This window comes from Dermacentor albipictus, chromosome 2 (genome assembly GCF_038994185.2).
Source record: "Dermacentor albipictus isolate Rhodes 1998 colony chromosome 2, USDA_Dalb.pri_finalv2, whole genome shotgun sequence".
NCBI classification, from domain to species: Eukaryota; Metazoa; Arthropoda; class Arachnida; order Ixodida; family Ixodidae; genus Dermacentor; species Dermacentor albipictus.
This window is the reverse complement of record NC_091822.1, coordinates 167,745,143-167,802,037: the sequence shown is the minus strand read 5'-3', so window position 1 is coordinate 167,802,037 and position 56,895 is coordinate 167,745,143. Positions and strand designations below refer to the sequence as shown.

Sequence of the window (56,895 nt, the reverse complement as noted above, 5' to 3'; positions counted from 1 at the left end):
CTGGTCATGTACCTTAGAGTGAAATGGCGCTGAATTTTTAAACTAATGAATGCTGGCATTCTCAGTGCAGGATAATGTGTAGTATAGCACAACAAAGGAAATATGCTTTAGCAAATTCTATTTTTCGTACAGTCCACTTGATTGTGCTAACTCTTACTGCTTTGCAGAAGGGTTGAAATCTGGGCCAGTTGGTACATACTTGAACTGCTTCTACCACCACCTTGATGTGTATAGCAAGGTGGCAGTGCTCCAGACAGCTCGATATTGCAATATCGAGCTGCGTGGAGCACTGGACGTGCTTTCTCAACATCTTATTTGGAGGCAATTTTTTTTGTATGATACCTGCGTAAACTGAAACCTTTCCACTGATGCCAGTCAGCACTATTTGTGCGTGTGTATCCTTTTTTCTTTTTACAGTGTGTTTTCATTTTGACACACACTGTAGATAGGTAGGTGTCTGTCTTGTACAGTGTTTGCCCCCTCTTGATAAGGCTCTGCAATCACGAAGGCAGTAGTAATTGTCTCATCTGTCTGGTGTGATAGTGTTCCCCAAGCGTCATGCTTGTGTATAGGACACCACTTATAATCATTTAGTCATTTATATAATCATATATCATATCAATCATAATCACATAATCATTTATAATCATGATCATTTAGCCAGGTGTGCTGCCACTTAAAAGGCGACAGGGCAACCGTTATCACTGCACAAGCGATAATGGTTGCTGGCGTAAATCGCACAGCCAACCCCTGCATCGCTGCTCCCTTGCCTTTTAAGCGGCAGCACACCCTGGTAAATGCCATTTATATGCGGAATGTTTGGGAGCACTGCAATCGCCATGCTCAAGCGAGCATGTCATACTTTTTGTATTTCGTGGGCAACTGCACTAGGTGGAAAAGAACTAATACTTAATAGCTAGAAAATTAGAAACTGTTTAATTGGATGTTTTGCTAACTGCTTCACAACTTTCTAATTGGAACATTTTGCATAACCTCATTGCTTCAGAAGTTGGTCAATTATTCTTGACTAATTATGCAATTAAGAAGAATACAAAAGATGGTGTGACTTACTCCATACAATAGTCAGCAACTTGCATTTGGTCGCATTGTTTCAGAGTGCATCGGCATATTTTTAAACTCTGGCTAAAGTTAGCTGGGAAACCCTGCATATGACTTCTACATTTATCTTAATTTTACCCCCTAAAACTTGTTTTCTCACGAGTATTTTATGGTAAAATACAAAATTTTTGCACTTCTTCACAGAAACGTTTGGCAGTAGCATGAGGACTAAACAATACCACAGTCTGGATTCTGCCGGTATCGTTTGCTTTTTGAACTGCTTCCCAACATTAAGCCGTCTTTCACGGGTAATCTTAAGCGGTGGTAACTTGATGTAAAGCTAATTGAGGCTTTAAGTTGTTTGCCACTCACAAAAGAGCATGGACCAATATTTATTCCCCTTTTGAGTGCTACACGCTCTACCCAGTTTTGAAATTTTCAGGTGCTTGTTGCTTGGGGAACTGTTGTCGGGGGTCTGCTTGGCGAAACCGACACAGCTGCTCGGAGCAACCTTGTGGCCGGAATGTGCCTTTTAGACCCAAGAAGCTAAAGCTTCATTCGTTAGTGGTATGGGACACACTGACGATATCGGCATTCACCGAAGAAGACAAAAATCAAGTGAATTCATATGAGGCTTGCATATAGTGTATTCCTTATTAGGCAGTATGCAAGCCGGTCTTTTATGGACTGACCAAGTGAATAGTTCTCAGCTTATATAATTAAACACCAGTGTAGTTCAAGACATCGTGATGCAGACTGTAGTTAAATTTTCCTCTTCCAGGCAGCCTAAGCAGCTCTCTAGTGCCTGTTCCAATTGGTGATGTAAAGAATTGCTCATGCTTTCAATTCGACGTTGTAGTGAACAAATGAGTTTCACCAACAATGCGTACCTCGCCATAACAACCATTCGTTGCTTCCATTGCAGGAGGTATTCGCCATAATTTTGATAAAGGCAGCAGCAGACCACTGAAACATTCCATCGCTTGTAATGGCTTAGCTCTTTTCTTTTAGGTGATTGCTATGTCACACATAACGCACAGTCGTGTTAACTGCCATGAACAATGCTTTTTCTGGATGGCTGTTTTGAAAAGTGAAAGTAGCAACAAAATTTTTACCCAAAATACGCGCCTAGCTTTTCCTTTTATGCATTATTACAGTGCCCACATTTGAGTAGAGCAACTCACCAGAGCAATACGAAGTATAAGGAAAGCTTCGCGGCCAGTATCCTATTCTAACATACTGATTTAATATAAAGTTGACACCAAACACCAAGATTGCTGTTCCATTTAAAACGGAATGTCTGCCATAACTAAATACCATATAAATATGTTTCGAGCAAAGTATAATGCAACATTCCCCACGCAGAACTTGCAGACATCCTTTTTATGCAAAATTTATGGACAGACACGGCACACCTTTGCATTGCAAAAGCACTAGACCCCTGCAACTCTACATAACTTACAATATCCTATCAGCAAATTTTCACGATTTACACAGTTCAGAGAAAACAAAGAAAAAGCTGCAGTTTAAGTGTGACAGCAGAAAGCAGCCAAACTACCCTTGAGGAAGTATGGCTGATGTACCTAATACTCCAAACATGCATGAAGCGAACGAGCACGTGTGGCAGCTGAGTAAACTGGAGAGAGCAGTGTCCTGGCCACGAGATCTCTCACGGGAGGGTGCCACTCCAATTTCTCACCGCTAATAGGTTATGCAAGCTGCGAAGATATCGGTCTTAAGCTTACACTCCCCAGTCTTCTCGTGCTGCTTGACACTCACAGTGCCTAATAGGATTTTCTGAATCTACCATTTTGCAAGGTAGCTCACTTAATTAAATTAAATGTGGGGTTTTACGTGCCAAAACCACTTTCTGATTATGAGGCATGCTGTAGTGGAGGACTCCGGAATTTCGACCACCTGGTGTTCTTTAATGTGCACCTAAATCTAAGCACATGGGTGTTTTTGCATTTCGCTCCCATCGAAATGCGGCCGCTGTGGCCGGGATTCGACCCCGCGACCTCAAAGTAGCTCACGTTTTCATGTCTGGTTACAACATTATGTATACAACCGCCTTCGCTTGTATACATAATTAGTCATGTTCAAAATAAGTAGAAACATGCCTTCGAAGTTGAAATGCACAACCTTCAGTCCTCTCACGCCGTGCACATGAAGTTTGAGCCAATGTTGATCTCATTTAGCAAAGGTTAGGTTAGGTTAACCCTGTCGAGTTAGTGCACCAGCCACTGGTGGACCTGAACTTAAAACCAAGCAGTTTTAATGAAGTACTCTTATAGCTAAGTTGTGACCCTATAGTGATTTGATACCTATTACTCTTCACTTCGCATGGCGAGTACACAATAAGTGGCAAGCAGCGACACATACCAAACGTATGTACTACATCACCGTTCCCGTAGGTTGCCGGTCGCATTCGCTACGTAGATGGGCTGGTCATTACGTGTTTTTATGCTGACAGCACTGTCTACCTCTGCGCCAAATGGAAGACAAGAGACAGTGCATTCGGTACAGCAGCATAAACTGCCGCCTTGCTCAGTTACCAACGGAGTCAGCGATGGCATCTGTTTTTGCAAGAGAATTACATGGCCTATATGTGAGCCCTTATGACGAGCACAGTTTTCTCTAACAATACTTTATGGCACGCGCAATCTTTAAGTATGATGAAGTTAAAGAAAAGCGAGAATCAGTAATAACAGCCCATAATACGTGTGTCTGGATCCACAGTTGCTGTTGTTTAAGTGGCTCGGCCACTCATATTGACTTGTCTCAAAGTGGAACAACGCAGCTCATATGTGCAGATATGTGCATTTTGCTATGTTTTGGCATTATTTCATATTAGCGATGCATCGTTTCCACAATATCCAAACAACTATCTGTGGCTGTAGATGTCGATGAAAACAAATGCACCACTTTGGCTCATCTGACTTGGAAGGCTGCACTCGAACACTTCTTGAATATGCAAAATGTCTAATGAATGTGTAGAAGGAATACAGAACAGACATCGGCGACAACAAACTCTAAGGTAACCACTTCAGCAGACGGAACTCAGCATGCTTTTATCAGCCGCACTGTTAGCACAAGAGCGCGCTCAGGCCTACTCACCCAGTAGTTGGTGGGTGCGACGTGGCACCCAGGAATGATATGCTGCCCCAGTGAAGCCATTAATAATTCATCGTGATGCACGAAATGCACAACCAACGCACACTCAATCTGAGCGCAGGTACACAAATCAACTGGCCAAAGCCCCGGCACCCTACCAAGACGTTCCCAGCAGCATGGGGCAGACGAACACAAATAAGGCGGTTTAAGTACTAATGGTTCATAGTTATTGTGCTTGAGTGTGGCTTGGAGGCATAGGCATATAGTGATAGTGTTTTCCCAGCCATTTAGGTCGTTCCAGTGTTAAATAACAAGTGTGTTTCAAGTTCAGAATATGGCACAGGAGATAAAACACGTTGGGTGCATTAAGGTTGATATTTCTTTTCAGTGATAGGTAAACTGATCAAAATATTGGAAGACTGGAAGTTTCCTTTGATGATAACTGTTGTATCCACCCTCATGCTGGCCAGACTATGTCGGAGAGCCAGAGAATCAGGAAGTGAACATCCCTAACATTGGTACACAAAAGCCGTTTATTATTACTCCGCGATGGGTATGTATACAGATGCATATGACGCCTAATCCTGCTCGATGGATGGATGTTATGAGCGTACTTTTTGGAACGGGGTGGTGGGTTGCACCACCAAGCTCTTGTTATTATACTGCCGAATATGCTACCTAGGTTAAACAATAAAAAAGAAAAAAAAAACAATATGGACTCCCACAACTAAATTTTCTGATGCCCTTTTGTGAACTGTGCTTTTGTATGTCTACGTGTTTTGTAGTTTCCCTCCTTTTCTTCCACCAATCCTCCAATCACCTCTTACTAATCCCTAGTATGCTAAGGTGCATGCATAGCGCCATCTAGTTTTGCACAAGATAGGTACTAAATATCACAACAAGCAAACGTCTAGCAATTTCGTCAACACATCCAGTTTATTAGCTCCTCTTGACACAGACAGTACGTCTGTCTATATGCAAGGATAAATATGACAAAGTCAACAACATAAAACAGATTGCACAAGCATGCTAGCACATTATTCCACTAGTGCTTACCGACTATTTTCTAGACTACACATGCAATATCACATTGCTAAACTTGGATAGCTATGCCGTGTTATGCTGCAACGGCGCATTAAGATAAAAGGCACTAGAAAAAGGCAAATGATGGCACTGCATCTTTAAATTGAAGTAGACACCGTTCGTGCTACACAGAATGCACAGTTGCCAGAAAAGTTTATGGACCACAATAGCGGCAAGACAAAGCACGCATCCAAAGAGATGACAGCATATTACTGACACGGACAAAGAAAACGTGAACACAATTGCCTGACTGGAACACACCATTTAATTTCTGCATTTCATCACTTTGCATTGCGCTGTCATGATTTCAGAATGTAGTCTTAGTATGAACTGCCTACTATATTTGGCGACAGGATAATAACAGTACGAGATCACACTCGTGTTAGCACTTGTAAGAAGTGCTCTATTTTACAGTTTCCTGTTTGTGCGTCATTTGTCCATGGTAGTACATAGTACCTGTGCCTACAGCAGGGCAGCTCACAATTCAGCGATTTGCATTCCCTTTACATAGGTCCTTTAGCCCATGAACTTGCTGGCAATATTTTGAATGGGAACATTATTGAAATGAAAGCACAGCAGTAACAGTCAATGGCAGTAATGCTGCATGCTCCAGCTTGCAAAGAAATTCAGTTGCCAGGTGTGACTGTGAAAGGGGACACGTCAGCAGCACTGAAACAATCATTGCTGTTGGGCTTTATCTTCACACCTCTTCACTTGCCAACACCAAGTACCTATGCTGTCAAAGAATCTTCATAATTTATGGATTTCAGGATAGAGATAACGGTCTTGTACACAAGTAGAGTGTTCCCTTTTATGTTTTCCCTATTTGTACATGCACTTTCACATAATGAAAACACTGGGCATACTGGGCATGCTTGCTGAAAGGCTTGACTAATGTCAGAGCTAAAGTTAACACCACACATCGGTTATATTTTACAGCATAGCTTCATACACCAGTTAAAACTACAAATCGGACATTTGATGTTCTATGTGATTTGCTGTAGAAGAGATGTTGCAATATATCTCAGAGCTTGCAGAAGCTGTTGCACAATTTTTCTTAAAGGGACTGACAACCGATTTTTAAGGACTTAGTTTTTTATGGTGCAATGCAAATGTCAAACTTGGTAATGGTTACACTTGCAGTGATTACTTCCAAAAGCGTGTGGATGTTTTGCCAGCAAAATTTTTCCATCTGAGCAGCCTCTAAAACAATAAGAGTTTCCTCCAGCAACGCTGAGAAGTGAGAGCGATGGCGATAGCCCGCCTTGTAAATTGCGAAAGCCTACCATCTTTCTGCTTTCACAGGAGTGAGTGTAACTGTGGCTAACCGCCTAAATTTCAACCTTTTCAACCACTTTCGAAAATAAAGAAGCTGGTACAATAAGTTTGTGTTGCTGTACAGACTTTTCTTATATTTGTATAGCGTTTTCCCCCACGTATACGCCTACATCATGGCTGGCTGGACCCCGTCGTCGTTCTGTCAATAGACGAGCCAAGCCAACTTATCGAAAATGAAGGCAAAGGCAGTTCCAATTTTCTACTCGCTACAAACAAAGGCCTATCTGCACTTTGTAAATGAGAAAAAAATTTATAACAGGAAAAAGTGTACTGCATTTCAATACTATAAAAAGACTAGGAACTGCTTACACTAATAGAAGGTCACAGGATAGGCCTCTTATACATCTTCATGTTATTACCACGTAGGGTGACAAAGGTTATTTTAGCCTCTAAGATAGACAATCTCTTCATCAGTGTCTGTGGTGAAGTGTGGCAAAGAAAAAACTCTAGAACATGTTGAACAAAGTGAGAAAGCTTGGTTGATAATATAGTGAAGGGAAAGCATGGTTATGTGGTTAGCATCATTTGTGCCTTTTAGTTAAAGCAAACCTTTACAGTGAAGCAAGCTGAACACTTGTGCATGACACTCCCCAATCTTTTTTGCATTGCAAAGGCATATTACAGTCAAGGTTTTGAGACTGGCCTGTGAAGTTTGTTAAAGGGGCCCTGAACCACTCCTCGGGCTTGGTGAAATAACGTAGTCTGCAGGTAGCATACGCTGCTGTGAACATCTCGGCCAAGTTTTGCTGTCATACGCGGTAAGTGGAGCTTGCAAGCAGAGTGCGAAGTCGCCTTTCTCTCGAACGCTCTCTTTTCAACAGAAGGCCCTGTGCTCATTCTCTTCTAGACGCACTATTTTGTCACCCTGTTAGACGGATGCTATTGGCCGGTAGTTGACATCAAGCTGCACTCAGCTCCATGGCGTAGATGCTGTGGCTGCCACAGGGTGCCGCCATGAGTCCACTGTCTAAAGGCACTGTGGCTCGTTGAGGACAATCGCATTTGGCTTATGCTTAGCGTGTCGTAGCCACCAAAGGCAGAAGTCGTGGCGTCTATGTTAACATCCAAAATGAAATTTGAACTGTGCGCCACGGTGACATTTATAAGGCGGAGCGTTGTGGGCATGCCCCTCTACGCTTTAGCCTTTGTAGTGCAAGGCATTGAAGAAGGAATAGGAGCACAGGGGAGGCTGTGTTTGATTGCCAATAACTCAGCTTCTGCTGAACACATTGAAGTAATTTTTGTGGCAAAGTATTTGATATAGCCCATTTTCCCTTCAAATGCCTTTCTCCACTTCGATAAAATGTAGTTCAGGGCCCCTTTGAGCTAAGGTTGCAGTTCTTGCAGTATACAACAGTAACAGAAATTTGTGAATGGAAAGATAAGTGCCTGAAGAAGTCTTAAGGCAACTTCATGAACTGCTACAGTGCATAATAATAAGGGGCAGTGTCATGACACTGCTGGTACCTACTCTGAATAATTTGCTAGTGGTATGAGAGCATAGAAAAATTAACACAGATGCAAATGCCGTCTTTCTGGAGACAAAAGAGAGAGAGAGAGAGAGAGAGATGCAAATGAGAGAAAGGCAGGGAGGTTAACCAGACTTTTAACGTACAGTTTGCTACAATGTGCTGGCACAGATGATAGGGCTCATGAAGATAGCTGGATAAAATCTAAGTCAGGTCAATTTTCAGATGTCTGTATTGCTGATCCTGAACATAGCACATGCTCTCTTTGTAAAGACAGTCTTGATCTAAAGTTAACATGGCTAACTTATTTTTGTGGTGACAGCCATTTGAGTACAAAATATATTGTAAGCTAAGAAAAAACATACAAGATTGCTCCTAAGCAGAGTTGGCCATATAGTACTTTCAGTAGTCACGAGTACTGCAATTACTTTGGAATGTGCATGGAATGATAACATGAGAATAGTTGCGAACTGGGCGAGTTGGTTCACTGTAGAAAGGGCACCTAGAACGACAAGGAAAAGAAGGTCGGCAGAACAGGAGCGTGAAAGCATACTTGACTTATAAAACTGCTGCAACTTTCTTCTTTTTAAGTTTCTAGATGTTAATTTTTCAAAGCCACCAATAGAAAATCACACAATATGCTCGTCCCTACTTCAAGTGTGGTTGCAAAGAGGTCTTCACCAGCCAGCTTTAAGAAAAACAACTCCGACCTACTTATATTTATGTTGTGAGAAGATGGTTAATCCATGCACAACAAACTTGACGAAACTGGTACACTATTCAGTAAGCACTGATGCTTTTTTCCAATCCATTAGTGCTTTACGGTAACGTGTCAGCCGTGGCTTGACAATGAAAAAATTTGCTTCAGGTCAATTATCAAGTGCTGCCAAACAATGCACTCATAAATTTCAGCCCAGTTTTTCTCTTTTGCTTTTTCAGATGATCAAATTTAAAAAGGTTTTGCAACAGTGGGAAAGAATACAATAGCACTGTGAACACAGGAGGATTCACAGTGTACAGATTACAGTCGAACCACGTAACGAAGTCTCACTTAACACAAAATAGCTTTGTTATAACCAACATTCATAACAACATATATTCATTACATGCCCATACCAACAATAAACATTCTAGATTTACTTTGTTATAATTGATAATTTGTTAGGTCTGTGTTCTGTTGCGATTCACATCAACTCGTGTATAAAAGAATTCTTATGCAAACAGCCCTGAAGTGTGCAAAAGGTAAGAACAATGTCTAGTCCCCACATACGCGCAGTATCGAAAATACCAATTTACTGAAGAGTAATAATATCATGAAATTGAGGCACTATCTGTATGCAAGTTTTGTTCTCTCGAAGTAAGCAACACAAAAAGAGACTAGAAAACATAATTCACAGGTTTACATCACTGCTAGCCTTGTTGGTCACCACATACACAGTGTTTGGACCACTTCATTTTCCAGTGCAGTCATGTTCTAAGTTCAACAAAGGGTGTGCTTGCTACAATATTTTTCATTGTGTACCTCGGAGGAAAGAGAGATTTACCCCCGTATTCTAGCACAAGATAGCTGATCCTTGGCCTAGATGGTACTTGCTGAAAGACATATTTGCCGCAAAAAGAGTACACAAGAGATAAGGAAGACACATTGACGAAACAAAGGCAGCCAGTGCATCGTCAACATGTCACCTTTTAAGTGCAAATGATTTCTTGGCGAACATTTGCCACCTTAAGTGTACCTATCTAGCTGCCTATATCGTGGTGCTCTCATGGTGGTTTCGTTAACTTGGTATGTACTGAAATTGCCACAGTATGACAGGTGTGCATGACGAACATAAATGATAGGTCACGACGTGCGTGTCATAAAGGTCATGAAACAGCCGCCTACGTCCTGGTATGTACCAAAATTGGCATAGTATAGCAGGAGTATATGACGAACATAAATGATAGGTCACAGCATGAATGTCGTGACATGTGTGTCAGGTCATGAAACAGCTGCCTACATCTTGGTGCTCTCATGGTCATTTCGTTATCTTGGTAGGCTCCCCGCACACTGCTTCGCATGACATCGATTCCCACAGGGCGTGGGATCCACGGTTTTTTGTGTGTGCTCTTTTTGTGGTAGATACGTCTTTCAGTATGCTAGCGTGTTACTCTACGCAACACTTTACCTTGACGGAATTAGGTGGATGGCAGCCGAAGCGGTCGCTGTGCTTCATTTAAATAAAACATTAAATTCTGGGGTTTTACGTGCCAAACCCACTGTCTGCTCATGAGGCACACCGTAGCGGGGGACTTCAAATTAATTTTGACCACCTGGGGATCTTTAATGTGCACCCACTGCATGGGACATGGGCGTTTTTGCATTTTGCCCCCACTGAAGTGCAACCGCTGCGGCCGGGATTTAATCCCGCGACCTCGTGCTCAACAGTGCAACGCCATAGTTGCTACGCCACCATGGCGGGTCTCTACTGCGCTTCAATGACATTCCTTGATGATTCCTGAGCAAGAATTTCACAACCAAGTCGTCTCCGCCTCCACTAAAATGCAAGGAGTGAGGGTGGGTGTCACAGAAACAAATTACATAAGAGTGTCACAGAAACAGACTGCACTATAGAATTAAGCAGGCTACCGTTACTGAATGAAACAGCAAATGTCCCTCAGCCCATTGAGGAAACAACTATTAAGTTTCATTGAAAACAAATAATGTAGCACAAAGGGGAATGTAACTGCAGAATACAGTGACAGAAGCAGTCTCACTGCAAGTTTTCGGTGCTCCTGATTCTGTGGGAATCGCAGTTTTGCAGCTATGAGCCAACTGGTGCAATGCAAAACGGAGTTTAATTTCAAATGCATCTAACAGACTGATAAAAAGCTTGATACGCAAGACTTCACCGAGTAACCACTGTCAGAAAGACACAGTAAGTGCATCACAGAACGTCGTAGCTGCAGAGTTCAGACAGCTCCTCGTGATCCATGACATAGCTGTAGGCCAGGGGATCGGTGACGTAACGCTGTTTGACCCACTCCGATATGACTATTCCAGTCTGCAAAGACAAAGGTAGCATAGCATGACATTACGATTAGTTTTCACTAAGCTGACGTATGAAGCAAGCTGAAATGTCTGATTATGTAAAGATTAATAATTCAACATTCCTGTTTTAAATATAATGAAACTTCTAGGTACTGGTGCATGAAGTACATCTGTGAGGATGTTGCTTCTGTACGATCATACAGTATATGGCAACGCACAGCTTAAGAAGAATATGCAGTGGACAGCACTGAAGTATGGTCCACTCATAATAGGAACATCTAACCTGTAATAAAGCAAATATGATCGGAACAAAGAGCGATAATCGATGGCAGAATAATAACTGTGAGCTCCGTTAAAAGTGAGTTTCATACAGCTGAACACAAAAGTTGACAGGACAAGAGATTTGCGAAGAAGCTCAAATCCTGCGAAGCGTTAGAATACAGTAGCCTCAAATTTCAAAGTTTCAATCTGTAGTAGTTTTTTCTAGCCTACACAGTAATCCACTAAATCGAAAGCCTTAAAAGAGCGAGGGCACTGGTTCCACCTGTGTCCTGTAAATCTTTGTTGATGACTGTACACACAGCTGCCAAGGCTAGCACAACCAACTAGTACTTAGTAATTTATAGCAGAGAAGCTGCACTAAAGAATACTAATGGCGGGAGAGCAGTTGCCCCGTATGGTATCGGCATGGCAGCACAACTAGAAGTACAAAGGGCCTCTTCTAAATTGTGTTTTAGCTATGACGCACGTCGTTTGTGAGGAGCTACCAGTTTCTCATGCCAAGAATGCACTGTGTCGGCCGGTACGCACGAACCTGGAGATTCTTGAGCGAGTCCTCAAGGCTGGGAACGGTGACAAGGATGGTCCCCTTCTTGATGGTACGCCTCAGAAATTGCCACAGGGCCACTTGTTCTGGCTCGGGTGTAAAGAACTCAAACACATTGTTGAGGATCACAACATCAGAGCTGGAGACGAGCTCAGGTACCGTGATGACGTTCGCATTGACGACCTGCATGAGAGGAATGGACATTGAGACCCACGTGTCTACCTACTATCCAAGAAATCGTCATAAAGTATGTGACTATATTACGAGCAAGATGAATAAGGGGAACTGAGGGGCTTGCTGGCTAGTAACAACCGAGTGAAGCCAACAGACAATGAAGTCACTGAGGAAATCAAGTGTCTTACCTCAATTGAAATGAAGATGTCATAAGAAAACGGGGAATAAAAGTCGTACAAATTTTGCGGTGTTTCATGTCCTGAGACTGCAGAGTGGGTTCATGAGGGACACCGTAGTGAGGGCTCCAAATTATTTAGGCCATCTGGGGTTCTTTAAAAAGGCTAACTGCAACAAAATTTCATTTTGGATAAATTAGTTACAAATGAGTAGCATATACAATTGAAAGAATTTTGGCAAAGCTCCAGGTTCTTCCATTTTATTCAATCTCCAGGTTGTTCCATCAAGCCCAGTCGCATGCCCTAACGCTCCAGGGCTATTAATCATCCAATTTTCTTATTACAGTTGCAACTCGATTTAACGAAGTGATGACCACGCTCGAATTATTTAGTTAAATCTGGAAAATTGTAAAATCGAGAAAGGAATTTTTCGTTTCTTTGAAATCTAAAATTGTAACGTAGTGACACGAAAAAGCTACTAGTGTGGCATCGTATTTGTCGCTAATCCAGCCCTCTGCTGCATAAACCGTTAAATAACGACAGCAACCACCGCCGCCCCTACTGAGGCGGTATTTAGTCCTCAGTTCTGTGCATGGGCGTGGAGTGCAGCCTCGTCAAAATAAAGCTAGGGCCATGACTAGGGCACCTAGATGTTTCAACGCATTGGCTTTAGAGCACACGCTCTAATAAAAAATTGTGTCAAAATTTGAAAAAAATCACCGCTTTTTTCACTCATTTATTTTAGGGAAAACATTGCTAAATCAAGTTCGGCCAAGTTAGTTTTGTTAATTCAGTTTGATGACAACACTGAATCCTATGGGTACCTGCCGAGGAATGGAAATTTCTTCATTAAATTGGGAACTTCATAAAATCGGGTTTCATTAGATCGAGTTTTAACTGTAACAGCATTGAAATTGCACCCAAGCACACATTGCATGCACTTGGTGGTTAACAGATATGGCGCAAGTCAGAACATGTCTCCAAGATAGTACACACTGCGGGTGCCACCTAATCATTAGGAGGTCACACTAGGGAGCCACCCCAGTTTGCAGTATTTCAGGTGCTATGTTGTTTCTGGCGAGGAGTGAAGGCTGTGTCTTTTTCGGTTTCGTAAATGTCTACTTTAGCAAGTTTTTTATGATGTGCCCACTTGTATTTCAAAACGTGAAGCTTTGCACAGAGGCTACTTGACGTCTACACTATCTGAAGCTTTTTACATGGTCCAAAATTTAATTGCAGTTGGCCTTTAATGTGCACTTACATCTAAGTACACAAGTGCACTTTTGCATTTTCCCCACATGAGTTGCAATAGTGAGTAGAATGCGCAAAGGTCGGTTCAGCTCCCACTAGTAGCAAGTTGTAATTTCCTCCTTTCATTTCCGTTTTCCTCACTACTACTCTTCAGCTAAAAAAAAAAGGTACAGTTAATTTCCCCTATACTTTTGTTAGCTTCACTGTAAGCTTCATGTGGTTTGACTACGATAGTCATTTACGGAAGATAACAATCAGACCAACTTAACCCATAACAAAGCTATGTACGACCATGGGTGGACACTCGAGGTACATTCATGCCATAGCTGTTATGCTGTGCCCTGCTATCGACGGCGCATGTACAGCTGCACGCAGAGAAATGGTCAGAAAGTCTCAAAAGACACGATGTGTATTAGGTTGCAAAAACAACAAAGTGAAGTGGGCGCACCGTCATGCACCGTCCAATCGCCTCAGTGGCAGAGAAAGGGCAACGTTCTGCCTTCCACTGCTGGCATGAGCGGTGTTTGCCAGCACACTAGTGTTACTAGTGAGTTGCTGTGTGGATGCATGGAACGTAAAGCTAGCATTATCTAGTTTTTATGGGCAGCTGACTAACGCCGATGGTTTCCCATCAGTCTTATCGCGTGTACTGCCAAGGTGCAACGCCTGTGATGCCGCTGCTAGTGTTGAGAGATGCCTCATAGCTGCCAGGTTGTGTGCATGCACACTATAAGCACACTAACGTTACTGCTGAGCTACTGCGTGTACGCACTTGTCTAACTGAAGTGAATGTAAATGTAAAGCCAACATTATCCAATTTTCACTGGGAGCTGACTTACGCCGACAGTTTCTTGTTGGTCTCATCTTGTGCGCCATCGAGGTGCACCACTTATGACGCCGCTGTCAGCGTTGTGAGATGCCTCGTAGCTGCCAGGGCACTTTTCCTTTTTCCCAGCAGCAGTTGCCTTGCGTGCCGAGTCATGCCTTCGTGTAAATCCGAGGAGACCAAGTGCAGTGCTAAACCTTTTGCAAGCACCGACTTTGTTACCCCTGCCAATGCTTCACCCTTCAAGGGAAACTGGCTTACATTTTTTTGTTCCAAAACTTGATTGTTGTTGCAATAAGCCAACCTCTTGATCTTAAAAGATTACAAGATTTAGTTACTTTGAATGAACAAGCATAGCCGTGGTGCTGAATCTGGTAGCAAGGCAAGAAGAATTTTCAAAGTGAGAGCCTTAGATCTGTTTCAAGTTCGGGTTGTGAGGTACAGAAAATATCACGTGACCCAAGGAAGGCCATAAGCGAACCAAAGCATGTTCAGCCATGTATAAGAGATGATTAATGATTAGCTAAGTTAATTAATAATTAATTAGTGATTGGATTAAGCAGGATTAGGGTGAATTAGGATGTATGAAGTATGATTAAGGTGGATTAGCATGGACTAGGGCGGATTAAGGAGCATCAAGGTGAATTAGAGTACGCTTTACAAGGCTCTCGCCTTTGCGTCTCTTAAGCGAAAGCTAAGGACACCTGGGATTTATTTCTTAAATTATAAATAGTAAAAATGAAAGCTCTCCAACACTTGCACAATCCTCCTTGGGCAGTGCAAGTAGTGTCAACATTACTTTTGTGACACCCGAACATTCTGTGTGCAATGTCAGTGTACTGGTTGAATAAATGAAGTTACACTCCATTAGGGCGATATGGGCCGCTCTTGAGGTGAAAAGCACCAACGAAATGCTCCATAAATGCACAAAGGGAAATAATGCTCTTGCAATAGAGATCAACACACTACACACATTTACTTTAAACAGGATATGGGTATGAGTACAACAACCAGAAGGATAATAATAATATTTGGGGTTTTACGTGCCAAAACCACTTTCTGATTATGAGGCACGCCGTAGTGGAGGACTCCGGAAATTTTGACCACCTGGGGTTCTTTAACGTGCACCTAAATCTAAGCACACGGGTGTTTTCGCATTTCGCCCCCATCGAAATGCGGCCGCCGTGGCCGGGATTCGATCCCGCGACCTCGTGCTCAGCAGCCCAACACCATAGCCACTGAGCAACCACGGCGGGTAACCAGAAGGACAAAGTTGAGCTTATGTTCACCTTGATTCTGTCTTCCATGTGAAAATGCTTGACGGCAGCTTCTTGAATTTGGCACAAGTCAGGATTCATCTCAACACCAATAATTGGATTAGCTGGTGTAAATGCATGGGCCTAGAATTACAGAAAAATATGAACTGCTTGCAAATTGCATGTGCAGGTTTAATGTACACACATGCAGATGCAGCACTTGCGCTCAGAAAGAAAGAAAGAAAGAAAGAAAGAAAGAAAGAAGGAAAGAAAGAAAGCAGTTGAGACCCTCTGTTAAAAGAGTTCTGATGCATAACTTCAAAATTGGGGGTATGCTATCACATGCTTCCTGCATGTAAAAGGGTGACACTTAGCAACTCTAAATGTGGACTTCGTGTCATTGACATTATTGTGACATTGTAACACACAGAAAAATTTGCTGACATTATGTAGCAATAAGACCCCCTCCCTCCCCAACAATAAATTATAAAAACAATATAGAAGAATCAAGCTTTAGTTCCCATTTAACTATAGAGAAGAGCAAAGAACATCCACAAAGAAACGGCTTAAAAAACCCTCAACCCCTTCACAACATACCGTACAACAGCAAGGCAGCGTAGAAAAACATACACACTCAATAAAATAATGAAAAAAAAAGTTAAAGCAAAGGCGTGACATGTCACTGCACAAAGATACACACTGCAGAATGCAGAAACTTGTACTCAACAAATATTTTATCTTTTAAGGTATACTGTGCGTATTTATCAACAAGAACCAAGCAATGTCAACCACAAGATAAGATTTATAAGTTTGGCAAATGCTTTAACATTTCAAAGTAAACAATCCAGAGGATATCATCACAAAGTATGTAGAATATGTACTGAGATATATCACTATAAATATAAGAGAATTAATAAATGCTTCCTGATAAAAAATAATACATAAACAAGAGTGCTTCACACCTTTCTCCTGGCTGCGCTTGAGAACTTAGAGAAACTTAGATCGAATCAAAGCTTAATAAAAAGCGCTTGTCTTCGTCTGTCATTTCTTCTTGTGTCCGTGTTTTTCTGCGCTATCCAGATACCATTCCATGATGATCGACCAATAAGCTCATATTGCCACCCTCGTTTTCATAAAAGGTTCAGTGGCACACAATGTGCGAGCCCCCGCCTCAATTCATAGAACGCACAACTGGCTCTCGTCAATTTAGCACGGTCATCTCTCGTACATTGACCAATCGACAACTTTTACCCTGGTGACATCATGTGCAGCGGCCTGCTGGTGTTACGTGGTGTGAAGGGACTGTGAAACGCCAGCAGAGAGGAGCATACAGTTGGTGAGAGTAAAAGTTTAACAGAAAGGAGCGCAAGTTCAAAAAGCCTTTTTGTACTCCTGGTTTCCCCATGGCTCGTAGCGCTGCCATTTTCATGAAAGATGATCAGCATGGTACACTGTATGCAATGTGCACATTCACTTAGAATGAGTAAAAAAGTGTTAGAGGTGGTTTAGAGGCCTTAGGGCAAGCACAGAAATGCGGAAAATGAAAGTGGGTTGTCAGAAATGCCACGTGAAACTCACAGCATAGAGCATGACGCCCAGCCTGGAGCCCACATCAAGTACGGACTTGTCTTTCAAGTATGGCAAAATCTCTCTGAAAATGAATTCTGCTCTGCGAGCTGAGGCAGAGTGCGAAATGAACGCTGCAAAATAGAAAAAAGAGCAAGGGATTTTAGAACTGGGGCTCAAGCTGCGCCATAATTTTTTCAGAGACCTGTCAACCTTAACAGCTGAGAAATACTGCGGTCGAAGCCAAAAAATACTAGATATTGCTGAAAGATACTGTAATTGTTTTAATATTGAACTTATATTAACTGCACATTTAAGAGACAAAACAACAACAGAATTTGTTTTCTAGGGATGATGTGAACAGGAAAACTGGTTGAGTCACAGGAAAATGAAGAGTCCATGAAGTTTTTTCTGAAGCATTCACAGAATGGAGGCTGAAATTTTAGTTGCTGCTATGCAGTGGTTCTACGAGAGAATGGCACTGTTGCTGGTAGGTCAGAATAAATGAGGGCATATGAAAATTAGCCTCTGAAATATCACTGGAAAACTGCATTTGTATTTAAAATGAACATTCCCCTAAACTGTTCACAAATGAAAAACAAATTATTGCTGTCAATACAACCATCGTAAGCAAGATAATATCATTTTACAATCATCGCAAAAGTTGTAAGGTATGTTTTCAGGTAAAAGTCTCACCTAGACCCCTTGTGACATGCCATTGTGGTGGTCTGGTATGCTAAGACAAGACCTTGGATGCCAATAAATGCTGGGCGCTTCAGTGATATTTAAAGAACAATGTAGTAGAGATAAGAGTGTTACTTCTTTTGTAACATGTTATATGTTTACGGACGTAACAAATTATGTGGTAACCACTAAATGACCATTTAATTAACCAGGAGTTGTCAAATAAATTTTCAATTAATTATTTTCAGAGTATATGTTACAATTGCTGAACTGAACCATGTTAGCGCTCAACACCGATGTGGCCGCCCATCTCTACAGTGTGGTAGAGATAAAAATGTCACTCTTTCAGTGGCATATTATTTGTGCCTAGGGCATTACAAATTATGTGGTAACCGCTAAATGACCTTTTAGTTAACCAGGAGTTGCTGAATAACTTTTAAATTAAACATTTTCAGAGTACATACCGCAATTGCTGAATTGAACCAAGTTAGCACTTAAGACAGGCCCATTTAGCTGGTATCCTGTTTTTAACACATCTGCTAAGTTGTGGTGAAACGCACTGTAATTCCGGTACCATGTTTAATATAGCTTGTCACTTGTAACCCAGGTTACATTCATAATATTGTATCGAAAAAAACTAGGGTCCTTTGTTTTTGCATTTTAGATTTGTTTAAAATTAGATGTTATTTCTAAAAAGTAAAACCCAGAAGAAATTGGGATTTTTGTTGGCTGGTAGCCCAAAGTTCCAGATTTCCCTGGTAACTTTAACAAACAATAATGCAGGCAATAGTCTCCTTTTGGATACAAATATTTTATTTAAACAAGCACAATCGCTCACGGGAACATATATGCCAACCTAGAGCTGCTTGCAAGTCATAAGGTGAACTTACTTATGCAAATTTTCATTCGCAGGCATTATTAGCACTTTTTAAACAAACCAAAAAAGATAAAGAATAGGAGCATGCTTGGCGACCTATTGCTTCATTCCTTTCGCTGCCCTTTATTAACAAAGGAAAAAAGAAAGAAGCACACCTAGTGATTCTTATGTAGATGCTTCGCGAGAAGGTTTGATGGCTGTAATTAGAAGCCCTTATTGGCGTACATCATTTGCATTTTAGTAATTGTTGTGTCCATCCCAGACTATCAGGGCTTTGAATGTACCTTAATCGGGAAAATGCCCTGCCAACATTACAACTGCCCTTTGCAATGCAGAGAAACATTAGTGCTGTGTTCATTAGGTTGAGGTAGTGGGCAGTGGCACTTCTCGGGGCATCGTTCTTAGCTCATCCTTTTAAGAGTGCACTTCGGCATGAACATAGAGGAGGAGAAATAGGTTTAACTCAATTTTCATAAAACTTTTTCAAGTTGCAAAAACAGGGAATTATAGCCTTTTACCTGAAAGCGAAGGACATTGAAAATAACCTGTATTTTATTCTATGTTCCATTTTCTAGAAAATGGCACATCAAGACATAAAAGCAGTGTTAAATTGTCACATCTACTGCTAACAGATTTGTTGGACTTTACTCGCTTTAACAAACACAGCTTTCATATCATGATTAACAATTCCATATTTTTTGTTTATACTTCACAGAATAATGTGAAAATAATAAAAAAAAAGGCTATTTATAACGTGACCATGTATCACTCACTGTTATGTCACTTACTGAGGGGTGCTGTCTCATGAGAACCACAAGCTTTACAGTAGTTCCGGCTGAGTTTTCCTTCTTCAACCAACTCATCAATGGCTTGGTCATCATAAAGGAATGCATCAACGTGTACAGTCGTTGCAGGGTCACAGTCTGCATTCTAGAAGATAAAGTCATGTGGTGCCGATTCAGTGGGTAAGAAAATGAGTCTTTCAGTGGGATAACTTGCAAGTGAACTTGTGAAGTGCGTGTCCAAGTGAATTACCAGTACTGTGGTGTTTTCTTTCGAAAGATATATTATGCCAACCTACATTGATAGCTTACACTTGTGTTGCCAATAGATCGAGCTTACCATGAGACAATGTTTGTAAGCCAGATAAAAAAAAAAAAATTAAAGGTAGTTGCGGACACATTGGAATGTCAATTTTGAGAGCATGTTGATTTGAAAGCGCAACAAGAACAGAGGCAAACACACAAGTAGACAGGATTTGTTCTGTATACTTGTGCTTCTGCCTCTGTTATTAATGTTGTGCTTTCAAGTGAGTGGGCTCTCAAAATTAACATGAAGCAACTAGCTTCATTTACTGCCACAGGCCACCTCCTCATGATGGCATTAATATGTCAATATATGCTCGGTGCCAGTCAAGTGTCTGCCGATAAAGATTATATTCCATACAAAAGGAGCAAATTACTCTGGGACCCTTCGTGGACCTTTCCTGCATAAAAAGAGCCCAGATACTCGAAAATATCATGTGCGCTGATGTCATATGTGCCACTGATGTCACATGTGCAACAGTTTGCATAAAAAATCTGAAATGAAAGTATCTGCCTCGATGATATGAGCAAAGAATAGAATCGAAGCACCATTACAGAACACAGCAGCACATGGCTTTTTTAGAACTTCTTAGCAATTGCACTGAGAATTCGTGCCTTCATCTGCATTTTTTTTTATCGCACACTTTTTTGTTTAGCTTTTCTTGCCTCATGCATAGTTTTCTTTGTCTGGCCTTTTTTGCTTGCAGTACGACTTTCTGTCAATTTGTACAAATTATAGCATTTTACAATAAACCTCAGCTGGAAATCTGCGCTTCTCCTTGTCTGGTGTCATCTTGTTTTCTCACGCCACGCTATGTGCCCTTGCAAAAAGAAAAAAATACGATGGAATGCCAACCTAGCCATATCTGCCACCCTTCTAAATTGCACAAATCTTGCACTATTCTCACATTGCATGGGGTTTGCCATAGTGCAATAAATGCTGCTGCATTTAACAGGTGAGGCTACAAGCATAAAGAACATTCCTGTACATATACAGATACACAAAATAAAAATAAATATGTAATTCAAATACCTTACCTCTCCCTTTTTTGGCACAATTATGCTTTCAGAAGGAAGAACTGCATTTCCGGGTACAACGGTCCTGAGGTACTCGGAGATTTGGCTCAGCTTGTGATGAGCTTCGGCCACCTGGTGGCCTGCACAGTCTAAATTTTGAGAGGAAGTTAGTCCCCGATACACAAGTCAAGCTGCAAACACTTAACAGTGACTTCTAACTGTAGCAAAACCAAAGGAAGGCGAGAGGGTGCACGCAAGGCTACCTATAAACCTTACGAATGTAATAGGGGCAACCAGCTCAGTGGAGGAAATGGAGGGGCTTGCCAAGTTCTGCTTCCAACGCAACATTTGCTCGCCAAATTTTATGAAAGATTGATTTATGACGGCAGGACGTATATCCGCGCTCTTCTTAGAGACATCGCCATTAACGTAATTTATTCTTCACGGGGCTTAACGTCCCAAAGCAACTCTGGGGCTCTGAGAGACGCCAAAATGGAGGGATCTGGATTAATTTTGACCACCTGTGGTTCTTCAACAATCACTGAAATCTAAGTTCACGACCGTTTTTTTTTCTTTTTTTTTCCGCGTTTCGCCTCCGTTGAAATGCATCCGCCGAAGCCTGAAATCGAGTCAGCGACCTCGCGCTCAGCAGCAGAAGGCCAAAGCAACTACATCATCATTCACGAAGTGACTAATGCTGATGAGACACATTCGCTCTTCTGCACACGGGATTGTACAGATGTCGTTCACATTATGCACACGAATGTACAGCGGGACAGACGCGCACAATTAGAAGTATTTGCTCTGAATTATTCACAGTGCGGTAACAAACAGTTACGAGCCCAATAAACGTGGCGCGCTCATTTCGCACTTCTAAAACTAAACTCCGGTAGCGCCTCATTTCTCGACATTAGAAAGTCAGATATTTGCCAGTCCATTTGACGACTTACTTGCCGTCAGGTATCTCCTCTGTATCCAAAGTATGAACTCTGCTGAGTTTGCAGGATCGATTTGGTCGAGGAGCTGATCAAATTTATCTTGCGCCTGCTCGAGATTCATATTGCTAGTCAGCAGAACTGCCCCACCCACGACACCACCGATTTACTTAATCGCAATGCGTGCAAGTCACCGAAGTCACGTTCGCTTGTGTTTCCTGCGTTCGGCTATTTATGCCGATTAGCGATGTGTAGCACCATAGTGTCATAGGCAAACAGGTGTTGTCAGACAGATATCCTGCGCAGTTCTGTGACCCGCAGCCTTTCACTATAAATTACCGCTATCTCCTTACTGCCTGCCTGTCGCGTGCACCTAGGATCAGGTCATGTGAAGGATTTTTGTGCGACCATTGTACAACATATAGGTGTTCAGCGATTTAGACGCAGGCGTGTTTTCGACGCTACCTATTACTATACACCTCTCTACACGTTTGGGCCGAGGATTGTATAGAGTAAGAAAATGGGCCTCCCTCCCAAATGGAATAGTCCATCAACATCGGCACCAATCGCGCCGAATTCGCGCGTTTCGGTACCGCATTCAGTGTGTGCTTATGGTGTGCTGCTGGTTGTTTCTGCTGTTTCGAAGACCAATGCTCCCTACCTTGTGTGCAAAATGACAAGCGTGAGTACCGGTAGAGGCGGTAGTACTAAACGCCTCGACTACATGCAACACCCTCTCGCCTGTGAGCAAGGCCAGTTCGTGCAAGCGATCTCGATCGGCGCCATGGAGGAAGGAAATTGAGGAGAGGCCCTACCCCCTCCGGGGGCTAGAAGAAAAGTGTGGAAAAAGTGACGTAGTAGGTTCTTTTTTTTGCTGTTTTTTATTTCTTTGCTGTAGCCTTTCGGGCCACAATGGCGGCTTTGTGATTGTTCTGTGCGCTCACACGTGTTCCGTAGGTTTCGTACCGTGGCAAAGGCGCCGTGCGGGCAGGTTTGCGTTGGTCTCCGTGTTTTGTTGCGCTGCGTTATCTGGACCGTGCTCTACCGGATGTTGCTGTGGCCAGGTGGGACAGGAGGAACTAAAGTTCGTGAAGTGAACGCGCCTGCAACGCTGTACGCAATGTGCCGCGCCACGGCAATGGCAACGGATGAAGGAATATCCGCGGGAAATCTTGCCCTCTTTGGCGGAATCATGCTAACGTGCTAACGAACTGCGGAGCGCGCGGGTCCGAGCAGCACGGTTGCGCGCAGCGCGGCCTGGTTTCGCGAGAAATGTAAACAAGAGAGAAGAGCTGGCCCGATAGGCGGAGCAACGCCATGAGCAACGCCAACTTCCGGCTTCACTTTAGCTTCGCAAAAAGTGACGTCAGGGCCTCTCCTGAGTTTCCTTCCTCCGTGATCGGCGCGATATAAAGGACTTCGCCGCTCGTTTCGGGTTACCACACAGAGGTCGCTCTCCATGGGCCGTATTCGGGCCATGGAGAGCCAGGACTAGGACAAGGGCCAGGACTAGCCCAGCGCTTGGCGAAGGGGGTGGACGACTTGCGCGAGCTATCCCCTCAGGTGCAGATCGTGGTGTGCACGGTGCCGGAGGTGCCTGTGCGTGACAGTCACGTACAAAGAGCCGTAATGGCTGCCAATGAGGCAATATGAAAAATGAGTCGAGAGAAAGGCTTCGAGGTTGTCGAAGTAAACAGGGAAGTGAGAAGTTGTGGTGGTTTTAAACGAGATGGGATCCACTTCAATTACAGGCTAGCACGAGAAGTGGGCTGGCGACTTGGGGGTCGCGCTGTTGCTTTTTTAGGGGGCCCGCGGGCGCTCGGGAGGTCAGAGTAGGTAGTAATAAAGAAGGTCCCCTAGGGGAACAGCAGAAGAGCATCGCCGTCGATAAGAGGAAAAGGAGGAAAGCAAGAACAAGAGCTCGCCATGCAATAGGCTACATAAACATGCAGGGCGGCAGAAGAAAGGAAAAGTGGGCAGAGATTGAGGAGCAGTTACATAGAGAACAAATAGGGGTATATGCGGTTACAGAAACGCACCTTAGAGACTCAGAAGAGCCGCCACTTATTGAGAATTATGTATGGGAAGGGTGCAACAGAACTAAGTCGGAAAGAAAGGGAGGGGGAGTCGGAATGCTCATCCATCAGGGAGCCAAATGGAAAAGAGTAAATTCACAATGTCAAGAGCATCTTTGGTTATCAGGTACAATGAGTGGGAAAGAAACTTGGCTTGGAGTTACGTATTTGTGGACCGGAATAAATTGCACAGAGAAGAATAAAGAATTAGTAGAATGCATAAGCGCTGATATTAGGGGTTTCGGGAATGGTGCTGAGATAGTCCTATTAGGTGACATGAATGCCCACATAGAGGATTTAGACGGCTATACCGACAATAACGGGAAGTTAATGCTAGACCTTTGCGAGCAACATAACCTCGTGATTGTGAATACAGGGCCTAAGTGTGAAGGACAGATCACGTGGGAAGTGGGAAACCGGCAATCGACCATTGATTACTGTCTGATGACAGAAGGAATTCAGGATAAGTTGAGAGAAATGGTCATCGATGAGGAAGGGTTTAGCAGCATAGGGAGTGACCATAAACGCATCATTTTGAAAATGGGATATGTAGTTGGGAAAGAGAGCAACGAAAGCAAAATGGCCAGCCCAAATTTGAACGCTGAACAAATAGCAAATATAGTCACTAGAGTGGAGGAAGAAATTGGCAAGTCGCCAAGTAAGGGGTGGGAATATGGTGAGCTTCTAAGTGTAGTAACGACAGAAATACGGAAAGAGAAACAACACGTTCATTGGAAAGGAAAAAAGAAACCGAAAAGCTGGTGGAACAAGGAGATACGAGAAGCGATCGCCGAAAGACAGAAAGCATCTCGAGAGCACAGGCAGGCAAAGAAGGCGCAGTTGCCACAGAATGAAGTAACCGGTAAATGGGAAATATACCGGGAGAAAAAGTCTATGGTTCAAATACTGGTGCAAGCAAAATTAAAAGGTGAAAGTGAGAGTTGGTTGTCAGAAATACGTGAGAAAAAGAAGGCCGCACCTAGAATATTTTGGAATCACATAAAATTATTAGGCAGAAAATCAACAACAATACAACAACATATCCTAGACGAAGATGAAAACAGACTGGAAGGAGAAGCAGCAATAAATTACATCCAAAAAGTAACAGCCGAATCTTTCCAAGGCAAGGACGAGGTTGTATTTGAAGAGAAAAAGAGCATGAAAGAGACCCAAGGGGGAAAGGAGCTAGTGCTTACAAATTTAAACTGGAAGAAAGCGGAAGAGAAAATACCTAAGCGCACAGCCACAGGGCTAGACGAGGTTCCCGTTAGGCTGATAAATGAACTGGGACCAAAAAGTAAGGAAGCTCTCGTGAAAGCAGTTGAAAAAACTTTAAAAGATAGACGAATACCAGACAGTTGGCGACAAAGTAGAATGAATTTAATTTATAAAGGTAAGGGGGAGAAAGACAGAATTCACTCGTATAGACCGTTGACCATTACATCGGTAATATACAGGCTAGCAATGCAGGCAATCAAATTAAAGCTTCAAGCATGGGCAGAAAATAATGACATTTTGGGAGAGCTTCAGAATGGCTTTAGAATAGGTAGGCGTTTGGATGATAACTTGTTTGTTCTTACTCAGTGTATTGAAATATCAAAAGCAGAAAGCAGACCGTTGTATGTGGCCTTTTTGGACATTACAGGAGCATACGACAACGTAGACCGCAGCATTTTGTGGGATATTCTGGAAGGGGAAGGCTTAGGTAACGATTGTATACAGCTTTTGAGAGAGATTTACCTAGAAAATACTGTTTGCGTTGAATGGGAAGGGATGAGGAGCGCGGAGAAAGTTCATATCAACAAGGGACTGAGGCAGGGGTGCCCTTTATCCCCGCTGCTGTTTATGATGTACATGGTGAGGATGGAGAGGGCGCTAGAAGGAAGTAATATCGGGTTTAATCTCTCATACAAACAGGCAGGTACAGTAATAGAGCAGCAACTCCCAGGTTTATTTTATGCAGACGACATTGTGTTGCTCGCAAACAACCAAAGTGATTTGCAACGTCTGGCTAATATTTGTGGACAGGAAGGCAACAATTTAGGTTTGAAATTTAGTGTTAGAAAATCAGGTGTTATTGTATTCAATGAAAACAGTGAACAGACAGTGGAGATACAGGGCCAAGAAATACCTCGGGTAACAGAATATAAATACCTTGGTATATGGATAAACGAAGGCAACGGATATATGGAAACACAGGAAAAAACCATAACAGTCAAGGGGAAGAGAAATGCAGCCATAATGAAGCACAGAGCGCTATGGGGATACAATAGGTACGAGGTCCTCCGAGGTATGTGGAAAGGGGTAATGGTTCCAGGACTTACTTTTGCAAATGCGGTTGTTTGCTTTAAATCAGGGGTACAATCAGGACTCGACGGGAACCAAAGGTCAGTGGGTCGCCTCGCATTGGGCGCTCACGGGAAGACTACAAATGAAGCTGTGCAAGGGGATATGGGCTGGACTAGTTTTGAAGTGAGGGAAGCTCGCAGTAAAATTGAGTATGAAGAACGGCTGAGGAATATGGAGGAAAGTAAATGGGCTGGGAGAGTGTTCAGGTATCTGTACAGGCAAAACATTGATTCACAGTGGAGGAAAAGAACTAGGAAGCTTACCAGCAAGTATGCGGCCTGTGGGGTGGGCAACACAGCAACAAAGAAGGTCAAGCGGAAAGTCAGAGAGGCTGAATTAATCTCATGGGTGGCGGCAATGGAAAAGAAACCTGCCATGAGTAACTACTTAAGGGGAAAAAACGAAATTAGGAAAGAAACCATTTATGATAACTCAAAGGGAAGCTCATTACTTTTCGAAGCGAGATCGGGATGCCTTAGAACACGCACGTACAAAGCGAGATATAAGAAGGAAGAAGAAGCATGTGCTTGCTGCGGTAAAGCTAGGGAAACGACGGAGCATATTTTATTAGAATGTGAAGACATCTATCCAGCGGTCGATTTAGGCACCACTGGCCTCCTTGAAGCCCTTGGGTTCAGCGGGAGCAGTGGAAAAGCAAACAGGTCCGCAATAGACATCAGTAAGAGGCGATTGGAGGATTGGTGGAAGAAAAGTAGGGAAACGACAAAGGACGGAGACGTACAAAAGCACAGTTCGCAATAGGGTATCAGAAAATTTGGACGTGGTAGTTCATAGTGTGTTTTTTTGTTCTCAAGGGTTAACCTAGGTAGGATATTAAGCAGCATAGTAGCAAGAGCTTGGTGGCGCAAGCCACCGCCCCGTTCCAAAGGGGACGCTCATAACATCCATCCATCCATCCATCCATTCTGTAGCGGTTCCTTTGGGAACCGGTTCCTTTCGGCTGTTGCCATTGGTCGGCGCTTCGATGTCGTCATCCCTGGTGGGCGGGACGACAAATTTTGATGACGTCACACAGGTTGCCAATCTTCTGGAAAGGAACCGGTTCCCTGCTAGGAGCGGAACCGCGGAGAAGTGGTTCGTTTGAGAGTCGCGCGCGGAGGCGAGCATGATGTCGAGGGTTGCTAGGGCAACCGCGGCTGCCGGCTAATCTCGCGCCAGCTGACGAGCCGGCACCTAGACGAGACGAGACAGAGACGGCAATGGCGGCTCCCTTGGTTGTGCTGCTGGCGAGTGCCGAAAGACAACGACGCGACGAGAGGCAACGACGCGACGCGTTCGGCATGGCCGAAGAAGAGTTTCGAAGGCATTTTAGTCTCTCCAAAGACATAGTGCGACGTCTTTGCGATGAGCTGGAAGGACATCTCGGACCTCAAAGATTGCGTGGTGTCGACACTACGATGAAAGTGCTGTGCGCGCTGCGGTTTTTTGCCACCGGGAGCTTTCAACAGTGCGTCGGGAATGAAGAAGCGATTGCACTGTCGTAGCCTTCGGTCAGCCGGATCATTACAGCTGTCGCCAAGGCCATTACGGTTGCGGGCAAGGAAAAAGGATGGGTTAGATTCCCATCCACGGCGCAACAGAAAGCCGCCGTCAAGGAAGGCTTTCTTAGCCGTGGAAAAATTCCAGGAGTTCTAGGATGTGTGGACGGGAGTCTGATAGCCATCGTTCGCCCTAAGAAGCTCGGCCCCGGCGAAACGGAATCGTACTGGAGCCGTAAAGGGTATTACACCCTCAACTGCATGGTCGTGAGTATTGTTCATTGACAAATATTTTCGATATGTGTTTGCGCGAGTGCACGTTGTAAAAAACTTCGTTTCGTTATTTTTCATCAATTGCCGGCAATACTTGCGTTCCTATTAGAGAAAGTAGCGTTTGTGTTGTATGTGTAATGACGACTTTGATCTTTGCATAGAACACGGCCGCACTTTTTCAGTGCTCTCCAATCACAGTTGAATAGCCTTTTCGATGCTACAATGTAAACACATTACGCGCGACTTAAACAGGAATAGACGCCGTAGCAGTGAAGGGAGTCTTCGTCTGCGAGCGATCCTAACAGAAGACGAGCCCTTGTGATTCTTATTCGACGTAAAACTAAAGCATTGTGGCCAACAGACTGTAAACGCGAAAAGGAGCATCCCATCAATGAAAATGGTGTGAGGGAGAATGAGAATGTGTGGACACCCATTTGCTCTAGCTGTCAATACGGCACATGCTGTTTCCGCGTTCTTTCGCTTGTAATAGGCACTTTGTCTGAAAAAAAAAAAAACATAGGTTCACTCTTTAGCAGAATCTTATACAATATGGACGGAAGAAACCAAAAGAATTATTTTGCGCATTGTGTTGTTACCGCACGCCATACATGAGCATGTGAACACATGCCAACATTGCATTTGTAGGTTAAGATGACACTGTTATCATGCTGATCATTAGTTCAACTGCCTAGTGCGTATATTGATATCTCCTTTTCTGTAATTGTGTTCACTGACTGAACAGTAACTGTTTGGCAAGTAGTGTTGTAAGCAAAAGGTTGTGCCACATATTTGTTGCAGTGGCACTGACACCTTCTCTTTGCTTTCCCTTATGAGGTGTGCGACGCGAAGCTGAATATCCTGGAAATTGACCCACGGTTTCCGGGATCGTGCCACGATTCATTCGTCTGGAGGCATTCTACATTTCGCCGCCGCCTCACTCGTGGCCTGTTACTTCATGGAGAAGTCTTGCTTGGTAAGTGCACCTGAAGTAGCAGTGCTTCTTCCACATGTAAAACATACACAGTCAAATAGTTTTGCATCCTAGCAAACTTTAAGAAAGCGTGATTTGCTAGAAATGTGTTGTGAATGCAGCGGTACCTAATGAACCTGCAGCGACTATCGAGAGAAACAAGTCTCTCTTAAAAGGCAGATATTTGTACCAGCATGTATACAACAGCTGACATGTTATGCTGTTTATTTATTAATTTCAATACACTGAATGCCAAGTGGAGCGCTACAGGCAGGGGTGGAATTCTACAGAACACGTCGAAATGGCAGTTTACAAGTATGGTGGAAAAGGGTTGGTGACAATGGACTCGGGGACCTGGTCCCTGTCCTTGGAACAAAGGAATAAGCGTGCGTGAAACTTTCGGCATCGACGTTAGTGATCGGTGTAGTATATATTGTAGAATGGTGCAAGTTGCGCTATTTTGCTTTGTGTCGCAATGTGTGTGATTTTTTTAGTTGCAGCGACATGTGGTGCTGGAGTGATTAGAAAGGATCAAACGGGTAGCTCGATTTTGGGTACCTTCATGAGAAGAGGTACGAAAGGTAGAGCAAGGATCCCAGATACTGGCAGCATATTCGAGAGTAGACCTTAGAAGTGTTTCATAAAATAAGACTTCTGAAGAGAGAAGAGCTAATAAGTTTTAGTGGAAGATGTACATTTAGAGAGGGGCAAATGGGATGAACGGAGCAGAAAACCACGAGTATGAAATAAATATTACATGTCCAACTTAACCTGAGATAGAGATTTGCAGCCAAGACAACAGGTGAAATAGGGCTTTTCTTTAAAATGAGTTGAACTTTCTTTACAACTTTCCGGGAAGGTCAATGTTTGATAGATATTGCAACAATAAATCCAAGACCCGCTCCTGTTGTAAAAGGGCCCTGGCGTAGACTGTGTTCTTGCATTGCGCCTTAATGTATCCATTTCGTTCACTAACATGCAACACTTTACAGGGGACTCTGGGTACCGGCTAGCGCCATGGATCATGACTCCTGTGCCTGGTCACCCAAATCGCCTCACGGCAGAGGGGCGCTATAATGAGGCACACGCATCAATGCGAAATGCCGTTGAGCGGTACATAGGAGTCGTCAAGAGCCGCTTCCGATGCCTGCAGATGTATCGGGTGCTCCACTACTCGCCTCGGAAAGCAGCCACTATTGTTGCAGCTTGTGCAGCGCTGCATAACCTCTGCCTTGCAGCAGGCGTGCCTCTGCCAGACGACCCAGATGATGACGGTGCACATGACGACAGCGCACAGCGGCCAGCCCAGGCACAAGTGCCGCTTCAAGTACAGGTGCCACCGCAGGCGCACCCTGTACAGCCTTCTCGAGCTTTGTTTCAATGAGGCCGTGCGGTGCGCGAATCCATAGTTGGTGTGTTTCGGCTGCCCAGAAATTTGCGCATTGCCTACCTGCAAAGTGTGCGCCGGCGCATTCGCTGGCAAATGAGGCGGAGACATGTGCTGGTGGAACATGTTTTATTTTTCTTTTCATGAAGTAAATAGGCCGTGCACTTCAACATAACACATTGCGTGTGCTCACATGTGGCTAATCGTAGTATGCTGCATACTGCGGTAGTGAAAAGCACATGATTTGTCTATGTTGAGCATGACAGATACACATGCAGTGACAAATAGCCATGTGCCATTATGTTACTCCTTTGCTTTGTTCACTGTGCTTTTGAATATTGTCTTGCCAGGGAATTTTCTTTAAATAAAGGTTATTTCCAAGGTGAATGGCAACCAATCTTGCATAGTTGAATATTGCTTTGCGATGCCTATTTTACTGTGCAGTATGCATTGTTCCAAAGCTGAAGGTGTCTGTTCATGTGTGACACACAAGCACAGCACAAGTTGCACAGCAACTGAAATGTCGTTCAAAGCAATCTGTATAGCACATATTGAAACGTATAGCAACAAACGAGACATGCCAAGCACTTTTTGGAGCAGGATTTCTTTACATAGCAGACACTCATGCTTACTACTGCTTTGTTTAAACTCAAGAGTTGCTTCAACATTGCATTTCTTGCACGCATGATTTCACATAATGCTCGTAATTGCTGCTTAACAAGGTGCAACTACGCTATAACACAATATAAACAAAATCATGACAATGAAGCATTTCTTCATTTTATTCACTGGGTACCTGCTTCGCCATTCAGGCATTACAGCAGGGAGGGTACAACTCATATAAATGAACACTCAAAATTACATTCATAAAGCATGGAAGAAATCATCATTTGAACAAATACAGACAGTGTCAGGTGGTAGAGTATTTCAATCTCTTATAGTACGAACATAGAAAGAGTAGCGGAAAGCGTCGCTTTTAACCTTCTATTGCATGGCGTCCCATATTTGGCACATACCAGTTACCATTCTTTTTCGCTTGTGTGAGATTCCCAGTTGAGAATGTGATACCATCAGAGTAAATCTCATAGTTATGCGCACTTATTATGAGCAAGTGCTGCCATCTCTTGAGCGATACGCAAAGCAGAGGTGAAGTAGATTTTGGGATGCAACGTGAAACTTGGAGGGGGCAAACACGAGCAATTGTTTTTTTTTTCTCTGAAAATTTCGACCGCAGAAGCATAGAAAAATTATTTTGGCATATTTTTTGGTCTCGTCAATTCAAGGCAGTTACTAGTTTTCTCAATTTTGCCTGCAACTACAGCAGAGAAACCGAAATCGGTGTGTGCCATATTGGCACAGTATGAACTTGAAATACAAAATATGGTAACGTGCTGCCATCTGTTCAATAGCCCGAAGTTGCAGGTCACTCTATCACAAGATGGAATTTTGACGATCGGTACGGTAAGGGCGAATTGTCTACCAAAAAGCCGCCTGAAAAGCGAAAAGGAACTGAAATGTAAAGGACGTGGTGCTTCAGAGGCACTCACAAACGCGATACATGACGTGGAGTTATCGTGTGTGCGTTGATACGATAACCGCGCAGTGACATTTCTGCCGAGCTTTGTTGGGAGAGATCCAGTCCAAAAGACTAAGCGCTGGTTTACCTCCGCCAAGGTGTTTCGCGAAATTGATTGCCCCAGCGTAGTAAAGGTCCATAACAGGCACATGGGTGGTGTTGACCTGCTGCACTCACTGTTTGGACTTTACTGCATACATATCAGAGGTCGAAGAAATGGCACTTTCGAATTTTTACGCCTATGCTAGACTTATCGGTAGTAACAGCATGGGTCTTGTACAGGAGGGTGCAGGAGCAGCTTAGGAGGAGACAAGTACTACCGCTGGCTCATTTAAAAGCAGAAATTGCAGAATGCCTTACCTCGCATAACAAGTGCCTACCCAACTAGCGACCAGGAAGGACTTCTAGTCAGGACATCGAATTCCAGGTTCAAGTCAAAAAAGCACAGGGACCAGCGGCCGCAATGCCACCCAAAGACGACCGATCTGACCAAGTCGGCCAATGGCCAGAATTTGACGAGAAGAAACAAAGATGTAAGCGGCCACCTTGCACAAACAAGTCGTTGGTAAGATAGAGGAAGTGCAACATTCATCTGTGCCTGAACGCAGCAAACAACTGTTTCATTTCATTCCCCACATCGCACTAAAAAGACCACCGTCCGTGAAGGTTTGTTTTCCGCCCATGGCTGCAAGAGCGCTCAGCCATCTTCATGGTGTGCCATATTTGGCACAAAGCTTTATCTTTATTATTACAGTCGTGTTTGCTCATTCAATCAATAATGAAAGCTGAAAAAATGACTTTTCATAATTCATGCAATAGAGCGTCAAAAGGAATCTCACATATTTTTAATTTGTGATCTCGCCTTTGAGAAACATGTGGGCGGCTGAAAATACAATTACCTGGCTATCCCCGCATTAGAGTGGTATATGTTATGAAGAAATTTTAATCTGAGGTTTCGGCGACGGTGTTCGAGAAGATGCCAATTTAATGTCTTTTTGCTTTCTGTCATGCTAAGCATCCTGTCATAATTGCCAAGGACAAACCGAACTGCCCTGTTCTGCACTTTTTCTCGTTTATCTACAAGTTCTGTAGTATATGGATCCCAGCAAACACACGCATACTCTAGTGTACTGCGCACATGTGTGAAATACAGTTGCTCCCTAAGTTTCTGTGGCAAGCTACTAAAGATACGTTTCAAGAAACCTAATGCTCCGACAGCCTTGTTCCTAACATGAGTAACGTGTCTGTTCCACCTTAGATCAGCAGAAAAAAATACACCTAAGTATTTATATTCTGACACCTGTTCAAGAGTAGCATTATTTATAGTGTTACGATTGCTGTCATATGAACGCTTCCCGGTAAAGGTGACGTGGACACTCCTTTGCTCATTCAGTGACATTTTCCATTTTTCACACCATGTGGCAATCAAATCCAAATCATATTGTAGTGCTTGTTGGTCAGATTCGCTGTTGATGACCTTATATACAGTCATCTGCAAACATTCTAAATATTGATTTATTTATTTACGTGTACCTTACAGGCCTTCGAGAAGGCATAGTGTAAGGGGGAAATACGGTAACATATTAGTATTGAATCGGGAAAGAAATAAACATCAGCATAATGAAAGGAGTGCACACAGAACATGGAAAATTAATACATTAGCAAATACAATATGTAGAGCAATAACAATAAATGGTAAACAACAACATAATAGCATAATAACATTGTAAACGTTTTTACATGTTATACAGTAGTAAGTATTGTAAAAAAATTGGGAGCGCTGAAATTCTTTAACTTGTAGAAAAAAATGCAAGTAAATTACAAAAGACATGACGTGTTTAGACGATTGAAACGGCATTTTGATTGCTTAGCAGATTGCGAAATGCAGTGTGTTTAGATTGGCATGCAATGGTATCTGGTAGTGCGTTCCATAAACGGACCGCACGGGGCAAAGTTGAAAAATTAAAAGCGTTGTGTGTTGCCATAAATTCGGGTGTAGCTGAACTGATTGTTCAGTCGTTGTGACGTCGAGGATGCTTCTTTCAGGTTTGATAAGGTTAGGCCAACTGTGTGAACAAATCTGTGAAATAATAATCGTACAGAAGATGATATATTGTTCGGCAAGTCGTTAATGTAAATTAAAAAGAGAAGAGGCCCAAGTAAACTGCCTTGAGGTACACCAGAGGTGACGTCAAAGAGGCCAGAGGAAAAGTTAGCAACAACAGTGAACTGTTCGCGATTAGTAAGAAAATTGCGAATCCATGATAGGGTTAGTGAGTTGAGTTTAATTGCTGAGAGCTTTGATATCGGGTGACTATGGGCTACACGATCGAATGCTTTCGAGAAATCCAAAAAGATGCAGTCAATTTGTTTATTACTGTTCATATGAAAGCGTAAGTCTGACGTGAATTCTAGTAGTTAGGTTTCGCAAGAAAATCCTTTTTGGAAACCATGCTGTAAATGATGATGTAATGCCTGAAGTGGTGCCATGAATGTGACTTCTGGGGAACCCCAGAAGTCACATGTACGTATTCAGAGGAACATCCGTTGAGAGCCACAGACATCTGTCTTGAGCGAAGATACTCGGCAATACATGCGATAACCTTCTCAACCAATTTGTAAAGTCAAAGTTTAGCGATCAGTAGACTATGCGTAACGACGTCAAAAGCTTTTTTGAAATACAGAAATATACAATCAACAATTTGTTTCTTGTCGACTGCTGAGACTAGCTCATGAGTGAATGCAACCAATTGTGTCGTACACGAAAAACCCTGCCGAAACCCATGCTGACTAGGATGAAGAAGGTTATTGTTATCAAGATGAGACATGATGCAGGTATACACATGTGCCATAACCTTACATACATAAAATGCTAGTTAAGGATACTGGTCCGTAATTCTCAACTCTGTTCCTCTGTCCACTCTTATGAATTGGCACCACTCGCGCTAGTTTCCAATCACCAGGAACAACGCTGTTATTTAAGAAATTTTGAAATAAGCGACAGAAGTACAAAGATGCCCGAGCAATTTATAAGGAATGATGTAGGGATATCATCCGGACCACACACTTTTGTTCGTTTCAAACTCTGTAATAATCACTCGATGCTCGTCACACTAAATACAACCTCAGACATTTCGCCGGCTCCGACCGGAAAATCAACTCTATTAACCCCCCTAATGTTTGAATGAGTAGACTGAAATACTGATGAAAGGTATTAAACAAAAATGTCGACCTTACTTGACGCAAGCGATAGTAAATAGCTTGACGATTTCCGCTCAAGCTCGGGCCATCTTCTGAGCGGCAACACTAGCGCGCGACCACACATCAGCCATAACGGCGGTGACTGAGCGAATCGCGACAGCACGTCGACTTGGCGTTGACCTATTGAAACCCATGCGCCTGATGTTCACCTCTTCGTCGGGCTCAAAGAACGGCGGGCAGACTCCGATGGCGCTCGCCCGCCCTCGCGGTCCGGGCAGGCTGCCTCCTCCGGTTCCTCTGTGATTAACACGTTTGTTAGAATATGGTGCGCAAAAGCTCCGTCAACGAGTGTGCTTACCTGGCTGCATCACGGCGGACGTTATACACGTCTTTCTTCCACACGCCGCGCCATTGGGCTGCAGTTTTCACTGCCGGGCAGCAAGGCAATCACTTGCTGCGAGAGCTCCTCCTTGCGCGCCGCCGTCAGCTGTTGACCCAGCACACACGACGCCTTCGCAAGGTAGGGGTGCTCTTCAACAAATGACACGAGTATATCGCGTTGCCTCGCTGAAACATGAGGACCCAGCAGCCTAACCTTCTGCGAGGACATCGTTTTGGATCCGCGGCGCGCAAACTGGCAAGTCCAAAACGTAAACAAAGCGAGGCAACTTGTTTGCATAGCGTATGGCACACCACCTAGCGACTAAATAAGAAAACAACAGAAATAAACTTACAACTCCCAGTAGCGGTCTGCGCCGCAAGCTCACATTTATAACTGAAAATATATTTGCAAGTGTTCTGTAGAAACCAATGTTTTTTTATCAAACCAGCAACATCCTTTAATTGCTATACAGTCCCCCAAGTACAAACAAAAATGATGACGTGATCTTCCAGCAGACCGCCGCTCGTTGATTGGTTCCCCTCACGCCGTCCCGTTCCACTCTTTCTCCGAGTTACGTAATCCAGACGTAACAGCCAAAAGGAACCGGTTCCCAAAGGAACCGTTACAGAATACGGCCCCATGATTGAAGTTCAAACCAAATCAGCATTAGAGACATACAGGACGTTTAAGCTAGAAATAACCAAAGAAAATATTTACGATAACTCTAAGGGAAGCTCATTGTTGTTTGAGGCCAGGACAGGTGTACTGCGGACTAAAACGTACCGAGCCCGATACCAGGAGATAGACTTGTTGTGCGGGGCGTGTGGAGAGGAGGAGGAAACGGCTGAACACCTGATATTTTTTGCTTGTGAACAACTTCACCCTGCAGTTGAATGTAACGGGGAACTATTCAAATTTGGGTTTTAAAGACAGTGAAAGTAAAATAGACTTCGAACAGGTATAAATAACTAAACGGAGGCTATCTGATTGGTGGATAACATCAACACAAAAGTTAAGGAGTAAATACATAGGTATGCATGCATATAGTACCATTCAAGGTTAGGTGGCGTGCGCCGCCGCCAGATTCAAAGGGTTGAGCCTCATTCGTCCATCCATCCATCGTTTAGAGAAGCTGCCATCGACACACTGAAAAAAACAACAACAAATTCCCAGAGAAATAATGTGAAAACCATCAGACGATTTTACTGCAAATATAATGTAACGGGGAAAAAAACTTTATTAGGCAAGTTGATGGCATGCTAGTGTATGTTAAGGAAAATGGGGAAACGGAGTCAAGTTGAATCGTTACGCCCCTTCCGAGTAAAAAATAATCGGTTGGCGACAGTACTTAGCGAAAAGGTTGAATTTCAATTTAGCTAAATTTTGAACTAACGAAGTAAAGTGCCGATATTACCGACCTCTATTTATCGAGGTTTAACTGTATTGTCATCTAATGGTACCTGTTGCGACACTTTTTCATCAGCTATATAGGTTTTGAAGGAAGTGCTAAAAATTATTTTCTGATTCCGTGCCTTCATTGCTGCAACTACGATGCCAGCAGTTCTGCAGCTTGCACTGGAGTTTATTTCTCTAGTGACGTGTGTGAAAATTCATCTCAAGCAGGCTGCCCTGTACAAAACTCTCCTGCTTGTTTTTATCTTTAGTGGTGCTTCCGCCTATCCCAAAATCCTTTGCAAGAAAACTACAAAGAACGAAATGTTCTCATTCTGCTGGAAGAGCATTAACTCACAGTCAACAGATTGGCAGTCCAGGATTGTGCCTCTCAGCCACTCTGCTCATACATCAGTGGAGAATACTTTTAGAGAGCAGGATGGTGCCAGCAGCTGCCTTGACTGTCCAACGCCCACTCAACATCTGTGTATTGGATAGAGCTGGCGTCTGTACCTTCATAATCAAGCATCTAGCTTTCTCAGTTGTGGAAGTGGTCCTAAATGTTCTTTTCATCAGCATGTAATGACAATGATTGTAGAGCTCTGCTTGTCCTCATTTTGACTGTATGGTGCTGATATCCTTTTGATTCATGGTTAGCGTAAGGCCTATAATGGGGCAGCCAAATATAAGTTTTAGAAAAGTTGGACGAAGAAGCTAAAGTCTTGTCTTAGTAAAAAGCAGTGGCTCATTCCATCTGCATGTTCTCTACACTAATTTCAGGTACACTTTTAGGCAGGCTTTTTGTAGCTTGAGTAGCACCCATGACACCTATTGTGCAATTATTTCTGCAGAGTTGCTGTTCTTAAATATGGTAATTCTTTAATTCAATCAGATATTCTGTGATTCTTGAAAGGGAGAGGGTACAAAATATGATCATGGCCGTTGCGAGAACAAATTTTCAAGTAAATCAACCATATACTGTGAGAGAGTTCATGGCAGACGCTGTCCCTGTTCTTAGTTTTCTTAGAGATGATGGTTATGCTTGCGCAAGAAGCAGCAAAACTCTTCACTATCCTCTGCCCCTGAAAGGCGTATGGTTTGAGTCTGCTAAGTTGATAAAAGCTCAATTAAAGAAAACGCTGGACAGGCCTGTGTGTTACTGAGTTGTTTGAAAGCTTAATTCAAAAGATGTTTATGTTCTGATCATGTCCTCAATGTACCTCTGCGATCTGCCCAGCCTTCCATAGCAGTCATGATGCTTAAGCTTGATAAACAAGCACAAACTCCATCATTTAGATTGTTTGAAGCTTGAGCTTGAACACTTATATGGTGTGCAGAATGGCGGCTCAGTAGGTGCTCTCTCTGCCATGTTTTCCAAAATTGCTCAACGAACTGTGCCATGACAGCACCTTCTCGTCACTGTGGATTTTGGAACTGAAATGTCTGTGTCTTCTTTGCGATACAGAAAGCCTTTTGAGTCGCTTACCATTAGAGAAATGGGCTGGTGTAAGTACTTCCATTTGCTCTGGTGACGAGGACATTTAAGTGAGAGGCCTGCATTTCATTACTGCCTTTATTTTATGCAACACTATCCCAAATTCTTGTGGCATCAGCTTCACCTTGCTGAGAACCTTCTGGAGGCTGGAACTGCAGTTCTTAACATCCTCTCCCAAAAGCCTGCCTACCAAGCTGCCTGTTCTGCAATAAGCTTCCACTCAAACCTCCTTTGAGAGCAGTACCGTTGAACAATGCACTTGTTTTGTGAGAGTTGCATTGAATTTCCGACACTCTGCTGACCGACAAAATGCTGCCATTGGAATGGCGATCCTCTGATGCAATGCAGCGTGACTAGAATTGGTTCAAAAAGGTTAGAACTATCTTATGCCTTGAGGGAGCTAATCATGAACTTCACCAACCTGGCTCCTAGCAATGTACCAAGAAAGTTGCAATCTCAGTGGCAGGATCTTCTTTATATTTGGTACTCTTTATTTGGCCATTACACAAGCCGCGGACATGCGCTCATGTTCAAAATACCTGAACAAATGTGCAGGCTCCATAAGCTATCTAGTTGGTATTACAAAACATCTGTGCTTGAATGGTTTGATTTCCTGGCTCAGCATTCACCCAACAAGGGACAGCCTGGGCACGAATACGATGCAGCTCTGAGCACCAGTTTCTCCACTTTCTACAGTTCTCGCGGCTCGCTGTCTTAAGCAATCTTTCATTGTCACAGCCCTTAATGCTTAAAACTGAAATGTACAGTCATTCCAAGGGGGTCAAGTATTCTTGATACAGTCTACATAATAGACCTCTTGCATGGTTTGTGTTCTGTCTGGAGAAACCCAAATGCGGATCTTGAGGCAACTGTCAAAACTTGTGTCACAGAGCCCCATATTATTTCGAGCAGGAATGGCGGTTTCATTGGCTGCAGCAGTTAGCTCATGGTGACTCTGCGATGGCCATTTCCTCAGCCGCATGCCCATTGACTCAATCGGGGCATTAACTTCTCTGTAAAGTTGTCGTGCTTCTTCCTCTGTTGCAGGTCTAATGCAGACGCCAAGTACATGGAAAAATTGAGCTAATAGCCTGGCTGTCACTTATAGTAGGCCTTACACAGATATCATGTGTTGCCACAGAATGACATTTAGCATGAATAGGCTTTTTGCGGTCCCAAAGGGCTGTCTGATTATTCTCAACTCACTGCACAGTATTTTTCTTCTTTCTTGATATTCATTTGTAGCTTTTAAAGTGATAGCTTTCTTTGCCTCTTCCCTCCACTTTGCAGTTTGTCAGTTTCTGGCCATTTATGGTCAGCTTGGCTTACTGGATGTCTCATCACTAAAAATAAAATGAACAAAAACGTTCGTTGGTTATATTAAAACTTTGCCCCAGCTACAGAAGATCGATGCTCTACCCATTAAACCATGGACGCATGCTTGAAAAGGGGGAAGTAAACTCATGCAAGTCAGCATTTGCGCGTCACATAGCAACACTTTATAAAACAACAGTGCGCATATCTTCCTGATGACGATCAAGGAAGAAGTTACGGGATGCAATCGTGCCTGAAATTACGCTCTAATATGGTAAGTTTTTTTAACACAGTCCTAATAACACTTGTAAAGCTGTGCAGTTGCTGGCCAATATGCCGTAGTAGGTATAAGTCATTCTTGGGGCAAAAAGAAATTTGCTGCACGTCTCTCATTATACTGTTATGCTTTGGCATGTTTCTGCAAAGTCAAGGTTAAGCACTGTGTCTTATGATTGAGGAAGTCTTTATGCTGTATAAGTGTACCGCTTTCTGTGGAAGGCCTATTATGGTGGTTGAGGAGTACTTTCGCCACTGAAATTCGCAGTCGTCTCTTGTAATGTACAAGCTATCACTTTCAAAAAATATCAAGCTACGGTTCGATCTGCCAAGATCTTTTTTTAAATATCGTCAGTCAAAGCAGTTTGATTAATCCAAAAATGTATAAAACGAGCGACAAAGTCAGTCGGAAGGTTAGGTCCGTTTTCTAAGCATTTGTTCGGTGACACAAGTGAGGTCACAAGCCCGCTGCGGAGTTCCATCTTTTGCAAAACCCAGTGCCTCCACCAAAAATTAAGTGGGCAGAGATATAAGGTTAAATGGGACCATGATTACTCTACAGAAGATATGGCCGGTAAAACCAGTATGGCCGAACGTTAGGTTAGCTCACGACCTACTGTATGTGGGTTAGCTCTACGTCGTCTCTTGCGTCTTGTTGGTGATCGCTGTCTGTCCCTCCCGTGGCACCGTGACATAATCCATCATTTTACAGCAGATACACATCAACAATATCGGTTGGTAGTTTTCAGCCATGTTTTCGCTGACGTCTTTGAAGATTGGTATGACTAGTGGTTTCCAATCTTGTGGAATCTGACCAGTCATAAAGATTGATGAAAAACATGGAATAAAAACCTGCTCAGAGACAGTGTTCTTTAGTAATTTAGAGTTAATATTGTCAGTACCTGCTGACGACGAAACTTTTTAATTATTAATAAGTGCTGAGCAATACCATCAATAAACAGCTTTATACCGTGATGCATGCAAAGGGTTGACCATTACTTTAAAAGTTGGGTTCTTTTTATCCCGCATGCCTTATTTATGCACATAAAATGGTGTCAGCTATATTAATTGCCTATTTCAGTTAAAATTACACTATATGGTATTGAGCCGAATTTGTCTTGAATAATCTAAATGAAAGAAGGAAAGATTGACGTAGGTTTGAAACTGTGCCAGAAGTGCTAGTTGCTGTGCAAAATCAGCTTCTTACTGGTGCTAAGATCTGCGCCAGAAGGTCAAATGGCTGTTCCATCACTGCACAAGGTAATTTACGTTTTATTGTCAACGCAGCATAAACTGTGCGTCAGTGCCTCGACTATACTCTAGCACTCCTACTGGTGCCCTAAAGGACTGTTTCATTGTTTCAATTCAAAGTTGTAGTGAATGGGTGGGTTTTGCAAGCAATAAGTGACTCATCGTAAGAACAGTCGGTGCCATTGGGGGATATGCGTGCCGTATCATCGAATAAATGCTACAGCAGGGCACTGTGGAAGATTTATTGGCTTGGCTCTTGGTCTTGAACAAGAACATATTCTCCGCGAGACAGCCGGTCAAGTACTCGCAAAGTATATGCTATTGTTGGCCATGCAGCATATTGTGTGTCCACCCATTCATTGCTAAATACACCTGCTTCCAACACTGCGGGTGCATCCCCTAAATGTGCAAAATCATCCTCCTTTCTCACTGACCCAACTTTGCAGCAATAGGTTAGAGCATATGATCTGTTATCTGAGCATATGATCAATACCTAGATGAAGACACGTTGTTTGGAGTCCAGCATGGTTTTAAGGAAGGCCTTTACTGTCACTCAACGACTTAGCAGTTAATAACAGGGAACAAATAGACAGTATTTTTTTTGTTTTGCCAGTGCCTTTGATTAAGTGCCTGAGCATAAAGCTCCATGTAAGCTTTTTGCAGTCGAATAGACACCAAATCTGTGCATTTTATCAGAGCCTATATTAAAAACCGTGTTCAGTATGTTAAAGTCGGCAATCGTATTTGAGGCATTTCCTTTCACGTCAGGTGTAGCATAGGATAGGGATCATGGGACCTTTTCTGTTCCTAATAGTCAATGACATAGCAAATATGGTTCGATGTATTGTCACGTGGTGGCGACGTTGAAGAACACAGTAGCAATACTGTGAAAGACAAAACTAACTTTTATTGGGCGAACCTGTGCCCACAAAACAGGCTACACTTATAGCACAACGATAGCGGTGAATACGGTCGGCGATCGTCGAAAATCTGATCAGCGGGTCCAGCGCGTCGGCTTTTATACAGCAGTCGTTGAATGTTCTAGACTAATCGTTGGGACCCGTGTGCCTTCCACAAAGTTCTACACCATTCGCATCAGGCGATGAAATCAGATAACACAAGGTTCAGCGACAACAAACAGTGGATAGAAGCATTGATAACTTTCCAGAAACTTCGGATACATGCAGGCGCGTTCCACGCCGTGCGATAACATTTGTTAGGCGGCGAAACGTGGTAGCCCGATAAAGTACACGTGTCAGTATTGTACACAGTAGTTAAATCACAAGCTGATGAAACTAAGCTCAGCAATAACCTTGATAAGATTTGCCACTGGTATGAAGGGCTGGAAAGGAGCTTGAACATTAATTAGTGCTGTGCTATGAAGATAAGCAGCACCTTTACACTTTCCCTATTTTATTGGCAACAACACCTAACAATGTTTCTACCTATTAGTACCTTCAGGTAATTCTAACAGAACACATGAGGTGGTACGAGCATATTGAAAACATTTGCATGAGCGCTCTCATAAGTTTATGGACCTTTGACGCAATTTCAAAGAAGCCTCTATGCAGGTAAATGTACAAGGGCGTTCGCTACGCTGTCAGACCTAGCTGTGAATATGCATAAGCTTTACGGTATCCATATGGCAATAAAATATTGTTAAATTAGAATTATTACAGTAGATAGCAGGTACGTTCATGTGCAATTTCTGCAGAAAAACTGTCACAGATGCTGAGTACTCTCCATCTTGAATAGCTACAGGGACGACGCGCTAGACAGGCTACAACTCTTGCATTTAGTGCGCAACATTTCGGCATTATGAAATAATTTTACCTGTGTCCTGCTTGTGTCAGCATTCGTCAGTAACACAGTAGAATGATACAGGACCTATGTGCTGTGAATAATGCTTATAGATAGTAATTATATTCTAAGACAAGAATGGAATGAATGGCCTAAGTTCGTTGTTGAAAGTAGATATGTTGTCACATTTGTGATTTGTATTGTTTGGCTATAATATTGTTTTCCAATGTTTGTGTTTTTTGTCCCTTGATTACATTTTCTGTATATTCATTCCTCGGACTCAAGTGAGTCGGCAGCATTTATAAATAAATTTCAGAAAAGTAATTAATTATCTACAACAACAGACAATACCGTGAAACCTAGTTCGAGATGAAGTGCTGCTCTTCTTAATTTGGTCATCGAGCCCATGATGGTATTACAGAATGTGTGGGCTGTTGCACTTGACTGCAATGGCAGGTTGCCTAATACCATGCTCCTAGTCTTCTCACTATATCTTACAGTTAAAAAATGTTTTAAGCAAAAATTTGTGCAAATTTCATAGACTTGGCCATAGGGCAATCATAAAAATATATTTATATTTTCCAAATCAAAATGGTTGACCTGCTGTGCTCTGATTTGATCTGAAATCACTACCAAGACAATGAATGAAGAAAAGGCTGATCTTTACCACTACTATCTATGTAATTTCATTTCTTCAGCATTTTATAATTACATTTTTATTTTTATGTGGAAAGCATTACTCGGGTAACCTGTCTTGTTTTCTTGGTGCAGGATTGATGCATTCGAGCTGTCCAGCAAATGCAGATGGTGCAGTTACATCAAGGATACCGCCACCGCTGTAACTGCTGTGTCTATGAGATGGATAAACTGTGATCTGAAGTGCTCACCAGGATCCATGCAGGTCAGCGTGTGTTTGAATTCCATATGTGCCCTCGGAGCTCCTCGCGAACGTTCAAGCTAAGGCAACACCTGTACAGTCATACAGCCAAGAGGCCATTTCAGAGCACTTTACGCTCTTAGAGCTTCTCACAAAAAGTCATTCTAAAGTAACACCTGTGCATCCACAGAGGTGACATGCCATTTCATTGCCATTTATGCACTAGGAGCTTCACGGTGAAGTCTACGTTGAAGGAACACCTGTGCATTCACACAGGAGAGAAGCCATTTCAGTGCCCTTCATGCCCTCAGAGGTTCCCACGAAAGAGTCATCTGAACCACCACCTGCACACCCACACAGGAGAGAAGCCATTTCAATGCCCTTCATGCCCTCAGAGCTTCTCACGAAAGAGTCATCTGAACCAGCACCTGCACACCCACACAGGAGAGAAGCCATTTCAATGCCCTTCATGCCCTCAGAGCTTCTCACGAAAGAGTACTCTGAACCACCACCTGCACACCCACACAGGGGAGAAGCCATTTCAATGCCCTTCATGCCCTCAGAGCTTCTCACGAAAGAGTTCTCTGAACCAACACCTGCATACCCATACAGGCAAGAAGCCATTTCAATGCCCTTCATGCCCTCAGAGGTTCTCACGAAAGAGTCATCTGAACCAGCACCTGCACACCCACACAGCAGAGAAGCCATTTCAATGCCCTTCATGCCCTCAGAGCTTCTCACGAAAGAGTTATCTGAACCAGCACCTGCATACCCACACAGGCGAGAGGCCATTTCAGTGCCCTTTGTGCCCTCAAAGCTTCTCACAAGAGAGTACTCTGAACCAGCACCTGCGCACCCACACAGGTGAGAAGCCATTTCAATGCCCTTCATGCTCTCAGAGCTTCTCACAAAAGAGTACCCTGAACCAACACCTGCACACCCATACAGGCGAGAAGCCATTTCAATGCCCTTCATGCCCTCAGAGCTTCTCACAAAAGAGTACTCTGAACCAACACCTGCACACCCATACAGACGAGAAGCCATTTCAATGCCCTTCGTGTCCTAAGAGCTTCTCACGAAAGAGTTATCTGAACCAGCACCTGCGCACCCACACAGGCGAGAGGCCATTTCAGTGCCCTGCATGCCCTCAAAGCTTCTCAGTAAAGAGTAATCTGAACCAGCACCTGCGCACCCACACAGGCGAGAGGCCATTTCAGTGCCCTGCGTGCCCTCAGAGCTTCTCACTAAAGAGTACGCTGAACCAACACCTGCACACCCACACAGGCGAGAAGCCATTTCGATGCCCTTCATGCCCTCAGAGATTTTCACAAAAGAGTCATGTGAACCAGCACCTGCACACCCACACAGGAGAGAAGCCATTTCAATGCCCTTCGTGCCCTCAGACCTTCTCACGAAAGAGTACTCTGAACCAGCACCTGCACACCCACACAGGAGAGAAGCCATTTCAATGCCCTTCGTGCCCTCAGAGCTTCTCACAAAAGAGTACTCTGATCAAACACCTGAACACCCATACAGGCGAGAAGCCATTTCAATGCCCTTCATGCCCTCAGAGCTTCTCACAAAACAGTACTCTGAACCAACACCTGCACACCCATACAGGCGAGAAGCCATTTCAATGCCCTTCATGCCCCAAGAGCTTCTCACGAAAGAGTCTTCTGAACCAGCACCTGCGCACCCACACAGGCGAGAGGCCATTTCAGTGCCCTGCGTGCCCTCAAAGCTTCTCATTAAAGAGTACTCTGAACCAACACCTGCACACCCACACAGGCGAGAAGCCATTTCGATGCCCTACGTGCCCTCAGAGATTTTCACATAAGGGTAATCTGAACCAGCACCTGCGCACCCACACAGGCAAAAAGCAATTTCAGTGCCCTTCGTGCCCTCAGAGCTTCTCACGAAAGAGTCATCTGAACCAGCACCTGCACACCCACACAGGAGAGAAGCCATTTCAATGCCCTTCATGCCCTCAGAGCTTCTCACGAAAGAGTACTCTGAACCAACACCTGCACACCCATACAGGCGAGAAGCCATTTTATTGCCCTTCGTGCCCTCAGAAATTTTCACAGAAGAGTCATCTGAACCTGCACCTGTGCTCCCACAGAGGCAAGAAGCCATTTCAATGCCCTTTATGCCCTCAAAGCTTCTCACAAAAGTCGACATGGAAGGTCCACTTGCACTTCCACTAATGTGAGAGGCTGTTTCAGAGCCGGTCATGTCCTGAGAACTTCTTGTGGAAGTCTGCAATAAACCAACAGCCAAGCATCCACACAGGTGGGTGGCCATTTCAGTGTCCTGTATGACCTCAGCAATCCGAAAAAGTCCTTACTGAATGACCACGTGTGCATCCACTCAGTGAGAGTCCATGTCAGTGCTCTTCATGTACTCGGATGTACTCATGGAAGTTCGCACTGAACTTCACTTCCCCTAATGTGAGAGGCTGTTTCAGTGTCCATGTCCTGGGAACTTGTCGTGGAAGTCTGCACCGAACCGACACCCGCTCGTCCACTCAAAGTCCGTAGTCAAGGATCACCTGTGTACAACTCAGGGAGACACCATGTCAGGGCTCTTCATGTCCTCAGAGTTACTTGAAGAAGTTCGCACAGAACTGACACATGCACAACCCACATAAGAGGCCATTTCAGTGCAACTTTTACCATCAAACCTTTGGACATAAAAGCCACTTCAATAGGCACCTCGCCACCACTAGTGCACCTGACACATCAGTGACGCAGTGTCTGACAGTTCTGACGTAGCAGTGCTGAGTTGTGTGCACTCCTCATTGTTCCTTCTTGTTTTTCATATTTTCCTTAGTTTTTTTCATGGAAGCTCAGCATGTGTACACCTGTAGTTCTATACTAGGATGAAATATTTTAAGTCTTCACTTTTCATTATTATGATATTTAAGCTCTTTGTTGCAGACAAGCGCTTCTTTCTGCATTGAAATGTTTAACTGCTCTTTACTAAATCAGTTGTGTGAGTTATTCAGCACACTAATAAAATTTGGGATTGGATTTTGTTAATTATTGATATTTCAATACTTCCACTAATAGCATGTAAAGTTTCAATTCATTCGCATTTATTGTGCTGAACACTTCAAGAGAATTTGAGTGGCTATTTACTATTGCTAAGTCATGCAGTTAAAACGACCTTTTCTCAGGAATTGAAATTATGCACTTATGTGCTTTTTTGATTCCTACTATGATTAAACTGGTTTCAGTGGTACTAAATGCACTGGTATGAAAATTTTTTGCTCGTAAAGATCCATGAAGACCTTTGAGAACCTTGAAAATTGCTTCATAATAAAACATTGTTCTGATGGATTGGAGGCCCTTTAATTTTATGCAACCTTAACTCTTTCAGTCTCGTTTCTTCCACCCAGATAATATAGAAGAAACGATGACTTATTTTCGATTATTTGTAAGGGAAGAAATGGCATGGATAATGGCACGTACATGTACTCTTAGTATGATCCTCACAATCTTGTTTTCGTTTTCTATACCTACTTAAAAGAGATTTGTTAAATGAGAAGAACAGTCATTCTAGATGCACTGCTTGACCAAGTGGTCGCTGCGGTTGGGTGCAAACAATAAAAAAGGCAAGCAATGGAAATAAGCACAATGATCTAGTCCTCATCTTAACCGAATGTGTTTGCATGAGAGTCAGCTTAGCTTTCCTCAGTTGTTGAGTCGGGCTATTCATTCTGAACTCAAGTAAATGTTTCAAAAGCCAGCGATATGGGCATAGCTCATATTCCTCTCATGGGAAACTCTATGTGCAAATTGCTGATAACATCAATATAAATTGGACAACTGCGTGAATGTATTCACGAAGTGCCATGACTGCAGCAGTCCGCATGCAGCCTACTATGGATCATGTGTAATATTAAAGGAAGGGACAAGGTCATCTAGGTAGAACCTGAAAAAAGTTGTCTCGTAGTGCATAGAGGACGTGCATAGTTTTCAGGTGTAAACTAGGGCGATGCAATTCACTGGTGCTGGTATGCGTTATCTCTGGTTGATGGGATATGTTAGTATAGCCTTGCTGACCCCACCCTGTCCGCCTCCTGGAGCCCTGCTGCTTGGTACAAGGAATATTTCACAAACACTGCTCTGGAAAGGCAGCCACCTTCTGCAGCTCCCGACTCTTCCAGTGCTCCACCTGAGCCCATGGAGGTAGGCTTTCTTGGAAGTGGGGAGCAGTGCCAGCTGAATCCCATGACCTTTCTGACCGGTGAGGTCAAGATCAGCTAGCATAAGTTGAAAATTGTCTTGATGGAATCATCCTCTTCTGAACCAATCTGTCAGCCCCTCCAGCCTGCTTGGCCTTATGGAGGTAGCGGCTAGCCTATCAGCCTTAGTGCCGAGAGCACAGCATGCTGCTGAGCATGCCAAAATGTCAGTGTGTGTGCAACTGCCCCACACAATCGTGCAGCTTACTTTGAATACCACCCTAACTTTAGGGGGATGCGTTCTCCGAAAACCGAAAAATCGCGAAAAAATAGAATTTTCGAAAACCACATATTCGGGCGCTATGTCTTACAAACCACCTTTTTTGTAAATATCAACGTCTAATTCATCGCGAAAGTATTTCAAATAAAGTTTATAACGAGCCGCGGCAGCCCTGGAGTGGCGAGCGAGTGCTCAAAGTACCCCTGCTTGGCGCGAACGCCATTTCTCCGTCGTTACCTCGAGAGCCTCCATTTTGTTGTTGTTTTGTTCGTGCATTGTGCTTTTTTTTCCCGCTATCCGCGGTTGCGCGGGAGAGTGGTAGGGGACAGTACGGAGGGCGACAGCTTGGTCATTATGCATGCTGGGCTCAATGACGTGCTTAAAGGGAGTAGCCAGGACCTTGAGAGGCACAGTGAGATGGCTGCGTAAGCTTAGAGAGGCCTGGAGGGTGCATGTGACCATATGCACTATCCCGGAGGTTCAGGGCCAGACTGACCAGATAGAAAGGAGGGTGATTGAGGCCGATTGGGTCATTGGGAGTCTGAGCCGACGACTCGGGTACAGCGTGATGGAGGTCGACAGCGACGTGTACGGAGCCGGCTCCCGGCCTTTTGTGCAGGATGACGTTCACTACAGTGGTGCCACTGGCAAAAGGATAGGGGGCAGGATGGATCGCCAGGCAACAGCTCTTTTTAGGGGGACCCAGAGCCAATGTAGGCGTGGACGATTCGAGGCAGGAGCTACAAAGAAGCAAGCATCGGCACTGCAGGAGAGGCAACAGAAGTAAACACCAGAGCCAAATTAAGACACAGAGTTCATTAACATGCAAGGTGGCCGAAACAGGCTAAAATGGGAGGAAATCGAAGAACAAGTAAGGCAGGAGAACTCAATGGTTTATGCGTTTGTAGAGACACATCTTAGGGACATGGAACAACCGCCTTGTAACACTGATTATGCATGGGAATGCTGCAACAGAGTACAGAGTAGCAGAAAGGGCGGGGGAATTGGAGAAGTCATTCATAAAAATACAAATTGGCGATGGGTCAAACAAGAATGCAAGGCGGCTAAAAGGAAAAGTAGCGGGGGAGAAAACACTTCTAGGCTTTGTATACCCTTGGACAGGATCAAATGCTAGAGGGGAAAAAATGTTGCATGCACGAAATCAGGCGGTGCGGTGCATGCTGGGTGAGCGGCCATATTTACGTAGTACTCCTTAGCCAGCGCCTCCTCTATTTTTTAGATAGAGGAGGCGCTGCCTTAGCAGACGCCAGCCACAGTCACAGTCGCTGCCGCCATTTCGAAGCGAAGCGTGTGTCTGGTGTCGTTTAGCGGGTCACCATGGTTTATTGCGCCGTTGTGGGGTGCTCGAGCCCCACCCAGACCAAGGCCGAGAAGCTCAAGACGAATGAGAAGGACTGTGGTTTTTTCATGATCCCGAAGGTGCGCAGTCGAGAATGCGAAAAAACGAAGGAGCTGTGCAAGCGGAGACGCTGCGAATGGATCGCGCGCATCGACAGGCGCGGAATAGACGAGAACCCGGATAAATACTGGGTTTGTTCGCGGCATTGCTTGTCAGGTACGTGATTCTGCATAACCCACACCCACACTGTTAGCGGAGCCTGGTTGTGGCTCTGTGAGTGGCTTACCTGCAAATAAAACGCGCCATCAGCACATGTTATGGTGCAAAAGAAGACGCCTTACCTTTGTTGTGATGATTACGGTATCGGCAGACACCACCTTCACAGACGGCTCGTGCACCTGGCCGCTCGTCACAAAATTGTGGGCCTCCAGCGCCTTCCGCGACTTCAACTGCTTACGCGTCGTGAAGCTGGTCCTCAGAACCAAGAATTCGTAGATGTCTGAAGTATCCGCGCACGGCCACAAGCCAATGTCTTTGATGCAGTCGCTTGCACGCATCGTAAAAGGTTCCATGCCAATCACTTTTGTTTTGATCTCGTAACGTCTGTCACGTTCAGATAACTTTGCTGCGTAGTCTTCAACAACTGAAGTCATTGTCTTTGTGAACAGGCAACTTGTAGTGCATCACTGGAGCGGTTATGCCATTTATCGATATGCTGTACTAGCGGGTTCGGAGGCTACAGCCGGCGTCTGCTAAGGAGTACTACAAGATGTCCGCTCACCCTCAATGCACCGCGCCGCCTGATTTCGTGTATACACCCTAACAATGACCCTAATGAGCTAGGAAAAGGATGTGAAATAATTGTTTCAGGAAACATGAATGTGCATGTTGAAGATATGGATGGGTACACAGACTTCACAGGTAACATGCTGCTGGATATGTGTGAGAGGCATAACTTAGTTGTCTGTAACTCTACTGAGAAATGTGACGGGATCATAACATGGGAGCTAGGTAGGGGGTCGATCGACACTCGACAAGTTATGCTTTATGTCACATAGGATGCACGATAGATTAGGAGCCATGATTAAAGATGAACTGGGCTCCAGAAGTATAGGTAGCGACCACAAACGTATCAAGTTGAGTTTTAAGAGGGAAACTAAAGTTCGAACGAGGCGCATGAGGAGTAGTCAGATGGGATTTTTTACTCAGCATAGCAAATGGAAATAGCGGCCAAACAAATTGAAGAGGAAATATCAGCGGGTACTGAAACTGATTGGACTTACGGTAATTGTAACAACGTGTCATTAATTCGCATTATTGGCGGCACCTCCAGGACACCAAAGCTCCACAACCCTGACTGCTCCGTGGGTTGGGGCTCATCGAGGTCTGCGCGTGCCAGGGGTGTATAAGATCGGCTGTCAGACAATTTTTTATGCGAACGCCCCCTGGCACGCTTCGGCCTCCGCGGCCCCAACCCACGGGCCACCCTGCTTCCAGCTTTTATCCCCCGCGCTACTCCCTGGGTGCCCTGAAGATACTGCGCCGTCTGCTTTACTATACCCTCAGGTGCTCGCCTGAGGCCTCCGTTTGCCGGTTACATGTGCCCTCCTGGAGCCTGTGCCCTCCTCTTCAGGCACAGCGATCACCAAATTGGGCATCCGTACCCACTGCTCACCGCGTGAGCAGCCAGCGTGCAGTCATGGTGCAGCAGAGTGTAGCAAACTCGACCATAGAATAAAGAACAACTTTAGAGAAGGGAAACTGTACCTTTGGCAGTGGTTCGAAAATAAGCAGCGGCAGCGCATGGAACTAACTTTCGGGGACGCCAGATGACGTTGCTCAATCCGGAAGCGGAAGTGCAAACTTTTTTTTTTTAGCGCAAAATTCAATATGGCCGTTTTTTGCCGGTCGCGTACGCTGGTAGGTGCCGTGCTTGCCCTGCAGGCTATACGGCATGCCTCAATGCCTTCGCTGCCGCTTAGCTGGTGCGTTCTAATTGCCAAGAGCCTCTACTGACGCCCATACAAACAAGCCACAAGTGAGTGAACAGAACGCGCGACTTTATTGGCAGAAGACAAGCAGTGTACATCCTCGTGCAATAGCAGAAATAAAATTTGCATGTCGAGATACGCTGGAATCATTGACGCGAGCTCGTAAACGGCTCACCGTCGTCGTCGCACGTGGTGGTCAGGTTAATGAGCAAGAACCAGCAGCGGAAACATATTGGACAGAGTGTGCCACTTATTTGCAGCGACAGTCGCCGTTAAAAATGCCCAAATTGCATTGCGAAGCAATCGGGAGACGCAGGCATCTGCTGCCGCAGCCTACACAGCGACATGGGCTACCCCAGATTTTAGCCGTTCACTCCTTTCCAACCTGCACGTTTCTTTTCTTTCGGGGGCCGCTAATGTGTGGCTCACACTTGGTGTCTCACATTGTCTCGCTATGGACAAGTCGCTTTCGTGGGCATCGCCTCCATCAGCTACTTTTGCGGGCCTTTCCACCCATGTAGCTATCAACTTCATACGCATCGGACTATGTAAGCACGTATGCTGGTCTCCGTTCATGCCTAATCGCGGCCGAGAAAGGCCAGAGGCACAATATGCCCATTGCTGCAGCAGGAAAGCGCGAACGGGGAGCACGAATCACGGTGCATGAAAATTTGGAGTCTATGTCGCTGTGCAGGCTGCAGGAGCGAATGCTTACTTCGAGAGACTGCTTCCCAGTGCAACCGACCAGGCCGCAATATTCTAAAAACATAACACTGCGACCATAACCAAGTGACATAACAGCAAAATTAAACAGCAATCAGTCACCGCATGAGGTTCAGACAATACGTTATACATTGGCGACGAACTATATGGCAACAGTGAGCATTCACATACACGGGTCTCTTAGGGTACATTGAGCTGCCTACCTACAGGCGTAGTGCCCGACTTCGTCGCACGTGGTGGTCTACTAACGAGCAACAACCAGCAGCAGAAACAGATTGGACAGAGTGTCCCACCTGTTTGCGGCGACAGTCGCTGTTAAAGATGAGCAATTTGCAGTGCAAAGCAGTCGGGTGACGCAGGCATCTGCTGCCGCAGCCTACACAGTGACATGGACTACCCATCATTTTAGCATTGACACCTTTCCAGCCTGCATGTTTCTTTCTTTTGGAGGCCGCTAATGTGTGGCTCACACTTGGTGTCCCACATTGTCTCAATATGGACAAGTCGCTTTCGTGGGCATCACCTTCATCAGCCACTTTTGCGGGCCTTTCCACCCAACTTCATACAGGTCTGACCATGTAAGCACTTATGCTGGTCTCCGTTCATGCCTAATCGCGGCCGAGAAAGGCCAGAGGCACAATTTGCCCATGGCTGCAGCAGGAAAGGGTGAATGGGGAGCACGAATCACGGTGTGCGTAAATTGGGAGTCTATGTCGCTGTGCAGACTGCAGGATCAAATTCTTACTTCGAGAGGCTGCTTCCCAGTTCAACCGACCAGGCTGCAATATTCGAAAAACATAACACTGCGACCATAATCAAGTGACATAACAGCAAAATTAAACAGCAATCAGTCACCGCATGAGGTTCAGACAATACATCATACATTGGCGACGAACCATATGGCAACAGTGAGCATTCACATACACGGGTCTCTTAGGGTACATTGAGCTGCCTACCTACAGGCGTAGTGCCCGACTTCGTCGCACGTGGTGGTCTACTAACGAGCAACAACCAGCAGCAGAAACAGATTGGACAGAGTGTCCCACCTGTTTGCGGCGACAGTCGCTGTTAAAGATGAGCAACTTGCAGTGCAAAGCAGTCGGGTGACGCAGGCATCTGCTGCCGCAGCCTACACAGCGACATGGACTACCCATCATTTTAGCATTGACTCCTTTCCAGCCTGCATGTTTCTTTTCTTTTGGAGGCCGCTAATGTGTGGCTCACACTTGGTGTCCCACATTGTCTCAATATGGACAAGTCGCTTTCGTGGGCATCACCTTCATCGGCCACTTTTGCGGGCCTTTCCACCCAACTTCATACACGTCCGACCATGTAAGCACTTATGCTGGTCTCCGTTCATGCCTAATCGCGGCCGAGAAAGGCCAGAGGCACAATTTGCCCATGGCTGCAGCAGGAAAGGGTGAACGGGGAGCACGAATCACGGTGTGCGTAAATTGGGAGTCTATGTCGCTGTGCAGACTGCAGGATCAAATTCTTACTTCGAGAGGCTGCTTCCCAGTGCAACCGACCAGGCAGCAATATTTGAAAAACATAAAACTGCGACCGTAACCAAGTGACATAACAGCAAAATTAAACGGCAATCAGTCACCGCTTGAGGTTGACAATACATTATACATTGGCTACGAACCATCTTACAGGCATAATGCTTGCCTTTGTCACATGTGGTGGTCTGGTAACGAGCGACAACCTGCGGTACAAACAGATTGGACAGAGCCTTGCACCTGTTTGAACCAACAGTTGCCGTTGAAGATGAGCAACTTCCATTGCGAAGCAATCAGGTGACGCAGGCATCTGCTGCCGCAACCAACACAGCGACATGGACTACCCGGCATTTTAGCGTTAACTCCTTTCCAACCTGCACATTTATTTTCTTTCGGGGGCCGCTATGTGTGGCTCACACTTTGTGTCCCACTTTGTCGCAATGTGGACAAGTCGCTTTTGTGGGCATCACCTTCGGCAGCCATTCTTGCGGGCCTTTCCACCCATACGGCTATCAACTTCATACACTTCGAACCATGTAAGCACATATGCTGGTCTCCGTTTTGAGCAAATCATGGCCGAGGTAGGCCACAAGCACAATTTGCCCATGGCTGCAGCAGGCCAGAACGAACGGGGCGCACCAGTTACGGTGTGTGTATACTGGGAGTCAATGTCGCTTTGCGGACTGCAGGAGCAAATGCTTACCTCGAGGGACTGCTTACCAATGCAACTGACCAGGCCCCCACATCTGTAACACAGTTACCACAACCAAGTGTGGCAGCAAAACCAGATTCTGCAATCAATCACTTCACTGTAGCTTGCACAAAGACCCAGGCTATCAAGGAAGAGGAGCAATCATCAACGAGACTAGGAATATGGAAAATGAGAAAGCTTGCATTCAAGAGAGAAGCCACTCTGCTCTGCAAGCATTGAAGGCTAAAAACACCAAGAAAAGTAAAATGGTGCATAGCACATGTGCATAGGTTAATGCAAGACGCATGCCGATGCTGCATCAGCTATTTCAGGAGAGTAATTGCGCATGACAACATACACTAGAAGATACTGCTACAGATATGTTAGGCTGCTAGACAGTGACTGGTATTAAGTATCAGCGAAATATCCAAATATAAAGGTTGACCTTTATATTTGGATGAGGATGAATAACCTCTAACAAAAATGGGCAATGAGAAAGCTTGCATTTATAGAAGAAAAATTACACTTCGCACAAACGGAATTAACATGGCTTGGAAGCTGATTAAGGACAAACTGATGAAACTCAATCTTTTGGCCAGCGTCGTCCGTGCTTGGTCAGATGTTGCAGGTGCATCTGAAGACGAAGAATTTCTAGAAAGTCCTTTTTGAGTTACTTGGATGACTCAGCCAAATGTCCGTGCTGGTGGAATGGTGGCTGAAGCTCTTTGCAGTCTTAACACAGTCCTTTGCAGACTTGATATCTCATCCATATTCTTGTGCATGTGCTTCTTTGTTCTTGGTGTAAAAGCCTTGCAAATTCGGCTCCAGCCCCTTCCTGTTGGTGCAGATAGGAGCTCCTGTGATGACCAAGATGTGCTTGGCATAGACTCTGTTGGGGCAAAACGGTGACACGTGAGATATAGCACAGATTAGCCAAATTTATGTGGGTTTTATATGTTCGAACCAATTATACTGAACCATATATATGAACAAACATTCATATCTGCTGCAAACGGCAAGCCAATACAGCATAGATCAAACATATTTATTTCTGAACCATATGTTGTTTACCTTGTAGTAGTAGCCAATGTCCACACAATGACCTTGTCGTAGCAGGCAGCAGCTTCTGTTTAGTGCGTGGAGTGTGTTGCTTTATACTGGTGCCGTCCTCATTACTGCATGTCTGGAACAGAAATTTTGACTGAATCAGAAATTGAAAAAGCAAAGTTTTGCAATATGAAATGCAAAAAGGTGTGACATATATGTTGTAATGATTTGCGACTACAGAACACATGCAAATGTACACTGTCTATTCTAGGGTGCTTAAGCAGCATGTTAAATAAATATTGCTATTGCCCATAAAATTGATGTCTGCCTAACTACAATGCATGTCAACAGCGCAAGTACTATTAAGATCACAAATGAGAACATTTGTGGGTTCATTTATGCTCTAGAAGTGATCACACTGCTAGTTACTCAAGCAAATGCATGAAAGTCATGAAGCTATTAGAACTGATGCATTATTTTTCTCCACGAACGTGATGCACCGCTTCACTACTGCAAAAATAAATGCCCTACGGTAAACCAATCTGAACAGCAAGAACATTTGGAACCAACAAGTACGAAATATGGGTATCATGCTTGCAAATGTTTAATACATTAAATTCTGTACTTTCACTTCATTTTACCAAAGGATTATTCGGTTTTGTGGACGAAAGACGTTGCCGGCCGACTCGAAAAAAAGTTTAATCTGTATATTGATAAGGCTACTCAGTCACCTACAACCACGGCTACAATAACATGAAAAATGAGACGCGCGTTCCGATATCGCTCTTTCTTTCCTGGTTGTGTGTGTAAACCAAACGACAGCCTCGCAAGTAAAGGTTTATTTAGGAAACAGCAACTGAGATCCTCACTGCCCATATGTAATGCAGGATCTAGTTCGTTAACTTGTGCCCGCCTAGAAGGTAATGAGACAGATATTATATAACGATTGAAGCAGCGGTGTTAAACGACTCACCGTTATTGCCGTTGTCAGCCGCAGCAAAATCCAGCTCCCGTTTCGATGCAGACCTGTTCCGAATGGCTCACGACCGAAACCCAACTGCCGGGCTTACATGTCCGCTTGCAAACACGTAACTTCACCCCAAGTTACATAGAAGCGCAAGAAACTAGTTTTAGAAACAAAGAAGCAACCAGTCTTGAGTGTACGAACGAATGAATCCGTGCCGCCGTGCACTCGGAAATACCGGTAAAAATTTTATATCCAGGCCAG

At 44.1% G+C, this 56,895-nt stretch overlaps 2 protein-coding genes and 2 long non-coding RNA genes across 5 annotated transcripts; 2 read left to right on the top strand and 2 right to left on the bottom strand.

The window, feature by feature from the left end:
* Nucleotides 1–10,882: 10,882 nt before the first annotated feature.
* LOC139056291 (uncharacterized) lies at nucleotides 10,883–22,072 on the bottom strand. The gene is made up of 7 exons (XM_070534395.1): nucleotides 21,783–22,072; nucleotides 20,854–20,981; nucleotides 19,519–19,660; nucleotides 17,182–17,303; nucleotides 15,637–15,747; nucleotides 11,909–12,103; nucleotides 10,883–11,107 (listed from the first exon to the last, which is right to left on the bottom strand). Exons 1-7 carry the CDS (start codon nucleotides 21,889–21,891, stop codon nucleotides 10,991–10,993), a joined length of 924 nt encoding a protein of 307 aa, XP_070390496.1. The 5' UTR covers nucleotides 21,892–22,072; the 3' UTR covers nucleotides 10,883–10,990.
* A 246-nt stretch (nucleotides 22,073–22,318) lies between these two features.
* On the top strand, nucleotides 22,319–47,192 carry LOC139056290 (zinc finger protein 850-like). Of its 2 annotated transcripts, none has more exons than XM_070534393.1 (2): nucleotides 22,319–22,449; nucleotides 43,779–47,192. In XM_070534393.1, exon 2 carries the CDS (start codon nucleotides 44,082–44,084, stop codon nucleotides 46,089–46,091), a length of 2,010 nt encoding a protein of 669 aa, XP_070390494.1. In that variant the 5' UTR covers nucleotides 22,319–22,449; nucleotides 43,779–44,081; the 3' UTR covers nucleotides 46,092–47,192. The 2 variants fall into 2 exon arrangements, with proteins under 2 accessions (XP_070390494.1, XP_070390495.1); XM_070534394.1 differs by having other exon boundaries at nucleotides 22,430–22,624.
* Nucleotides 27,070–30,707, top strand: LOC139056286 (uncharacterized). Its single transcript, XR_011512251.1, has 3 exons — nucleotides 27,070–27,957; nucleotides 28,798–28,936; nucleotides 29,926–30,707. It is a non-coding gene; the product is annotated as an uncharacterized lncRNA (long non-coding RNA).
* Nucleotides 30,431–35,932, bottom strand: LOC139056287 (uncharacterized). The gene is made up of 2 exons (XR_011512252.1): nucleotides 35,456–35,932; nucleotides 30,431–35,394 (listed from the first exon to the last, which is right to left on the bottom strand). It is a non-coding gene; the product is annotated as an uncharacterized lncRNA (long non-coding RNA).
* Nucleotides 47,193–56,895: the final 9,703 nt, after the last annotated feature.

Excerpts from the sequence above, each read along its gene's own strand:
- LOC139056290 (XM_070534393.1), top strand. The coding sequence starts at position 44,082 with ATGCCATTTCATTGCCATTTATGCACTAGGAGCTTCACGGTGAAGTCT.
- LOC139056291 (XM_070534395.1), bottom strand. The coding sequence starts at position 21,891 with ATGAATCTCGAGCAGGCGCAAGATAAATTTGATCAGCTCCTCGACCAA. Across the intron at positions 20,982-21,782 it reads GAGGAGATACCTGACGGCAA|ACTGTGCAGGCCACCAGGTG; the intron begins GTAAGTCGTCAA and ends CTCAAAATTTAG. Across the intron at positions 11,108-11,908 it reads ACTCGCTCAAGAATCTCCAG|ACTGGAATAGTCATATCGGA; the intron begins GTTCGTGCGTAC and ends TTGTCTTTGCAG.